The sequence below is a fragment of the Engystomops pustulosus genome, chromosome 9, assembly GCF_040894005.1.
Source record: "Engystomops pustulosus chromosome 9, aEngPut4.maternal, whole genome shotgun sequence".
Classification (NCBI taxonomy): Eukaryota; Metazoa; Chordata; class Amphibia; order Anura; family Leptodactylidae; genus Engystomops; species Engystomops pustulosus.
The window spans coordinates 7,897,959-7,970,047 of NC_092419.1; the positions used below are offsets into that span (position 1 = coordinate 7,897,959).

At 43.0% G+C, this 72,089-nt stretch overlaps 4 protein-coding genes across 5 annotated transcripts in view; 1 reads left to right on the top strand and 3 right to left on the bottom strand.

Moving 5' to 3' along the window:
- The window catches only part of LOC140077759 (cytochrome P450 2G1-like), a 19,388-nt gene extending 15,546 nt beyond the window's left edge, over positions 1-3,842 (bottom strand). For both annotated transcript variants that reach the window (XM_072125202.1, XM_072125201.1), the window contains exons 1-3: positions 3,645-3,842; positions 1,551-1,713; positions 47-196 (exon numbers count right to left, since the gene is read on the bottom strand). In XM_072125202.1, the coding sequence (XP_071981303.1) occupies positions 47-196; positions 1,551-1,713; positions 3,645-3,824 (493 nt within the window). In that variant the 5' untranslated portion in view covers positions 3,825-3,842. The remainder of the gene's footprint in view (positions 1-46; positions 197-1,550; positions 1,714-3,644) is intronic.
- A 4,482-nt stretch (positions 3,843-8,324) lies between these two features.
- LOC140077747 (cytochrome P450 2G1-like) lies at positions 8,325-26,452 on the bottom strand. Its single transcript, XM_072125183.1, has 9 exons — positions 26,233-26,452; positions 20,129-20,291; positions 18,744-18,893; positions 16,550-16,710; positions 13,428-13,604; positions 12,556-12,697; positions 12,265-12,452; positions 10,571-10,712; positions 8,325-8,863 (listed from the first exon to the last, which is right to left on the bottom strand). The coding sequence occupies exons 1-9, from the start codon at positions 26,410-26,412 to the stop codon at positions 8,682-8,684; spliced, it is 1,485 nt and encodes a 494-aa protein (XP_071981284.1). The 5' UTR covers positions 26,413-26,452; the 3' UTR covers positions 8,325-8,681.
- A 1,157-nt stretch (positions 26,453-27,609) lies between these two features.
- LOC140077731 (cytochrome P450 2G1-like) lies at positions 27,610-46,877 on the bottom strand. Its single transcript, XM_072125165.1, has 9 exons — positions 46,646-46,877; positions 46,383-46,545; positions 40,962-41,111; positions 38,788-38,948; positions 35,356-35,532; positions 33,302-33,443; positions 32,555-32,742; positions 29,083-29,224; positions 27,610-27,969 (listed from the first exon to the last, which is right to left on the bottom strand). The coding sequence occupies exons 1-9, from the start codon at positions 46,811-46,813 to the stop codon at positions 27,788-27,790; spliced, it is 1,473 nt and encodes a 490-aa protein (XP_071981266.1). The 5' UTR covers positions 46,814-46,877; the 3' UTR covers positions 27,610-27,787.
- Positions 46,878-59,761: 12,884 nt separating this feature from the next.
- Positions 59,762-69,586, top strand: LOC140077763 (cytochrome P450 2G1-like). The gene is made up of 9 exons (XM_072125207.1): positions 59,762-59,974; positions 61,795-61,957; positions 62,689-62,838; positions 64,088-64,248; positions 64,936-65,112; positions 65,680-65,821; positions 67,884-68,071; positions 68,268-68,409; positions 69,272-69,586. Exons 1-9 carry the CDS (start codon positions 59,807-59,809, stop codon positions 69,460-69,462), a joined length of 1,482 nt encoding a protein of 493 aa, XP_071981308.1. The 5' UTR covers positions 59,762-59,806; the 3' UTR covers positions 69,463-69,586.
- Positions 69,587-72,089: the final 2,503 nt, after the last annotated feature.

Below are 72,089 nucleotides of genomic sequence, written 5' to 3' on the forward strand. Positions count from 1 at the left end.
GCTGTGATAGTGACACCAATTTAAGAGAATACAAGGAAATTCATACGATCGTATTTCCGGATTGCTTCCAGCAAACATTGCGCTTCTTCCTGGATCCGTTCCTCGATGCTCCTCTTCCCCATCCCGAAATTCCTCAGAGTCGTAAGTGAGAAGCGGCGAAGCTGTTTCCAGCGTTCTCCATTACTGAACACAACACCTGCATGAAAGATTCTTCATAAATCATGATATCCCTTTAAGCAGTTCTAATGTTTTATATTTAAAAAATCTATACTATTATACTCAAAATACTTCAAATAATTAGGATAATAATAATGTCACTGCTTCATGTATAAACATTCTGGTTTAATAGTTAATTTTGTCAAATGAATGTGCCCTGCAATCTGTAAATTGGCCGATTTGTTTTCTATTTTTCAGGTTTCTTTGATTCTTATTTGGGGGGTTGAAATTTCGTTTAAAATCACAGGTTGCAGCCAAAGTTTTACTGTATTTATAGTGTTAGAAATCACAAGTTACGATTGTTAAGTCTGCAGTCATAATTTTGCATTTCTAGGGTCCTAATATTTAGAGTTGTCGTAGCGAAGGGCAAATATCTCTCGTAGAGATTGAATGGAGCAGCAGGACTGATACTTAGCAGATACTCCATCAATACCCGTGTGCTTGTGACTGGTCAGTTTAGATGCAGATCCCCACCAATCACAAGGAGTTAAATGGAGATAAAATTTAAATATTGGAGAACCCCTTAGAGAGATAATCAACTAAATCTGAAACATTAGAAGATGACGACAGTCTAGTCCAGTGGTGGCGAACCTATGGCACGGGTGCCAGAGGTGGCTCTCGGAGTGCTCTCAGTGGGCACTCAGGCTGTTGCCCCAGAACAGAGTTAACGAGACAGGCATTAAAAGCCTTCGTGCTGAAACCCCACGGAACACAAGAACGGGGGTCCAATGTATGCTCATGGTCGCACATGCGCAGGCACCCACTTTAATCTCTATGAAGCTGACAGACATTGAGCGCCATACTCTGCAATCTCTCAACTCCATAGAGTTGACCAGAGCAGCCCGGTCATGCACGACGGCTGCTCCCGCCATCTAAGTGGACACCTGTTGTGAACAGGGTCAGATTATCATTGGACCTCTTGCTCTGGGCCGCACGAGAATCCCCACTCAGGGGGCTCCCAAGAGAAGCTCCAAAATTTCCCCTTTTGCTGTCAGTGATATTGGGGGCCCAGGGACCTTAAGAAGAATTGAAAAAGTTACTGCTTGAAATGCTGCATTGGCACTTTGCAATAAATAAGCAGGTTTTGGGTTGCAATTTGGGCACCCGGATTATTAAAGGTTCCCCATCACTGGTCTAGTCCATGATTTCAGACCCGTAATGGTTTCCTAAGGAGCCATAATTTGAAGTCAATGTCATGCAAAGATTCTCATCACATATCTGATCTAGTAGAGTTAGATCCATGTACGTGGCTGTGGTAACTTGTGGTAAATTAGATCTCTCAGTGGTGCCTAAAAGGTTGATTTATTTTTTGCACATACAAAAACATTTCCTACCAAATCCATCAAAGATTTTGTCCACTGAAGGCATTTTTCCTCTTCCACTGAAGTCCTCTCCTTGGTCAATGAGAGCTTCTTTCACTGCCCGATAGCCGCTAAGGATGACTATGGGACGCTGCCCAAAGTAGAATGTGAATACCGGTCCATAGTTTGACCCCATCTATGTAGGAAAAAGTAATGGATGACTCCCGGCTTATATCATATACATCATTAATACATTAGCAGGTCAATCTTTGACATTTGTCCAAAAAGTATCAGGAGGATCCGGCTTGAGAAGGTGAACAATTGTGTATTCCCATAGTAACGATAAAGAGAATTATATTTGTTTACATTAACTATTAAAGGGATGTTAAAGGACAGGTGGAGAAGTGGTCTTAAATGGGAAAGGGTTTTAAGACCTCTCTGCCCCCTGTGATTTCTGGTGAAGCTCTCTGGATGCTTAACTTTAGTCCCAATAATCATAGTTTACACAGTTGAAAAAAGACACTTGTCTATCAAGTTCAACCAAGGAAGGGAAGGGATTGCATGAAGAAGGGATTTCTATATAACATAACATCAATGTTATTTAGGTGTAAAAAGGCATCTAGACCCTTCTTGAAGCTCTCCGCTGTCCCTGCTGTGACCTGTGCCTGAGCTCTCTGCTGTCCCTGCTGTGACCAGCGCCTGAGGCAGACTATTCCACAGACTGACAGTTCTCATAGTAAAAAAGCCCTGTCGATTCTGGTGATTAAACCTTGTTTTCTCCAGACGGAGACAGTGCCCCCTCGTCTTTTGATTTGATTTAATCTGGAGCTACTTTCCACCATATTTTTTGTATGGACCATTTATATATTTAAATAAATTAATCATGTCCCCTCGTAGTCATCTCTTTTTAAGACTAAATAAATCTAGTTGATTAATCTTTCCTCATAACTGAGACCCTCCATACCCCTTATCATTTTTGTGGCTCTACGTTGAACCCTCTCCAGCTCCAGGGCATACTCTTTGTAAGGTGTCTGTAATGAAGCTTTATTGATAATCCTTGGTCCCATGACAGCACAAAATAAAAAAAAAAAATCTAATTGTCTGCAGTTACATTTATAAAATACATCTATTCCAACTTACATACAAATTCAACTTAAGTACATACCTTAAGAACGAATTTCTAGTGTAAATAATTCAATATAACAATGTAACATGCTAAGAAACCTGCAAAGTCTAACACAACCACTAGTGAACAGTAGTATAATTTTAAGGCATGAGGTGCTGGTGTTAGGTGTCGCTTTTTGGGCAACCGACTTTAGTACTGTTTTGTACTGTGATTTTATATTGTGAAAATTTGGCACAACATTGGATGAACAAACTTGCATCACAACATTGTAACAGCCTGTGAATCTCATCGCTCATATGTTTCAGTATCAAAAGAAAATTAAGCAAGTACTATCCTAAATCTAAAATCACCAAACTCACAAATCCATTATCTCGAGTTGTGTTCTAGTTTATCCCTGGATCTGATCTAGTTCTAGCAAATCCTATAAACCCTGACTCCCTCGGAGTCTTCCTAATTTTGTTATATGTCTGTATCGCACTACGGGATTTGCCCAATATAAATAAAGATTCTTATTATTTCAGGCAGTCCCCAGGTTACATACAAGATAGGGTCCATAGGTTTGTTCTTAAGTTGAATTTGTATGTAAGTCGAAACTGTATATTTTATAATTGTAGATCCAGACAATTTTTTTTTACCCCAGCGACAATTGGAGTTTCAAAATTTTTTGTGGTAATGGGACCAAGGATTATTAATAAAGCTTCATTACAGACACCTTACAGCCGATCATTGCAGCCTGGGACTATAGTAACATCCAGAGAGGTCACCAGAGGTCACAGGGGGCAGAGGGGTCCACCTATAACAAGGGGTCGTCTGTAACTAGGGGTCGTCTTTAAGTCGGTATATGCCAGTGGTAGTGTTTAGTAAATTTAAGGGCTTTTTTAGGTCACAATCTTCCTTCTCCACCAATGGTCCACTAATTTTGTAATTGGTCCTACTTCTGCTTAGTTTTATTCAAAATGATCAACTTCTGTCTGGACTTTACAGAAAATATAAAAACTGACCTCCATCAGAGATTTCACCATCTCTCCTCTTTTGATTTGAAGCAAATTTCCAATCACCGGTAATGGGGTCGGCCCTGGAGGTAAGTTACGTTTCCTGTAAAGTTTGTCCCATGTTGAGTAGATGAGAAGGAAGGAGATGACCACAGCCAATAGAAGGGACCCCAATACTGTAGGATCCATGTCGTTTCCAGATCTATCTCAGTCTTCTCCGTCCCATATATATAGGATCACTGGAGCTCTCCTACAGCTTTATTTCATGGAATTGTGTTAATCCTCTTATAGGAGATATTTTGAGTTTGTTTTTTTTGTTTACCTAGAATTTAATAAGGGCGTTTATTGTGAAATGTTCTCTGCAGGATATTCTTCCCATATACAATTCCAATAATCACTTACACCGAAATCTTCAAACAAAAAAAAGTAATCCTAATCCTCATTAAGATTGCCAAACCAGTATGAAGAGAAGTGATTGACTCAAGACTACACGGATCCACCCCAAAATTTGTAATTAGCATATAATCCAATTTAGAGATGTAATGTTACGGTATTATTACATGGACGTCATTCCTACTTGACTCATTCTTAAAGCAGACATACAATAGAAAGACGGACAACACAAATCTTTGATTTAAGCATCATAAAGCCTTCATCTTACTCTGCACACTATAATTTAGGATAACAGATGTTCCCCCACCACACCACCTGTCAGGACTCGGAATCAGTGAACCTCCTTGACTACCACGGGAGATGACACCTGGGACTGGAATCTAAGTGGCACCTGGTCTTCACCAGAGCCCTCCGCAAAGCAGGATGGTCTTGCCGTAGCATGCTGGCAGGCAAGGTCGAGGTACAGAATCAGCGTTCAGGCTCGAGATCAGGTACAGGCACGAAGTCAGAGCTGGCGGTAGAGATGCAGAGGTCAGAGGTCAGGTCTGAGGTCACAACAGGAGATCAGCGAGGAACAGGAATGGGAACAACGGCAAGGAACGTAGGAAGCTTTCTGTAAGACTAGTCTGCGCAAAAAATTGTCAGGGAAAGATAGGAGCCGGCGGTCTTTATGGAAACCCGGAAGTGGCCAGCGCCAATCAGGGAGCAGGGATGCCCGGCCTAGCCTGGAGGGGAGCAGAATCGTGGAGGGGTAAGTGTGGGCCAGAGGGGGTGGCACCAGAGAGAGGGGCACAGTTGTGCCCGCGATCCGTGACATGGATCGCGGGAGCCCCGTGACACCACTAGAGGAGATTATTTACCTTTCAATGTAAGAATTAGCAGTACAGGAAACTGATGCTGTAGAGAAATGTGCAGCAGCATGGGTTACATTGTTCTCCTTTTACTCCATTCTCACTATATTCAGAGAACAACAAGTTTATACTATTTATAAAACTGCTGTATCCAAGCTACCTTATTAGAAAATATGCATTATTAAAATGTTTCCAAAATACATATATGTTAATGTTTGGGGGTGAAAGGGGAAAACATATCTTTGATTCTGTACCCTATTTTTTAAGACTCTAGCAATGAACCTGAATGGTGGTGTCATGTCAATGGATCATGCTGCAGAAACGTATTGAAGGGAATAATGGAAAATTTCAAGGCTCTAAGCTTAAATGTTGCCCTGGGACCCCTAAGTCTTTTGGTTACCCCTCTTGTTTTCTGCTTTGAGCAGTTCTACTCACTGTCCTATCTCTTTATCAGGCTTTTAGTTGAATAGGACAGGCTGTCACTTAGAGTAGAGGGGAATAGCTGTGAAGCAGCACAATTCAGAATAATGAGAGCACTACAATGTGAGGACACACCCCCAGTGCACCAAATTCAGCTACATAATAATTTTTTTGTAATATATTATTTTGTCATAATCAATAACAATACAGAAAGATAAGGTTATACAGATCTCCAGGGTCAGTAAACTTTCTTCTAATGAGAAAGCTAAATCTGGTAACAGAATCATCTGGGAAACGTATTATGCTAATCTTGTACTTTGTCCTGTGCCAGTTCAAGCATTAAACCTGATACAGCTCATAGTAATACTCATACTATGGGAAAGTGGAATCCGCCATTGAGGTTGAATTCGGATAAAGGTGAACTCGGAGGTGAAACTTGTGGAATTAGGCTTCAAAGGAAATCTACCACCAGGATTGAATGATTGTAAACCGAGCACACTGACATACTGGTGTGCGCCCCCCTCTTGCAGGATCCCCTCTTCTTTTAGCTTCTTATCCCCTGTTTTTATTTTAAAAGGCTTTTATGATTATGCAAATAAGTGTGAGGGGCCTCTCTTCTTAGAGACTTTTTTTCTTAAAAAAGTTGGCATAAGAATCTTGAAGAAGAGGAGATCCTGCCAGAGGGGACGCACACCAGTATGTCAGTGTGCTTAGTATACACTCCTTCATCCTGGTGGTAGATGTCTGTTAAGATATCAGCCTATAGTAAGATGTTTCTGCACAAAGACAGTTCTGTAGCTTGTAGTCAGCTGTGTAAAAAGAGAGGGACAGTTTGTAGTGAGCTGGGTATATTGCCAGGGGGACATTAGCCTGCAATTAAGGTTTTTTTGTTCTTTAGTTAAACTAAAAGAATGTACAACAACATTAGGACAAACCAAAGATCTAACAGAAATGATACATCATCAATAGCATACAATATACCTTAAACCATCACTGAAAGTGGGGAAGGAAAGCTGCTGCAGGAAGAGAAGGGAGAAGGAGAGGGAAAGAAAGGAGAAAAAAAAAAAAAAAAAAACCAACATTCCTATCCCTAACTTTGGAAATCATCATGTCCGGAGTCCTCCACCAAACAATGTAGACCGATATGCGGAGAAACACTGGAACGTGTTCAAAGAAGTCCAAGCAAGGACACACTTTTCATGAATCCCATGCAGAGAGGCAGTCAGATCTTCCATTTTATGGATTTCCTCCACACTTGACATTGGGCTAAGGACGGCAGATGTTGGAACTTTCAGAGACCTCGTATCAGGAACTTGCAATATTAACCAAGATTACCTAGTGTTAGGCAGCAGATGTTAAGTCTAATCAATGTAACAAGTAAAGAGTCAGAGTCTAGGGTGTGTGGACCACCATCACGGAAGCTGTTGTATGGTGGACTCCTTCCCATAACTCCTTGAGCATCTCGCATGCCCAGAAAACATGAAGGAGCTCACCTTCCACATAACTACAGCCCCCAAAAAGTGGAGAGGCCATTGGAAACATTTTATGCAACCTACTAGGCACCAATTGAACTCACCATTGACTCACCGGACCTTTCTGGTTCCAGGAGGCTGTTTGGTTGGTAGAAGAACATCGGTCTGCAGTGATTTGTGTATATTGGCAGGAAGACATCAGCCTGTAGTCAGCTGTGTGGGTAGATAGAGTGACTTCAGCTTGTAGTGATCTGTGTGTATTGGCAGGGTGACACCAGAGTGTTGTGAGCTGTTTCAGTCAAAACCTGTAATGTTTTCTGATGAACCAAACTTTGGGGGGGGGGGGGGGTATTAATTAAAGAAAAATATTGTAATTAGCACCTTTTTAAGTCATACACGTGGCCCAGCGCTCTTTTAGCTACTGATTATGCACGCCTAACATAGCCAGCCACTCCCATCCCAAGCCCGAGAGCTGGTGACATCTCAGTCTCATGAATGTGAACTCAAGAGACTTCTCAAGAACCGGGTGACGTCACCGGCTCTCAGGCAGGGGGGAGGGAGTGGCTGGCTATGTTAGGCGTGCATAATTAGTAGCAGGGGCTGCGTGCGCACTGGAGCGCCGGGCATATTTTAAAACTTAATTTTTTTCCAGGGAAAAAACTATTGCAGCAATATTCAAGATATGTCCGGCATAGCAGGCCCACAGGTGTAAGGTGTATTTGGTTGAAATCTTGTTTACCCCAGTGGTAGATTTCCTTTGATGCTTTACTTGGCCTGGAGTCCACAGCTCCACAGCACTGGTCTAGACTACTGAGTTCTACTTTGGAACTTCTTTTCGATGGTCTAAACTGTGCACCGCAGTGTGGCGCGCCCTCCTAAGTTTTTGGCTCATTGACTATTTTTCACCTGACCATGTCCCCTTTTCCCAAGGCCACATCCCCTTTGTAGAATTGTAGTTGGTAGTTGGAAAAATGCCAAAAAAATGGTCCAAAGGCTTCAAATAAATCTTGCAAATCCACCAGAAATGTGGCACCGGTGCATTCATGAAGGTCCCCCCATTGTGTTACAAGACATTATCATCGTTTTGTGGCAGGGATTTCAAGTACAGGCAGTCCCCTGGTTACGTACAAGATATGTTCTGCAGATTTGTTCTTAAGTTGAATTTTTTTATAAGTCAAAACTGTATACTTTATAATTGTAACCCCAGCCAGAATTTTGTTGGTCTCTATGACTATTGGATTTTAAAAATTGTTGTCATAAGAACCAGGAAAAACAATAAAACTTATTCACAGACACCTGTGATAACGGTTTTAGTTGTGCATTGTAGCCTAAGACTAATGTACAGTAAATTACCAACATCCAGAGGTCCGTTTGTAACTAGGGGTCATCTGTAAGTCGGGTGTTCTTAAGTAGGGGGCCGCCTGTACAAGATTTGCATTTCAGAAATTGCCCTTTGGGCATTGCCCTGTTTAATCAGAGGATTGAGGGAGATCGTCTGCTGACATGTGACCATTCTCTTATCTTGTATAGAATGTAATGAGGAGGGTCTATACTGGTTTTTTATGTACATTTTTTATTTTTTTTTTTGCTGGAGAACCCCATTCAAAGTGAAAGTACATATTTAATATTGGAAGATGATATCCATATATAGTATCATAGTAAGGTAGTAAAATGGACGTCGGTCCATAAAAGCTGTACAGTTATCTGATTTGCATGGAAAAGTTCTTAACATAATCACAATTTTGTTCTGTCTTTTACACATGGATTTGTATCTACATCTTATTTTCTCTATAAGGCTTAGATTTCATGTTCAGGTCAAAAACCGGACTAGAAAAAACTGAGAAAAATTGGCTTCAAAGAACCTGTACATGTGAACATACACTAAGGATGTGTTTCTGGAGGCCTGACAATTAGCGGGGTATGAAGGAGATCTCGTAGGGTATGGGGACGTTGCTGAATCCGGTCATCTTGGGGCTGATGTCGTCCTCCGTCAAATGCATCTTGGTGGTCAGCTTGAAGTTCTGCAAGATGGTGGTGAGGAAGAGAAAGAGCTCCATTTTAGCCAAACCTTCGCCGGCACAGACCCTCTTCCCTAAAATTAGGGGATAGAAATGATAAATCATTAACCGAAATGCCTAAAAGTGCAAAGAAATTAGAATTCATGGTGGCCATAATTCATTAATGTATTAAAGGAAATGTCCATCCAAAAAAAAAAAAACTACAGGAAGTCACATGGCCGATCATTGGGGAGATTATAAAAAATAATCAGGATTCTTGATGCACTCTGAGGAATTGGGACATAACTAAAAATCTTTAAAAAAATCTGATACTACATTTTTTTCCCCAATATATTTTAAGGGAAACTGTAACTAAGTAATTACTATGTTATGTAGGGCTATACCCACACATCCCATCCACACAACTTTGTTTTTATGGTTCAGCTGCTCCTTCTTTACTTTAACTTCCTTTAGAAACATTTTAAAAAATTTGGATGAAGTGCTTTGGCAGAGCTCTCAGGCCTCCGGTTCCACTTCTCACTGGGGTCAGGAGTGACTTAGCTGATGGATGGATGAGAGAAGGTTCTGGGCAGTGGAAATGTAGCAGAAGTTGTTGTTACTGCTGTAGAGTTGGAGTCCTGAGGTGCTCTGCTAACGACCCCCGAAGGTAACATAGCAGTTCGGATAGGTAAATTGTGGTAGCATATTCCCTTTCAATGGTGTAACTGGAAGCTGATGGGCCCCAGTGCAAAGTCTGTGTCAGGCCCCCGACTATAATGTATGGCTTATAGTAATAGTCTTCTCATATGGGAAAGTGACACCATACGGGCCCCCAAAGCCTCTTGGGCCCAGTTGCGTCCACACCGTCTGCACCCCCTCAAGTTACGCCCCTGTTCCCTTTAAATATCAAAAATATTACAAAGGGTTTGCTTGTAGACTTTTACCATGGTAATATAGCGAAGGAGAATACACAAAATAAAAAATATTTTTATATAGGACTATTTGTTCTATCTTTTAACCCTGTTGCAAACCAAGTCGTAGCATTATCGCCACGTCACAAAATGCCTGTTCCATCAAAATCTAAAAATGATTATTCCCTGCATTGAACACAGAAAGTAACCGAAAATACCAGGCAAATGTCCAAAATTTTTCTATCCATAAAATTTGAGTAAAAAATGATCAAACGGTCTTGTAGGTCCCAAATTAAATCTTAGACACTTCCTGCAAAAAAAAATTACACCCTATACAGCTCCATGCAATGAAGTATGCAAAAGTTATTGGCCTTAGAATTTAGCAAATTTTTTTTGTAGCATTTTTTACTAAAATGATATCATAATCATATCATTATAATAAAACCTATGAAGGTTTCATAACCTTGTGGTTGTACCAGCCCAAAGAATAAGGATAAGATGTCATTTGGAGGACACAAAAAAGTCAAAAAAAGAAAGCCCACAAGAAAATTCTGTGAATGCAGCAATGTCACCACACTTGCAATTTTTTTCCAGCTTTCCAGTACATGCACCCTTTTCAAACCCCTACAAGCCCGTTTGGTGTGCTGGCAGTGTAAGGGAAAAATAGGGGCAATTCCTGGCTGTATGCCCAGGGTTGCCCCTACTTAAGGGAGTGTACGACAGAATTCTTGCATACAGAATTGTTTAAAATGGGTCAGAGTCCAATCTGATCCCCCGCACATTACAGACAAGCACAGAACCTACACGCAAAAAACACCCGTGTATTTATTACATGCTGCAGTTGCATTGGTCTCATGTTCAATCTCAGGTAGAATAAGACAAGGTAGGTACCTGTAGAAAATGGAATAAAGGCATCTTCTTTTTTAAAGCCCCCATTCTTATCCAGGAAATGATTGGGATTAAATTTATTCGGAGTTGCGAAATACTCAGGATCTCGGAGAGCGCAGTACAGAAGGGGATAGACATCAGTACCCTGCGTATTTAAAAAATAGAAATGTTTACACTTTTTATAGCATTATTATTGCATCCCATATTGCAGTGATGGCGAACCTTTTAGAGACTGAGTGCCCAAACTACATCCGAAAGCCACATATTTTTCACAAAGTGCCAAATGGCAATTTAAAGTAACTTATTGCTCCCTGTTGTGTCAAAGATTCGAGCCCTGAAGACACCAATACAGTAGAATGACGGAGAAATTCATATTATTATTGTAGCTTCCCTCTATGGTCCCCTAAACAGGATGAATCGCAGGCCCTGAGAAGGGGCTTCAATAATAATCCAGCTCTGCCCACTCCTCCTTGCTCCTCCCTTACTCTTCAAGTCACTTTAAAATAGAGCTAAACATGGCCGCTTCTGGACTGCCTGTGACTGCAGGAGGGGGAGTCCTGAATGGTGACCTTTTGGGTGATGGCCTGGGTGCCCAAAGAGAGGGGTCCGAGTGCCACCTCTGGCACCCGTGTCATAGGTTCGCCACCACTGCCATATAGGGATATGTCCCATTTTTAGGAACACAATTTCATTCGATAGAGAATATGCTTCCAAATGTTATAAAAAAAAGTTTGATTTACTTAAATTGGGATCTCAGGGAGGGTTTGGGGCCTATATCTAGATGAAGCGCTCAGCACGAGCGCGAAACGTGTTGTTCAATATTAATGCTTTTTATATATAAAAATAAAACTACCTTTTAAGAAAAGGTTTAAGCATTGGAGTCACCCAGCGCCAGTCTAAAAACACTCAATATCACGTCCAATGGACAGATCCAGTATATCTAGATAGTGCTTGTCCCGCTCCCTAGTTGCAGGTCAAGTCCTGATGCTCCATTCAATAATATGGGAATGTTGGAAATTTCCGAGCACATTTACTGTAATTAGAACCCACTGCAGATGACGTTCAGCTTTGAAATCTACCAATGAAGGTTCAGCAAAAATTGACATGATGTGGGTTTTAATCTCAGTATGTGTAGGGATTTAATCTACAGTAAGATACTACTACTGTAGATGGTGACTTAGCTATCGGAGAATTCGAGGCTTCAAACTGGGTTTGCCGCTTGTGTTTCCCGAAGGAACACAGAACTCTATGTTGGGAAATGGCCACATTAATTAGCATGGTCCTCACTGCAGCCAAAGCTATCAACAGCGCAGAGTCTATATATTTGTTGATAAATATAATTGTTTACACAGCTGTATCCAAAATTGTATTCACAAACAAGTGGCCAGTGGCGTAACTAGAAGCTGATGGGCACCAAGTGCAAAGTCTGTGCAAATGTATGGTTTATAGTAATAGTCTTCTCATATGGGAAAGTGACACCATAAGGGCCCCCTAAACCTCTTGGACCCGGGTGCGATCGCAACTTCTGCACCCCCTCAAGTTACGACCCTGTAGATGGCCTCCTAGGTCAAAAGTTCTATACAAATGAGGAAATCATTTATCAACATGTTGGAGATAGTCCCACCACACCTTAAACACATGTCTTTCATTGAGTAAGTCAGTAAGATGATAAGTTACAGTATGCTGTATATTTTTACCTTTGGAATGGTATATCCGTGAAACTTGGTGTCGTTTACTGTGGCATGTGGGACATTTAGAGGTAAAACATCACTGAACCTTTGAATTTCATGAATGACAGCATCTGTATATGGCATTTTACTCCTATCTTCAATGTTTGGGGCCCGATTGTCCCCAATAACTCGATCAATCTCCTCCTGAATTTTTTCTGTGGGCCAAAGAAACAAAAACACAAGAGTTTGTATCATACAGCATCATAGATATGTTGCACAAGGAAAATGATGATGAGATTTTAGAAATAAATACTATACCTGCAATCTCATGATGTTTAAGGAGGATGAGAAGTCCATGTCTTAAGGTGCTACTGACTGTCTCTGTCCCAGCAAAAAAGAGTTGAATCACTGAGATGAGCAAGTTCTTATCGTGGAATTCCGAGTTGGGCAGTTTTTTCTCCTAAAAAGTGATAAAAAAGTGAAAGTCACATAAAATATTTTAAAAATATAATTATATTTAACTACAAAAGAAGAAAGGATCTCCCATGAAACTGTATTCCAGTTTTTAAAAAAAATGTTTCTTAGAAACACATAACCAAGAAGCACTACTCATTGATGCTCCCGGTACTGTTCTTCAGGTCCACCTTGATCGGCTTTGTTAACTTTGTTGAACAATTTAAGGGCTTCAGCCACTTATATTGACCTCAATGGGAGCCAGTCATAGACCAATATATATGACCGTGTCTTCACTTTGCCCAAATCAACAAAGTCTGCACAGGATCGGGAAGGAGAAATAGAGTGGTAGGTGATTAAACCAATGAATTTGTCTAATTTTATTATGTTACCACAATGGAAGGAACACATTAAGTATCTCATTAATCATGTAAAAAACCATGAAACCATCATCTTGTGAAAATAAATCTTGGGAAAACCATAAACAAGTCATGCCGGTGGCTTTAGTAGTTCCCAAGGTCCTATGTGCCCAAATGGCTTCTCTGATGTGAGTGGAAAGAGAAACTCGATTTCGGGTTGGTCTTCATCTATTGTTTCCCACTGACTGTGCAATGAGTATCAACCACAGTAGTAAATATGTTATAAAAATTGGTTGGAGACTTCAAGATCTCCCATTGCGGGTCTCTAGGAATGTAATAGGTCAAGTAGGACATAGAGGTCTCATTTTTAGGTTTTACCTGCTCCATTTTAATGAGAAAACAGTCAATGAAATCGCGAGGGTTGGAGGGGTCAAATGTTTCCCGATTCATCTTCACTCTTTCGGAGACAAATGCTGACAATTCTTCTAAGAGCTTGTCAATTTTCTGGTGAGGTCCAGGTACGTGGTCCATTATCTCTGGAATCATGTCATGAAACTGGGACAATGAAATGAGACTTAACGCATAACTGTCATTTCAACGCCTTCCTATAATTAGTATGATTGCATAATAATAAGAGTATATTACACTCGGTGAACTATGGAGCACTTTGTTATCAGTAGGAGGCTCACAGCCTGGTATTTGGGAATCAGACCAACATCTAGTAGATAATACAGCAATAGCTCATGGTGGGAGAAGGTTTTGTAATGTCTAGTGTCCTCGGAGGACCTAACTTCATATAAACTTGGCTGTTCCAAAAATCTTGGCATACAAGCAAAAATGCTGCTTAAAGATTACACAGAAGTGAAATGAAGTGCTGGCAAGTCACAGGATATCCACTTATTGTTTAGATGGTGGGCTTGAACTTCTGACCAAGTCTTCAACCATGCAAAACAAAACATCCACCTAATGAAGGCTCTGGGAAGGACAGACAGATCAGCGAGCCCTAAGCTTAGCCCCCAAAAACTGTTACCTGTCTGCTTGCCTCAACGTATCCTAGTAGTATACATTCACCATAGAGAGCAGAAGAATTGTGAAGAAATCACTTTTTGAGACTAACTGAGTATATTTGATGGTGAACTTTCGATAATACTAGCTCTCTTCATCAGATATGTTATGCATGAGACAAAAAAATCTTTAAAACAACAGAATGATATATATACAGGCATCTTATTTACAACAGGATCGTAATAAATAGACTAAAAACCTGTGAAATATCCAAACAAGGTTTTTAAGATGGAACGACGGAAATCAGGCTTTCTCCACCACCCTGCAAGGCAGCCCTCCCCCCCACCATAAAGCACAACCCCCAGGAAGCCCAATGACATGATGTGGGACCAAAGGCAAACCAGCACATCCATCCCAGAAGGAACAGACTACCAATTGCAGACAGAAAAGCCCCACTCTGGCCGAGACTCCCCAGCATAATGCAGACAGCTGGTTCAGTTTGTGAGAGGCCCCAGACCATGGCCAGGGAGCAACAGCCATCATTACGGAGAGCCCATCAATCAAGGCCACCCTGCAAGCACATGGAGACCCACAGTCATCAATGCTCTACCAGCGGACTCCGGGTCCTCCTTGTCCCATCTATAACAATGTATTTGCATATTTCCTAGAATCCCCCAGTGGAGCACTAATGGCCACAAGTCTTCACAAACCCAAAAGGTAGCCTCAAATGTTAAACTTTCTGCAAGGAGAACTCCAACCCCCTGAGCCCATTCATGCCCTGACCCCGCTCTCCAAACCAACCCACCACACTTCATGGAAGTTAACCCACCTGGGATAACTTGCTTTCATGTTTCACATTTCATATTTTAGTCTGTTCATTACCTTCCCGTCAAAAATAAGATGTCTGTGTATATATCATTCTGTTGTTTTAAACTTCCTATGAATATCCTTTGATGATCACTGGTGGGTGTGTATAAAATGCTGTGAATTATCTGTCTGAGGAAGAGAACTAGTATTCTCAAAAGCTCCCGATCAAATATACTCAGTTACCCTCAAAAAGGTATTGCCTGATTTCTTGGCTCTTCTTCAATGTATCCCAAGAAGTTATGGGACAAATAGGTCCCTCTGAGTGCAGACACAAAACAAGACTCACAATAACGAGTGGTCAGAGGTCCAGGTCACAGCAAAGAAATAAAGTTAAGGCACACAATCGTCCAAAGGGATAGTCACTAAACATAAGCCAGTGTCAGAAATTCAGAAGTATAGAAATAGCAGAAAACAGAGTAATATTACGGGGGATAAGGAGTGCAAGCAAAACTAAAGCTGCTACTGGACTACATGTAAAGCAAACACTTATTGGAGACTCTTCTACAGGCGAGTGAAACAGAGATGAAGTTGAACCTGAGCAGACTGCAGGAGGATATGGTCGTGGTGCAATCAACTCCAAATCTGCCAGCAAACTAAGTGCATGTTCACACAGGAAAATGGCAAGAAAAACAAGAAGCAGTTCTGTATAAAATTGTGTTACGAATCCCTGCCGTGACACTAGGTCCGCTTTTTGTAAAGAAATGAATGTTAAAACACTATGGGGCACATTTACTAAGGGTCCGAATCGCGTTTTTCCACCGGGTTTTCCGAACTTTACCGTTTTGCGTCGAATTGCCTTGGGCTTTTGGCGCACGCAATCGGATTGTGTCGCATCGGACCCGACGGATTCGGAAAAATCGTGCTATTTTTAAAAAAAAGTGACACACACTTACATGCACCAGGAATAGGATGGTGAACTCTGGCGGACCTGGGAGGACCTCGGCGCAGCAGCGACACCTGGTGGACATTGGGCGCTTGACCTTAGTGAATCGCCGGAAGACCCGAATCCTCGTCGGAGAACGCGCCGATGGATCGCAACAGGACCGGGTAAGTAAATGACCCCCACTATCCAACCCATGAACAATATTACCAATACTGCTCTTATTTTAAGAAAACGTGAAAAGGAATTGCATTATGGTTGGTTATCCAAGGTTGACAAATCCCCACAAGTATAACAAGCCACCAAGACTGGATGAAACACTTTTCTAGAAATTCTGAAAAACTTCTTTTAAGAGGTTGTAAACAAGTTACATAAGGCTGGGGAGGGGCCTATGAAAACAAATAACATCTTATACTCGCCTCCTCTGGCCTTCCTGTTCACCCACAGCACTTTACATCAGTGCCAGTCCAATGTTTGTTTACAGTGGCAAGCGGTGCCGTCCTGACCACTGCCACACCTCTGCTACAGCCTGAAACTACTGCTGTAGCTGGAATGCAGCAGTGTTACTACTGTTTTTTTCTTAATCCCACATGACTTCTTTAAGGTATTTGTTTGACATGTGATTATAATTATGATAAAATGGTAAAAAATGTTCTCTGTCATATGTAAGAAGAGTGCACATTCTATGTGAGACCATGTATGGATGCAATTTTAGGAGATTATACTGTAGGGTCTGCTAATCACTTACCTGTCCTGCAGTGGAACTCATCAGTTGAAATGTTTCATTAAAAACATTGAGAAGTTTTAGAAAATTCAGGTTTTTATACTCAAACCGATTCCCAAACACAACAGAACAGATGACATTGGATACGGCCTGGACCAAGATATTTGTAGGGTTGATGGGTGATTCTGTAGAAAATAAAGAGGGACCAATTCAAGCACAACTGATACACTAGGTTAGTGGTGGCAAACCTATGACCCTCTATGTAGACACCCAAGCCATTGCCTTAAAGAACGGAACGGAATCAAAGAATCTTCCTGCAGCCTTAGGCAACTGAAGAGATGCTCCCAGGGCCACTTTAAAGTGACACATCCTTGGCTGCTTGGGCCTACAGGAAGAGTGAGAAGATGTGGACCGGGTTGACTCCTGCAGGAGTTTCTCCTGCTGGTCCTAGAATTCTTCCTGTACAGAGGGACCCTGAAGAGAAGCTACAATGACAGTCAAATTTGCCCTCCTCCGTTCAACACTGTTGGTGTCTTCAGGAGGCCGATACAATTGAAGGTTGTGGTAGAACAAGGAACAATAAGTTACTGCTTAAATTGCTGTTTTGGTAATGTACAATAAATAGGTTGGTTTCAGTTGAAGTTTGGGCCCATGTACCCCTCTTTTGGTTTGCCTTTTTGTGTAATTTTTTTTAGACTTTTCATGGTGCTTGTGCTCACTTGCGACTTTTGTTGTGCCTAAAACAATCTCCTTTCACCATTGTCTAGTTTTCTGCAGTGTTCCCTGAGTTATCACCCGAATCGAGATGTGAAAGTTGCGACTTTTTTAAAAAATTTGCAAATTTTGGTGCAAATCTACAGCTTCCCCTGACCAGGCGTAGAAATGAGCTTAGAACTGATTGTGACTTTTTTTGACTTTTTTTATAAAAAGTCGCAAATTCACTAAAGACCAAACACCACATGTGCCAATAAGGACAAACTGCTAAGATACATCTGACCAACCGAAAAGCCAAGAAAAGTCCCAAAAGACAGATGGAGAATGCCGGACTTATGATACATGTGCCCCAGGCTCTAAAAGATTTGATATTACTGCACAAGGTTCTGACTAGTCCAAGGCCAACACATGATGCCCAGAGTATTACTATAGAATACACGTGGATGTGCCGGAAATCATTCCACATGTGCTCCATTAGATTCAGAAACCCATTAGTGTGTGAATCATTCCCTAAAATCAGCCAAAAACTACAGCCCTGGACATGGTGATAGCTCAGGTGACCAAGGGCACCTTAACCACCTGTGAGGTGTACACAAGATAACACCTTTACAGTTTGGCATGGAATGGTCTGGTTAGGCTCCAACCGGTTGCCCCGGGAACCATTATAAAGTCTTTATTTATGAATACTGTGAACTTTAGATATAACTTGTCAATATAAAAAGCCATTGGCAGGAACCGGGCAGGGTGTGCACCTGAGGTTAGTAAATAAGGGTGTTCCATTGGCTCTGTATCCTGTGTACGTTCAGCCCAAGTAACATTTTAAATTTCATACCGTCCAAAAATGTTTTTGTTATCGGAATAAAGGGAATTCTGCCCCCCCACTTTATTAGGATTTCACACCCCGTCACCGGTTCATTCCTTTATAATGTTATGTTTATGCATCTGTAGCTCTGACCTTGGTTTCTGAGGACATTTGGCCGGACGGCACATTCTCAACATCTTTCTTGACTTGAGTATTGACTCAGGTTTCTCAGGTTTTGTTTACCCAGGTTGTTCAGTCGTGTTGCTGCATAGCGAGAGTTACCGGCCTTGTGATATAATATTTGTTATCTGGCATCTCCCATAATCTCTTTCTACGAGCAGACAATGGACATAATACACCCACCCAAAAAACAAAGATTATGTAATGTATAGTGCTGTTGACTTTATGCACTTTGTATCCATTTAAAAAACATCAATTTACTTCAAATTTTTATAACATGTATTACATCCTGGTAAAATAACTATGCATCACCATGGTTACAGACTACAAGAAAACCCTGTGTAGTCTGGTTCTACAACCATGTCTGACCGTACGCTCCCGGCTCCATTTTTTCCTACGCCATAGATGGCAAACAAAGGGGAGTATGTAAAAGATAGAAGCTGACTACACAGGGTGCATATTTGTAGTCTGTAACCATGGAAACACATGGATACAATCAATTAAATTAAATGGAAGCCTTACTATTGTATGATTTGAGCTCCTCAACTAAAAATCGTGCTTCCTCTTGGATTCTCTCCTCGATGCTCCTTTTCCCCATGCCGAAATTTCTTAGTGTCGTGAGGGTGAAGCGGCGCAGCTGTTTCCAGCGTTCTCCATTGCTGAGGATCATCCCTAGATTAAGATAAAAAACTCTATTTAGTTAAAGATGATCATTTATCCATGAGATGTTCTTAATCTAAACTTCATCCAACTCTCAGAACCTCCTGCACTTGGCACCAAAAAGAACCACTGCAAATGTTATTATTAAAGGAAATCTACCAACAAAATCTAGGGATATTACTCATAGATCCAGGCACCAGGACTGTGGTATCTTCTTATATTTGTTATCCATGGCCTCCTTCCTTCTAGAATCAACTTTATGCTAAAAAAAATATATACAAATTATGCTAATGAACCGGAAGGGATGTGTGGCCCATTATCAGATTTGCTCTCTCTCCTCCTGCTCCTTCTGCACTTACCCCTTCCCCTGCTGGCTGCAATTGGCAGGGGAGAAGGGCTTCCTTACAGTGTAACAGCCTGTGAAGCTGCAGATTGGAGGTACTCTGGAGGGAGCACTTTGACTCATTAGCATAATTTTAAAAGTTGGTTATAGAAGGAAGGAGGCCATGGATAACAAAAAAAAGAGTGCCTGGATCTTTGAGTAAGTGTCCCTGATTTATTATGCTGGATTTCTTTTAAATGAAATCAACTATTTAAAAAAATGTAAAACACCTACAAATATCTGCGCTCCTTTTCATCTTGATCCTGCTGCTTGTTTTTGCTAAGCTGACACGCCAGGATCACTGAGAAAAGAAACTTAGAATTAGTAGCACTGAGTGCGATGGACAAGATGTCCGGGGCTTCTAATTATGCTTAGGGCATCTAATTATGCACACCCTCTCACCTCCCTTTGCCATGCTGGGAGAGGGAGGTTACGTAATGCAAAAAGCTTGGGAGAAGGAGGTGTAGGGGGCGTGCATAATTAGCATTCCGGAAAGCGGGACATCTTGTCCCTTTGCTCCATGCTTCTAATTATGTTTCTTTTCTCGGATTTGTGCCAAGCTTAGCAGAGGACAGCGCCAGGATCAAGATGAAGTATACTTGTAGGTGTTTTTTGGTTTTTAAATGGTTGATTTCCTTTAAGTGTAAGAAATGCCTTGTTGTACCATGTCCAATAAAAGTAATCTGGAAATATCAAAAATGTTAACTGGTTATCACTTACGCTTTCCTGTTCTACAATTTCCTTGAGATTCTGAGAGAATGGTTTACACAAATTTGCCACTTTGTGGACCTCTGGATGTGGTCATAACTGACAACGTTGGGTTGTTACAATGAGGAATGAAAAGGTGAGGGGAATCAAAAATTACCGTGAGCTTGAAAGAATCTGTCAATTGTCGGCATCCGACCACGGTTGTTGAAGTCATCTGCTTGGTCAATAAGGGCTTCTTTGATCATCTGGTAGCCAGTAAGAATTACTACTGGCCTTGATCCAAAGTATAGAGTATATACAGAGCCATACTTCTCCCTGAGCTGCAATCACATGATAGCAATACATTAGTATTCTCCTTCATTCTGACGTATAATTTTATTAGAGTTCATCTTTTTAGGTGGCTTTGCCAACATCTGCTTTGTGCCGTCAATCCATATTTCAAGGGAATGGCTGGTAACAGTGTCATAGCTAGAAATGATTAGACCCAACAGTAATGGTCCTTCCCTCCACCATAAGGGTAAGTTTCAGGACACCTCTCCCCATTCATAATGTCTCTTCTATGTTATCCACCCAGTTACTAAATGTGTCCTTACTGTAGACCTTCAACTAAGACCTTCCTTTATTTAACCCCTCCAAACACCTTATGCCTCCATTATCATAGACTTATGACCCACATAGTTCCACTTCTTCTGCAATCACCTGTTATACATGGACTTTACACTCATTGATTGTTTTGACTGCTGATTGCAAGGTACTTTACTCGGAGTTGGTTAGCACCTACTAGTGGGTGGGGTTTCATGACATCCGACTTTGTTAGGCTTGTCATAGCCTTTTTTATGCTGGGATTGTCTCTGGCAACTTGTGGCAATGCTGGTACCATAGTCATTATTGGTTATCATGTACCACAAATACTGTATCTTTATTAGACCACAATATCCTAACATGACAAAGCAACCTCCTTCCTTTGCCTTGAAGACAGCAGATGTAGTCAGTTGCTCTACAAAGGAACCTGTCAGCAGAAATTGACCTTGTAAACCACTTCCAGTATGTTGCCAAGCAGCTGAACGCCTTGCAAATCATGTTTCTTTCATGACCCAGTGTGGTGGCATCATCCAGAAAATCTACTTTGAAGTGAGATGTAAATTGTTTGCATAAAATCGGTTGTAAAAAGGAGGCGGAGATTTTAACACTGAAGTCAAGCTCTCTCTTCCTCTCTGCCTTTGCACTGTAATTGGTGGTGCTGCATCCAGAGACATCACTAACCAGATCTCCTGTGGTCCGATGATCAATGTCAATCGCTGAGGAGGAGGTGTTCAGAGCTCCCCACCTTGACTTCAGTGTTAAACTCTCCTCCTCCATGACTTTATTGATTCAATTTATATTTCACTTCACATTTAATTTTCACGTTGGTGCCATCACCCTGGACCATGAAAGAAATATAAACTAGAAGGTGTTACGTGTATGTATAATGCACCGATGGCTAGAATAAGAAGTGGAGACAGGAAATCCGAGCCTTTTAGACTATCTCGAGGCACTAGGCAAGGTTGTCCCCTGTCTCCACTTTTGTTTGCCTTATATATGGAGCCATTGGCGATTAAAATAAGAAACTCACAGAACATCGAGGGAGGGGGATGTGGCGGTATTAAAGACAAAGTATGCCTCTATGCAGATGATGTAATGTTGTACCTCCACAACTCCCCTGACACCATTCCTAAAGCTATGCAAATGGTGGAGGAATTTGGGGAAATTTCAAGTCAAATATAATGCCCCTGGATAAAGAAGTAAAAGATTGGATCACAATGAGAGGGGGCCTTTTGTGTGTAGACAACTTTAAATATCTGGGTATTGAGGTGTCTAATAAAATCTAAGACTTTCAGGAGCTTAACCTTGACCCTCTAATTGGAAATTTGAGGAGCAAAATAAACAGTTGAAAGGGACGACTTTTGTCTAAAACATTTTGATCAAATTGTATAAGCCCACCAACCACTTCACGGTGACCTCTTTATGGTGGGTCTCTACGCCTACGTATTCAACACCTGTTCACACATGGTGAGCCTTTTTTCCTGTTCACATGGTGCGGTATTGCATGGCGTCCGCCGCTACTGTGGTGCGGTGCTGGTGGGGACCCGGGGCCCCGAGCCATGGGCAATGCCTGACAGTATGGGTGCTGGGGGGCAACCAGTTCTTGGACCCGGCTGGCGATGTGCTGCAGCGGCAGTGGATGCCATGTGATGCCGCACATAATAGCGTAGGGACCCACTACAATGAGGTCACCGTGAAGTGGTTGGTGGGGTTATACAATTTGATCAAAATGTAACTAAGAACCTCGAGTTCGTTATATAATGTAGCCGAGCGGCAGGAGATCATTGTGTGATGTGCGGGTGTGCCATCCAGTTCTTTCTCTCTCCCCATGTTGGAAAACTGGTGAGATGGAAAGAAAACTACCTTTTCCTTAAACTGATAGAGCAGTCAAATGGGAAAGCGGAGACAGTATTGGAATTACTAGAGAGCACACTTTTAAAAGATGCACCAGACAAACACTGGATCTTAGGGAAAATGTTAGAAAAAGTCTGGAAGAATTTTAAGAAAATATTGCGGATACAGAGTTATATTCAAGAAACCCCAATATGGTTTAAAAAGACATGGGGGCAGATTTACTTACCCGGTCCATTCGCGATCCAGCGGCGCCTTCTCTGCGCTGGATTCGGGTCCGGCCGGGATTCACTAAGGCAGTTCCTCCGCTGTCCACCAGGTGGCGCTGCTGTGCTGAAAAGCATCGGAACGCACTTGAATACACCGAGGCCGGCTGAGTGAAGGTAAGTGCAAGCTCTGCAACACATTTTCCGTTTTTAAATGCGGCGGTTTTTCCGAATACATCAGGTTTTCGTTCGGCCATGCCCCCCGATTTCTGTCGCGCGCATGCCGGCGCCGATGCGCCACAATCCGACCGAGTGCGCCAAAATCCCGGGGCAATACAGGGAAAATCTGCGCAAATCGGAAATATTCGGGTAACACGTCGGGAAAACGCGAATCGGGCCCTTAGTAAATGACCCCCATGGTGAAAATTCCAGATTGGTGGAGGTTAGGAATAAGATACGTCTCCCAAATAATGATGGATGGTCAATTGTCGTCTTTTTCTCCACTGAGAATGGGGTATGGATTAAAAGAAGGGGATTGGTTACGGTATAATCAACTAGCACGTGTATTAAGTAGTAAGTTGCACCAGAATAAATTTGTTTTGGACATGTATGTTTGGAATTGATTAGAAATTCGGACAAGTGCAATAAAATGATATCTAAGATTTATAAGCACTTGAGAATCGGTTTCACAAATCACATGAAACATAAATCACGACATAAATGGGAAAAATTTATAGGAAGTTTGAAGGAAAAAGAGTGGATAAAATCCATAGAAACACGAACAAGGGGTCTATTAATTGGAACCATAGGCTGATTCACTTTTTTTGTATACACCATATATACACCATATATACTCGAGTATAAGCCTAGTTTTTCAGCACAAAAAATGTGCTGAAAACCCAAACTCGGCTTATACTTGAGTAAAAAAATATATATATCAAAACTCACCTTTCTGGCTTCCCCCACTGCTGGCTATATACTGGGGCAGGAAGCTGGCTATATACTGGGGCTGGGGCCGGCTATAATCTGGGGAATATGGGCTGGCAGGCTATATACTGGGGGTCAGGTGCTGGCTATATACTGGGGCTGGGGGCTGGCTATATACTGGGGCTGGGGGCTGGCTATATACTGGGGCTGGGGGCTGGCTATAATCTGGGGAATATGGGCTGGCAGGCTATATACTGGGGGGCAGGTGCTGGCTATATACCAGTGATGGCAAACCTTTTAGAGACCGAGTGCCCAAACTTCAACAAAGACCCGCTTATTTATCGCAAAGTGCCAACACAGAAATTTAATTTGTGATTTATACTACCTTCTCGGTCACAGTTTTCATAGATACCAGCACCCTGAGGACACCAATATAGCAGAAAATAGTCCCAGGTACAGCTGTCACTTTAAAATACCTCTTTGCACAGCAAGTCCTGGGCTGTCTGGGACTGCAGGAAGATACATGGAGTCATCTCTGATGATGGCCCGAGTGCCCACAAAAAGGGCTCCAAGTGCCACCTCTGGCACCAGTGCCATAGGTTAGCCATCACTGCTATATACTATGGGGCAGGGTCCGACAGGCTATATAATGGGGAGGCTGTGACCAATGCATTTCCCACCCTCGGCTTATACTCGAGTCAATAGGTTTTCCCAGGTTTTTGTGGTAAAATTAGGGGCCTCGGCTTTTACTTGGGTCGGCTTATACTCGAGTATATACGGTATATTATACACCGGTAGAACTGTATAGAATGGGGATTAAGGAGATCCAGATGTTGGAAATGTCAGACAGAAGAGGCAGACTTCATCCATTTGGTCTGGCTATGTCCGGGCATTAGGAACTTTTGGGACAATATCTTTAGGAAAATTTCTGTAACTCTTAACATTGACTTAGACCTGACAGTGACCACCGCAAATTTTGGACTCTTGGAACAGGAAGGAGTGAATAGACATCATGTTAATCTGATCATTAAACTAATGAATATTGCATTCGATTGTATTACATAGAAGTGGGGTGCTAAGGATTACCCAAAAATTTGATGCTTGGTATAACCTTTCTTGTCAGATTAAAAGCTTTGAGTATTCCTCGACTCAGAATAAATGGCTAGGATTGAATAAGGTGAAAATGTGGGACAACTGGGGGGAGTGAGGGGAAAGGGAAAAATTTTGTTTTCATTTTTTTTTCTTTCATTTTCTCCCAGCGGTCCAAGGGGAGGGGAGGGGAGGGGGGATTACTGTATTATAACTATACTGAAAATATGGGGTAAATACAAACAGAATGACAGTAAAAGTAGTAGGCAAATATATACTGCTATATATACTATCCAGTTATGCTTATAGGAAAGTAATTGAGAAAATCACTCTGTTTGTAAACTTGTATATGTGTATGTGAAAAAGTTTTTGTATTTCATTAATAAAGTTTTTTGTATTAAAAAAAAAAACCACTCTCCTCCTCCATGACTTTATTGATTCAATTTATATTTCACTTCACATTTAATTTTCACGTTGGTGCCATCACCCTGGACCATAAAAGAAATATAAACTAGAAGGTGCTTGACCTCTGTTAGTGGTTTAGTAAGCCAATTGCTGATGATAGGTTCCCTATACATTGCTAGACATTAGCTAGACGTGGCCTCTTGGTGTCATGTATGACCCTGGATGGCATTTATATTGTAACATGTTCTCTACTGGCCACTTCAGGAGAATATGTGGTTGTGTATGGTTTCCCAGCGGCACTCAGCATGTGCACTATTGGTGCTATCAAGATCATATCAATACCAAAGTCCATAACAAGATAAGCTCTAATCCCGGGCATCATAGTTGTTATGCATTTCAATGTAGGAGAAGTCAGGTAAGATAACGTAGTGTGCAAAAGTTTAGGCAAGTTCGGCAAAAAATGTTGCAAAGTAAGAATTAATTTATGGTAAACTTAGAAGTGTTATAGCAGGATAACAACCCCAAACCTTCAGCCATTGCCATTAAGAAACAAATTCAACATTAACAAGAACAAGAAAACCTTGAAGTGATGATATGGCAGCCACAAACCCGGATTAGAACACCCGGGGAGTGAGGGAATTCAGAATATTTACATCGAGGAACATCTGGACTTATTTCTCCAAGGTGTCCTGTACAATCTCCCTGCTAAGTTCCTTCAAAAACCTGGGCAGTCCCCGGGTTACATACAAGATAGGGTCTGTAGGTTTGTTCTTAAATTGAATTTGTATGTAAGTCGGAACCATCTACTTTATAATTGTAGCCCCACCCAAATTTTTTTGGTCTCTGTGACAATTGGATTTTAAAAACGTTGGATTGTCATTAGAACCAGGATTAACAATAAAGCTTCATTACCAACATCCAGAGGTCTGTTTGTAACTAGGGGTCGTATGTAAGTCAGGTGCTCTTAAGTAGGGGACTGCCTGTACAAGTGTACCCAGAAAAGCTGGGGCTGTTTTGAAGCCAAATGGTGGCCACTCCGAATAATAATCTTGAAATTACAGAAAATTGACAGTAAAAATTAAATATTAACATTTCTATTTTGGAAAATACTTTGTAGCTTTAGTCCAACATTTGCCTATAATGTTTGTTGTGTAAAGAGCTTAAGATATTCAGAGAGAATATAAAAGTTAATAGTACAGACCTGGTTTAAGGATTTTACCAGCTCCCCACGTTTTATATGTAGCAGGTTACCGATGATTGGCAATGGCGTCGGTCCAGGTGGTAGATTCCGCCGTCTGTACATTTTCTCCCATGTTGAGTAGAAAAACATGAGGGATATCAATAAGACAAGGATCAGGGTGGCTAACACAGTGGTGTCCATGGTGTCGTCCGGAGGGAATAGCGATGGTCTTGCCGGTTATATTACAGTATTTATATCAGACAGTCCTGGTTTTATGCCAGATGATCTCAGCACTGTATCAAAGTTCAGCTTTGCCAGAAACATTCTTAAGGGAACAGTCAACAAAAACCTCTTAAAAATGCACGATCATGTTCACTTTGGTATTTACCTGCACTCCTAATGTTTTTGTAAGTAGCCAAGAAATTGGAAACTTTTTACTGTTTAGCAATCAATCGAGAGCTATTGTATCTTTTGCTATCAACGTCTTAAAGGGCATCACCAGACAAGTATTGAAATTCTTCTTCCTACGTCAATCTAGATTTTATCCATAGGGGACGGGTTTTTCATTTTGTTGGCCAAGTACCAATGTCTGAGTGGTGCTATAAAGCGTAGCACGATCTACAATGTTTGGCAGTTCAGAAAAATCAATCATTACAATTCTGGAAGCAGGAAAAAAATTCATGTAGAGATATGAATACAAGGTTCATTGGAGTTCCAAGTGAGTTCGTGGCTAGCCCAAGTTGTGGCATGATATGATCCATATAGGTCTATTACAGGATTCAGTAGATAGGCAAGTAGTGATGTATGGAACGTGGAAAATGTAATACCACATTTCTCCAAAACTAAGAACCAACCCAAAAATTAGACTGGGCCTGATTTTTCAGGAATTTCCAATTAGGGTTGACATTTAAGCCTTACTCAAAATAACATTCCTAGTTACAGGGCTTTAAACCATAGAACCAAAAGGTAGCAGCTGCAGACATGAAGAAGGACAGAGGAGACATATCACACACTGGGAAGTAAATAGTTTTTATCCTGGTTTCATATTGCTGTGCTGACTCTCCTCCCTTCTCTTCACTGACCCGACTGTAGTCCTGCCAAAGCCTAGAGAAGAAAAATAGTTGGCCAAACCATTGGTTCCCAATGAAGACCCAAATGAAAATTACAAGTTCCGTTTGCCAATCCTGCTCAAACCAGTTGTTCTCCAGCCACTAAGTCACAAGGAAGATGAGGAAGAACATGGCAGAGCTTTTACATGAGAGCACAGAGGCTTCGCTTTATATCCTTCTAAGGTAAACAGTAAAATAAAGCAAACTAGGACCAAGTGAATGAAGACCATTAAAAAGAGAAGTTGCTGGAAAATATATATATATATTGTACTTATTATATTTGATGTTCCATTGTCTACAACGTCTTGAGTATGGAATTATCTATTCAGGCAATATATGTATAAATATAAGAGAAGAAACATACAAAGTAATAACAAAAAAGTCTAAAAATAGGCTGAGGGTGGTAATAACTGATTCTCAGCCGTGACAATGTCTCAAATGTTATTATAAATCACTGAAGAGTCCATCTATCTAGGAATAAATGACAACTCATAGTCAATGGGGGCATTTAAAAATCCGGCCAGTTTCGGAGCAATGTCATACTCTGAAAATTTGGTCGGAGAAGTCAGCTTGAAATTTTGTAGGATGGTGGTGAGAAAGATGAAAAGTTCCATTCGGGCCAGATTCTCCCCCGGACAGATCCTCTTTCCTGGAAAAAGAACCAATAATAAGGATAATGATGATTTCTTACTTTACTTTAGATCCATCATAATAAAGACACATAATAAAGATACATGGATCAAAGCTCAAATGTGTTGTCCAATTATTATTTGTGATTTTTTCATGTGGTAGAAGCCGTAGCAGCTGCTATGGGGCCTGCAGTTTCAGGGGGCCCGATCATCCGACCTGACACACAAAAGAATGAAGGATGTGCACTATTATATTATGCTGCATATTGTATATAACATATATGTGATGTGTGTGTGTTTATGTGATCTGTGTATATGCTGTATGGGTATATGGTGTGTATATGTGATGTGTATATGTTCTATATGTGTGCACATGAGTGTATAAATGTGTGTAAGAGGGTAAAGAGGTATAAAAAGTGTAAAAAGGTATAAAGGTGTCATATACTACACTGGATAACATGACTGGCTTAACCCACTAACCAGACATGATAACTCAATGGGGCAGATTTACTTACCTGGTCCCTGCGTGATCCCCGCTCCGGATTGTCCGATGAGGATGAACTCTGCCGCAATTCATGAAGATTGTGTGCGCCCGATATCCTGCATGTGTCGCTTCCGCGATCAGGTCCGCCGGAGTTCACCTTCTTCTTCCCGATGCATGTAAGTGCATTGCTTGCGGCACAATTTTTAAGTTAAATCGCGTGGTTTGTCCGAATCCGTCGGATCGTCCGATGGCCCGCCCCCAAATTTGTATCGCATTAAAGCCGGGCCGATTGCACCAAAATCCAATCGCGTGCGCCAAAAACCCCTTTTAAATCCCTGTCCCAGCAGCGCAAAGCGGAAATCGTTGCGATGTCCGACGAAAGTGCAGACCGTAGGGCCCTTAGTAATTAAGCCCCAATGTGTAGTATGATTTTAATGGAGAGAACCGCCCAGCGCTGCATCTGTACAGTATATGAGTGTATAAATGGGTGCAATTGTAACAAACATTTATAAGTTTACAAATATGTATATTTTTTAAGCGGCAAGGGGGGCTCCATTTAGAGCCCCAGAAGAGAAGAATTGATGCTTCTTTATGTTGTGTCCCTTATGGAGCTTTATGAAGACTCCATTGTTCAGCTGTCAGGTCCTACCTGCTGAGAAAGGCATCACTGCATCATTTTTCTTGAATTGGCCGTTCTCATCTAAGAAACGGTTTGGGTCAAACTTCCACGGAGAAGGAAATTCTTTTGGGTCGTGATGAACGGTGCAGAGCAGAGGGTAGATGTCTGTGCCCTTAAAAGTAACAAATTGGTAGATATTGTTGTTATTAAATTTTCTCATCCAAAAATAAAAACAGTTTGTAGCATAAAAACATTTTGTCAAAAACAAAACACAATGGGGGTCATTTACTAAGGGCCCGATTCGCGTTTTCCCGACGTGTTAACCGAATATTTCCGGTTTGCGCCGATTTTCCCTGAATTGCCCGGTGGATTTTGGCGCATCGGCGCTGGCATGCACGCGACGGAAATCGGGGGGCGTGGCCGAACGAAAACCTGACGGATTCAGAAAAACCGCCGCATTTTTAAAAAAAAAGTGTCGCGGGACTCGCTCTTACCTTCACCAGGAATAGGCCGGTGAACTTCAGTGCATTCCAGCGGACCTCAGCGGACTTCAGCGCAGCAGCGCCACCTGGTGGACGTCCGAGGAACTACCTTAGTGAATCCCGGACGAACCCGAATCCACTACTGAGAACGCGCCGCTGGATCGCGAATGGACCGGGTAAGTAAATCTGCCCCATTGGGCAAATTCGGGTTCGGTTCCAGCCGGGATTCCCTAAGGTAGTTCCTCCGATGTCCATCAGGTGGCGGTGCTGCGCTGAAGTTCCCCGGAATGCACTGAAGTACACCGGCCTATACCTGGTGAAGGTAAGAGCGAGTCGCGTGACACTTTTTTTTAAAAATGCGGCGTTTTTTAAAAAATTTGTCGGGTTTTCATTTGGCCACGCCCCCCATTTCCGTTGCGTGCATACCAGCGCCGATGCGCCACAATCCGATCGCGTGCGCCAAAATCCCGGGGCGATTCAGGGAAAATCGGCGCAAATCAGAAATATTCGGGAAAACGCGAAGCGGGCCCTTAGTAAATGTCCCCCAATTTGTAGCAGAAACCGGTGGTCCACATGAATGAAGACTTATAGGAGTTTCCCCGTCCTCAGATCTCATAGAATCCATTTAGGATTTCAATGAAGAAGGAGTTTACTCGGTTACCAGATGCCACCTGCTGGGGACACTGCTTACACCTGGATAGGTGTAGGGAAGGTCATAGGAAAAACTTTACTGGTGAAGCGATGGAGCAGAAACATCTAGAACAATGTAGAGTTTTCAGTTCTCCTGCAACATGAGGAGCCCCAAAAAGTATCTGCCCATCCAAGACTCCAATTCTGAACAGTACATTGGGTGGGCTACGCTGTAACAAATGTATGACCCTAATTAATGTTCTCCATTTCGTTGCTTTGTGCTAAAAATGTAACCAGATGCCATTTGAGAAAACATGAAATGTCTCCTCCAATCACAAAACTAAGGGGCCATCGGACCCGGTGCTATGAAGGACTTCAATCTGGGGTGTTTAGGGTTTTCCAAAAACCTTGGAATCTTGGTTTTTGAAGAAGGAAGATATATTCGTCAAAAAAAAAAAAACTAAGACCCACATTTAGTAAAGTGTTTGCACAATTTTTCTGTCTGACTTTGTACTAGAAAGAACATGGAAACTGCTTGTACATGTATTTATAAAGTGTTTGCGCCAGTTTTCTGTCTGATGTTGCACCAGAAAGAAGGTGGAAACTGCTTGTACATGTATTTATAAAGTGTTTGCGCCAGTTTTGTGTACGACAAGACAGAAAAAATGTGCACCAAAAGGGGTGTTCCAGTGCACGGACAGAGCGGGCCCCACAATTCTGCAGCATGAACAACGTGAATTAAAAAAAACTGGTGCACTCTGTTGGAGCAATGCAGGGGGCACCAGATTTATGAAGAACGGGCACCACGATTCATGAATCTGGTGCACTCTACGCACTACGCAGGACACTGCACATAGCGCAGCTTGCAATATTTTTGATAAATGGAGGCCTAAGTGTTAATGGTCCACATTTACTAAAAGCAGTGCAGTGTGTGCTATGTGCAGTTACCTGTGTAGTGTGCAGGGGGCGCCAGATTCAGCATTTGCGCGTTCTTCGTGAATCTGGCACCCCCTGCACTGCTCTGACCGAGAGTGTACCAACTTTTTTTTTGGTGCACCTTTAACAGAGCGCACCGGATCGCCCCCTTCAGTGCAGAAATTTGTGTCGCATGAAGAATAATGCAGTCGCGCCAAAAAAGTGGTGAGGGCACTTCTTAAATACATGTGCAAGAAGTTAGTTTGCAATGAAAATAAGTCAGACAGAAAACCGCCGCAGGCACCTTAGTAAATGTCGACCAATATCTGGAGGAAAATTGTTGTGTGTGACTTTAGCTATCATTCTCCATGATACCCTACACATTGTACTAAAGGGAACCTGTTAGCAGAAATTGACAACACACTGGTAGTGGTTTCTTAGATGAGGCAAGTTAACACTATACAGATCATATTTCACATCATATGACTTTTCATGCCAATATGATGGCATCATCCATAAAATCTAGTGAGATGTAAATCAGGGAGGTGGAGATTTCGGCTTGAGGGGAGATTCTCAAGCAGGGAGGGCTTAAAGGAAATCTACCGCCAGGATAAAGGAATGTAAATCAAGCACACTGACATACTGGTGTGTGTCCCCTCAGGCAGGATCTGCTCTTCTTTTAGCTTGTTATGCCCTGGTTGTTACAAAAAATGGCTTTAAAAGTAATAAAATAAGCCTGAGGGGCACGGAGCTCCATAGGTGTTAGTGGAACCTTGAGCCCCTCAGGTTAATTTGCATAATTTTCCGAACCTTTGTTCTTAAAAACAAAGGCACAAGAAGCTTAAAGAAGAGCAGATCCTGTCAGAGGGGGCACACACCAGTATGTCAGTGTGCTTGGTTTACCACCCTTCATCCTGGTGGTAGATGTCCTTTAACTTCAGCGCTAAACTCTCCACCTATGTGACTTTATGCAAACAATTTACATCTCACTTTAAAGTTGATTTTCTGGATGATGCTGCCTTACTGAGCTATAAAAGAAACATGATTTGGAAGGTGTAAATTTGCTTGACATCATAATGGTAGTGGTTTATTTGGTTATTTCTGCTGACAGGTTCCTTTTCACTGCATATTAACATGTTCTTGAGGAAAGTTGTTATGATTTACTTAGGTCAACGTTCTTCCTGGTATCTCAACATCCACTGACTTTAGTTATGTAAGGACGATCACTTATCCCACCATACTACAGAATAGATCTGGGATAAGTGTCCGTTCTGGTTGTTAAGCTACAAGGTGAGATTCTCAAGGCTCAAGGACATGTCGAAGATATACTGGCGTCTACTAATTGTACATCAAGAGTCTTTCGGGATTTACGACTTTTCTGTCCTTCGTTGTCCTCTCTCGCCCCCTAGTGGATCCAATGCCTGTAATACTAGAACACTGAAGGGATAACTGATTTATTAGAGGGAGGTTCATACCTTGGGAATCTGATATCCTCTGAACTCCACATCTTTTGTTACCATATGGGGTAGATTCAGAGGGAGGACATCCCCAAACCGATGGACCTCCTGAATCACTGCCTGTGTATAATGCATTATCATTCTATCTTCAAAGTTGGGAACCCGGTCTCGTCCGATCACTTGGTCAATCTCTTTTTGGATTTTAGCTGAAATGACAGATACATTGTGAAGTATTCAGTTGTTATTGGTTCAGAAGGGAAATAGGTTACAGAACTTCCTCCTGTGCCATAAGAACATATATAATATTAGTTTCCATTTATTGGCCCTTGGGTGTCCACATCTAACTTTGAACCCCCAAAATATTAGCTATACATCATTGAGCTTCAGGGAATGTCCCAGCTTCCCTTGAAAATTCGTGGATAGAGCATTAAAAAAATTACAGACTTAGCTCCAGCTCCATGTTTTCAGTTCCGGTTGGGTCTGTTGTGAGGACGACCAATCATTGGGACGAATGTCAGATGAACATTGCAGGGCTACCTCATAAGTAATCAAGGAGCCAGGTCAAGGAGCATCATGGTCGTAACGAGGGACCAAGGCAAGTCCACTAGTGGGTTGTTTCTTTTAAAAACTTTAAAGAGGACCTTTCAGGATAATGTGGGACACTAACCCACCCACAGGTCCCAAATTGCCCTGACTCTTTCAGGCACCCATATCAGCCTCTCTCATTCGCTTGGTGCTCAACTTAATACTCTGAAGTTTGCTCACCTTGTACTTCAGGATACTTCAGTAGGATAAGCAGTCCATATCTCAGGGTGCTGGTGACTGTCTCCATACCGGCTACAAACAGGTTGTGGGTTGTCATGAGGAGATTTTTTAAATTGAACTCAGTATTAGGATTTTTCTTTTCCTGTTAAGAAACCACAGTATAATTCACCAATATCTGGACATTTTGGGGCAGATTTACTTACCCGGCCCATTCGCGATCCAGCGGCGCCTTCTCTGCGGTGGATTCGGGTCCGGACGGAATTCACTAAGGCAGTTCCTCCGCCGTCCACCAGATGTCGCTGCTGTGCTGAAGAGCATCGGAACGCACTGGAATACACCGAGCCGGGCTGAGTGAAGGTAAGCGCGTGCGGAGCGACAATTTTTTTAAATGCGGCGGTTTTTCCGAATCCGTTGGGTTTTTGTTCGGCCACGCCCCCCAATTTCCGTCGTGTGCATGCCAGCGCCGATGCGCCACAATCCGATCACATGCGCCAAAATCCCAGGGCAATACAGAGAAAATCGGCGCAAATATGAAATATTCGGGTAACACGTCGGGAAAACGCGAATCGGGCCCTTAGTAAATGACCCCCTTTATCTCCATCCTTGGGAATATCCACAAAACAACCACTTAGGGAACATTCACATAAGCCTCGCCCCATTGTCGAACAAATTGTAGGGTTTTTAGTTAAAGGACATCTACCACCAGGATGAAAGACTGTATGCATAGAGTCCTTCATCCTGGTGGTAGATGCCCTTTAAACGCCCTTTTTATTGGTTATTGGAGTCCAGTATAACATGTTTCATAAAGTGCTATGACATCTAACAATAACAGTCCAACCCCCAGAACCATTACCAGTGCTTGCAATGCACCACACCTATATTTAATGTCGAAAAAGATCATAGTCATGTTCAGACCACAACAGAAGGGCAACATCTGGTTTTAAGGTCCAAGTCTAAAAGTTATCCCTATACAAAGCAGTGGTATCAGCTGAGAGTATATAGAATAATTGGGGTCACAAAATGTCCCTATTCTCATGACTATGGCCAGACGCCAAATAATCTGACAGCTATCCTTTAATTCTATCAACATGTCTAAACATGGACTAATCTCTGGAAAAACAATTGTGTTCTCATTGGTCCTTAAATTCTGCCTTGGTCCCCTGACTCGCAGATATAAGAAGGTTGTCTCCTGTCACATGGATCTACCCTTTAAGGACTGAGACTCTTATTAGAGATCCTAAATCTAGTTAGTCATACTCGAAATCTCTTACACCAAATAATATTATGGTAAGGAATAATTTGGGGATTAATGATAGTACAAGTTAACAGCAACTTTAATTGTGGTCGTTTGGCATGGAGAACACAACAATTTGTCTACGAGCTGTAAAAGATAGAATATGGAAATTTTTAAAGGGATCGGGAATAGAAAAGCTGACGTGTTTATTTTTCTTTAAACACTGCCCCACTTATCTATACGCTGTATATGGTTTTGCAGTTTACCCATATTAGCTTGAATCGACATTGAATACCAGGCACAGGAAAAAAAAGACACAGGGGGTCATTTACTAAGGGCCCGATTCGCGGTTTTCCGGCGTGTTACCCGAATATTTCCGATTTGCGCCGATTTTCCCTGTATTGCCCCGGGATTTTGGCGCACGCGATCGGATTGTGGCACATCGGCGCTGGCATGCGTGCGACGGAAATCGGGGGGCGTGGCCGAACGAAAACCCGACGTATTCGGAAAACCTGCCGCATTTAAAAACGGAAAATGTGTCGCGGAGCTTGCACTTACCTTCACTCAGCCCGGCTCGGTGTTATCCAGTGCGTTCCAATGCTCTTCAGCGCAGCAGCGACATCTGGTGGATGGCGGAGGAACTGCCTTAGTGAATCCCGGCCGGACCCGAATCCACCGCAGAGAAGACGCCGCTGGATCGCGAATGGACCGGGTAAGTAAATCTGCTTCACAGTTTCTGGAAAACCCTACAATTTGGAACTATTTATTTGACATTCGGAGAAGTCTGTAGGATATTTTTTTTTAGATTATGGATAAATACCTCGTCCATTTTGATGAGGAAACTGTCGATGAAATGTCGGGGTGAGCTGGGATCAAGGGTCTCCTGACTGGCCTTCACCCTCTCATGGATAAATTCACCCAACTCTTCTGAGATGCTTATGAGCCTATGGTGAGGTCCTGGAACGTAGTTCATGACTGAGGGAAGCATGCTCTGCAACTGCCAACATCAGACATCAAAATGGTGATTAGAATGCGGCTGGATTTTCAGTCCTTGGCTTCAACTTTAGTCTAGAGCTGGTCTTCAGAAACCTTTACTAAAGCATCTCAGTTTCTACTAACACCTTAAAGGGGTTATGCCACGACTCAACTTCCTTCAAAAAGATATCAAAGAGGTTAAAATATTTCATAAAAACCTATTCATTATGATTAACTGGAGTGAGAAATACATTTTATTTGTTTTCTCAAGGCTTGTTTAGCCTCTATTATGTACCACACAGAAGTAAATGTGGGAGGGGCCTAAAAGGCAGTTTTATCACAAACCCCATAATGCTATGCAGCTGTCTATCTCTTATTGGCCTTCCCAGAGTTCTACATCACTGACTTCAGCGTCTCCTTACACCTGCTGCGTTCAAATAGTCCCAGCAAAGCAGGATGCTGCTATAAATGCTGTGTGTACCGTGTCATGTTTCCCCGATTCTCTATTACTAATTCATTGTCACTATATATATATATTTACCTAATTAAACTTTCATATAGGCCTCTTTTCTAAAAACGGTCTCAGAGTAAAATGTAATGCATGCGACCGTGTGCTCATCCATGACTGATTCCTGTGATGTGCCCATATATACAGAATAGGAGTAGTAGTACTGTACCCATATATACAGGTTAGGAGGAGCAGTAGTACTGTGCCCATGTACACAGGATAGGAGTAGTAGTACTGTGCTGTGCCCAGTTATACAGGATAGGAGTAGTAGTACTGTGCTGTGCCCAGTTATACAGGATAGGAGTAGTAGTACTGTGCTGTGCCCAGTTATACAGGATAGGAGTAGTAGTAGTGATGTTCTGTGCCCATATATACAGGATAGGAGTAGTAGTAGTACTCTGCTGTGCCCACCTATAAAGGATAGGAGTAGTAGTAGTGCTGTTCTGTGCCCATATATACAGGATAGGAGTAGTAGTAGTGCTGTTCTGTGCCCATATATACAGGATAGGAGTAGTAGTAGTGCTGTTCTGTGCCCATATATACAGGATAGGAGGAGTAGTACTGTGCTGTGCCCAGTTATACAGGATAGGAGTAGTAGTAGTACTGTGCTGTGCCCATTTATACAGGATAGGAGTAGTAGTACTGTGCTGTGCTCATATATACAGAATAGGAGTAGTAGTACTGTACCCATATATACAGGTTAGGAGGAGTAGTAGTACTGTGCTGTGCCCAGTTATACAGGATAGGAGTAGTAGTAGTATTGTGCTGTGCCCACTTATACAGGATAGGAGTAGTAGTAGTGCTGTTCTGTTGCCATACACATATAATAAAAGTAGTAGTTCTGTGATAGTGTGATAGGAGTGATAGTGTTGTCATGCTGCTGCTAATGTGTTTCTAGAGCAGGATGCTGGATCCCGGCACTGTCTCCCCTCTACACACCTCCTGATACTTCCTCTGCATGACTGCCCCATCCCCCAGCCCTGGCCTGAAGTGCCATTTATTCACCTCCAACTCCCCAGCACCTATTCCTTGTCTGGCTCGGACTATACCTCAGCTCTAGCAGCAGCAGCTCTGTCCCTCTACTTCACAGGCTGCCGCTCAGCAGGAATGCAACACACAGCAGCCTCATGATGCTTTTTAATGTCCGACCAGCAGAGGAAGCTGTGGACGCTGTCTCTGTACAGCATCCAGAGCTATACAAGACATTCTGGTTGCCTGGGATTGATAGCCGCCTATATGATGATCCAGCTCTGGCTCCTCCACGATGCAAATGAGTGATGGGGCCAGCGGAGGAGTCTGTTTAGATATGCGCATGCCCAGAAGAGTCTTTAGCATTTTATTCTTTCTGCGCATGATCGGCCAGGGTAGGTGTTAGAGAGGACGGGAACAACACCGGTAGGGGGAGCTATTCAGATTTTGAAAAGCATTTTTTGACAAAAGAAGGCATATTTTTTAATAAATGTCAAAGCTGAAATTTCTGTTTTAAATGTATTGAAGTAAGTTACATAAATTTGATATGGTGGCATAACCCCTTTAAGGACACGGACTAAAATGGTCTTCAGGACATTTAGGACACAGATCTTTTAAAAATTTTCCTGCTCAAATTCCATAACTTTTTTTATTTTTATCTAACCTGGGCATATGAGGGCTTCTTTTTTGCAGTAAGATTTGTATTTTCCAATAAGTAAATTCTATGAGAAAAATAGCGCGATGATTCAAATTTATTAACTCTTTCCTGTAACCGTACCGAATAAAGCTGTTTTGCCACTTACTTTAAAAAAAAAACTTTTACGCAGGTCACCGTACAGTATAATACACATGATACATTTCTCCTGTAGGTTAGTACGATTAAGCAAATCATGTACGTTTTCTTATATTTTACTACTTTAGCAAATAGAATAAAAAATAAAAAGATAAAAAAATCCTTTTTCAGGAAACCGCATTTGACTAAGTGTCGCCATATTCTGAGAGCTATAAATTTTTTTATTCCTCAACCGAAAGAGGGTTATTAGGGCTTGTTTATTTTGGGAAAAGGTAGCGGTTAGATTGATGCTATTATGTGGCACATCAGACTTTTTGATCGCTTTCTATTACATATTTTTTTGGAGGTAGAGAGCACTATAATTCCAATTTTTTATTACTTTTTTATTTTTTTATACCTCGGACAATACGGGAATAATAATGTAATAGATGCTTGGCCAAGGTCTCTATGGGCGTGACAATACCAATTGTGTGTTTTTGGTTTTTTTTTAATACATCAGTATACATAGGAAAATGGGTGGTTTATGTGGTTTTATTTTACATTTTTTAATTCATTTATTTACTTTATATAACCTTTTTTTACTGTCCCACTAGGGGACTTACACTGGGGATACCTTGATCCCTTATACAATACATTGCAGTACCTCTGTACTGCAATATAATGTATCTGCCAGTGATTTACTATCATTTTGCCTATGAGACCCAGCCTTGGACTGAGCCTCATAGGCCACCGTACATTGCAGACACTGAGGTCTTAGTCAGACCTCCGGCTGCCATGGTATTACGTTACATTAGAATTCTACAGCCCTTGGGACTTCATTTCCTTTAAGAAGTGTCTGCCTCAGGTAGGTTAATGTTGTAGAACCTCGTAACTAATGGCCAAGTACCATATATACAGAGAGGTTGGGTCTCACCTCTGGGGTTGTGTTATGTTGGATTTTTCTCCATTGTGCTTCTCTGTTCTCTTAAGTCCTCTTAATGACAGATTTTACTACGTGAGATATTTACCTGTCCCCAGGTAGAGCTTGACAGTTGGAAAGACTCTTCAGCAATGCGAAGAAACTTAATAAATCTCTCATCCTTGTACTCAAAACGATCTCCAAATATGACCGAACAAAGAACATTGGAAAACGCATCCATGAGCTTCTTATGGGGATCAAACGGTCGACCTGAAAGTAAACTCAAAATCTTTTCATAAGTCAGTGTGTAGCTGGAGCCTCATGGCAGGAAGGTTCCGATGAAAGAAGCGAGTGGCCTACTCTAGGAAAGAAGTGGCTGCAACAAGGTTCATAGTAGTCCGAATCATATGTACTGTACCCGATAGGATAATAGGTTTAGGCACAGAAAGACCACAACTTTCTGGGGCCCACTTATGTACTAAGGTCCCACGGCCGCATTTCCGTTGGGTTTTCCGGCGTTCTCGGGGATCGCCCTGGGGATTGCATCGCACACGATCGGATTGTGTCGCCATCGCGCTGACTTTCACGCGTCACAAATGAGGGGACAGGCCGACGGACGATCCCACGGATTCGGACAACGCGCAGGATTTAACAAGTCAATTTGTGCCACATCCAATGCACTTACATACACTGGTAGGAAGATGGTGAACTCCAGCAGACCTGATCAGGGAAGCAACACATGCAGGAAATCGGGCGCATGATTATCATAAATCGTGGCAGATGGGCATTACGGCGGACAACGCACCTCGGAGATCGTGCAGGGACCAGATAAGTAAATCTGCCCCAATGTGTGTGTATAGTGCATGGGGCGCCTGATGCATGATTTGTGTTGTACATTCTCCATGAATCTAGCGCCCCCTGCAATGCTTCGACAGAGTGCGCCAACTTTTTTTGGTGCACTTTGAACCAGGAGCGTGAGTCACATTTCTGTCAGACAAATGTGTAGTATAGTATAGTGCAGCACATTTATGGCCCGGACACTTTTTAAATACATGTGCAAAGTCCGAGAAAAGAATGTGCATTGTTGAACTCTTAGGCTTTGAACTTTGGTGGAATAGAAGACCCTTCTCAGTTACACTATGGGGCTCATTTACTAAGGGTCGCGGATTGTACTTTTGTCAGACTGTATTTTTTGAGATTTGTGCAGTTTTGACAGGCATTTAAAAGATGTCTGCACTGGGATTGTGTTGCACGCGATTGGATTTTGGCGCAGCTGTACTGCTTCCATGCAAAATTGTGGGGGCGTGCCGTCGGGCTATTCGACTGATTCAGACTGAGCGCGGGATTTAACTTTCAAATTGTGTCACAATCCAATGTACTTACATACACTAAGAAGAGAGGTGAACTCGGGGGACCTGAGCGGGGAAGTGACACATGCAGGATATCGGGCGCACGATCTTAGTGACTCCCCGCACAGCGCATTATACATGGACAATGCACTTACATGACCAGGAAGAATAAGGTGAACTCTGGGGACCTGAGCGGGGAAGCGACACATGCAGGATATCGGGCGCACGATCTTAGTGACTCCCCGCACAGCACATTATACACGGACAATGCACTTACATGCACCAGGAAGAAGAAGATGAACTCCGGGGACCTGAGCAGGGAAGCGACACATGCAGGATATGGGGCGCACGATCTTAGTGACTCCCGCACAGCGCATTATACATGGACAATGCATTTACATGCACCAGGAAGAAGAAGGTGAACTCCAGGGACCTGAGCGGGGAAGCGAAACATGCAGGATATCGGGTGCATGATCTTAGTGACTCCCCGCACATCGCATTATACACGGACAATGCACTTACATGCACCAGAGGAAGAAGGTGAACTCCGGGGACCTGAGCGGGGAAGCGACACATGCAGGATATCGGGTGCATGATCTTAGTGACTCCCCGCACAGCGCATTATACATGGACAATGCACTTACATGCACCAGGAAGAAGAAGGTGAACTCCGGGGACCTGAGCGGGGAAGCGACACATGCAGGATATCGGGCGCAGGATCTTAGTGACTCCCCGCACAGCGCATTATACACGGACAATGCACTTACATGCAGCAGGAAGAAGATGAACTCCGGGGACCTGAGCGGGGAAGCGGGGGAGCGGGGAAGCGACATATGCAGGATATTGGGTGCACGATCATAGTGAATCGCGGCAGAGTGCATTACTTTGGATGAACTCCGTCTGACGGGTAAGTAAATGCCTCTATAAATCTTACCATTCAATTTCCTAAATTCATCCATAATGCATTGCACTTCTGTCTGTATTTTCCACTCAATACTTTTCTTTCCAAATCCAAAGCTCTTCAGTGTTCTCACAGTAAAGGTACGAATAAGTTTCCATCTCTGACCGTTGCTAAGGCTGATTCCTGTCGGAGAACATACAAGAGTAGGATTTCTCTTAAATGATGGATGAAGATGGTTTTCCTAATCTTATTTTTCCAATAATTTGTAAATTGCTTAAAGGAAATTTACCATCAAAATCAACCAGAATAAACCAGGGTCACTTACTTATAGATCCAGGCACCGGGACTGTGGGAATCTTCTTACTGTATATTTCTTATTTATGGCCTCCTGTCTTCTAGAATCAACTTTTACAATCATGCTAATGAGACTGAAGGGCTACGCTAGTCCATGCGTGATTCCCTAGTTTCCCCTTCCCCCATGCTCCCTCAGTACTGAAATTACAGCAGTAAGTGCTTACTGTACAAGTGCTGAGGAAGCAGGAAAAGGGTGAGACTGTGTAACAGCTTGTAAAGCCAGATCACAGAGTGGCTAGAGTATCCCCTGAGGTTCATTAGCATAATTTTAAAAGTTGATGTTAGAAGGGAGGAAGCCATGGATAAAAGAAGATTCCCACAGTCATGATGTCTGTACCTATGAGAAACCCTCCCTGGTTTATCATGATGGATTTTGATGGTTGATTTCCTTAAAATTTTTGAGAAGGGAAATAAAGATAGTGGGATATATACAGATGAAGGGGTTTAAGATAAAATTGATGTCTATTTTTATGACATGGAGATGTCAATGAATGTGCAGAACAACCCTGATTTGGTTATCATTTGCAGCGTAATAAATATTGCTTTACTGTATTACACTACAAAGGCTCGGAGCATCACTGACCACAGAACCAGACAGTAGATAGATCTTTATATTTATACATCTTCCCATATATATATATATATATATACACACATATATAGAACCCAAGCTTCTTGATTGATTTGAAGGCTTGGAACGGACAGATTTACTCTCCCTGGATGAGCACAAGGGTGTGTGAATTCCGATATATTTGCTGTGTTTATCCCCCGCACTGGCCGGGATCCCAGATTTTTGTTTTTGTGTGTTCATTCTCTAGGATAAACCTTAAATAACCTTTTTCTGTGAATATCAGCTGCTCATAGTAGTAAATATAACTGGTAAGGCCAGTGTGCAAAAACAATTACTAATGAGATTATGACTAATATGTTAAAGGGAACCAGTCACACAGTACAAAATGACATAGCTCATTTCATTCGAGCTGCGCCCCTGTTCAGTTATTTGGTGGACAAGCCATGTAAAAGCCCCGTTACTGACTTTGGCGTTATTGAGTGGGAAGCAGGCAGGTGGGGCCATGATTGGGTGGGAAGCAGGCAGGTGGGAGCATGATTAGGTGGGAAGCAGGCAGGTGGGGGCGTGATTGGGTGGGAAGCAGGCAGGTGGGGGCGTGATTGGGTGGGAAGCAGGCAGGTGGGAGCGTGATTGGGTGGGAAGCAGGCAGGTGGGGGCGTGATTGGATGGGAAACAGGCAGGTGGGGGCGTGATTGGGTGGGAAGCAGGCAGGTGGGAGCGTGACTGGATGGGAAGCAGGCAGGTGGGGGCGTGATTGGGTGGGAAGCAGGCAGGTGGGAGCGTGATTGGGTGGGAAGCAGGCAGGTGGGGGCGTGATTGGATGGGAAGAAGGCGGTGGGGGCATGATTGGGTGGGAAGAAGGCGGTGGGGGCATGATTGGGTGGGAAGCGGGCAGGTGGGGGCCTGATTGGGCAGGAAGCGGGCAGGTGGGGGCATGATTGGGCAGGAAGCAGGCAGGTGGGGGCATGATTGGCTGGGAAGCGGGCAGGTGGGGGCATGATTGGGCAGGAAGTGGGCAGGTGGGGGCATGAACACCCCCACCTGCAGTATTTAGTCTATGCCAGATAAAGGAGTGCACCGCCGGATAGTATCATAGTATCATAGTTTATACGGTTGAAAAAAGACACTTGTCCATCAAGTTCAACCAAGGAAGGGAAGTGATTGGATGAGGAAGGGATTTATGGGAAACATTTCTATATAAAATAACCATGAATGTTCTTTAGGTGTAAAAAGGCATCTGGACCCTTCTTGAAGCTTTCTGCTACCCCTGCTGTGACCAGCGCCTGAGCTCGGCTATTCCACAGATTTACAGTTCTCATAGTAAAGAAGCCCTGTCCCCTCTGGTGATTAACTCTTGATTTCTCCAGACAGAGACAGTGCCCCCTCGTCTTTTGATTAGATCTAATCTGGAAATGAATCATGTCCCCTCGTAGTTGTCTCTTTTCCAGACTAAATAAATCAAGTTGTTTTAATAGGGGTTTAATCACTAACCCAGTCTTACAAAATTTCCCCCATAGCCTCCATCGTGTTATATCTCCTTAGCTAGTAAAAGCTGAAGCACATGCAAACTTCCGAGGACAATACTTTATTCAAGACCGGATGAATAACAAAAAGAAATTGCAGCAACCATCAACTTTGTTGTTCCCGGTCACAGTCACTTTTGGCCTTCTCATTTTAACCCTTCTTTTGAATCTTATACCTCCTCAATAGCAAAGACGATTCAACATACAACTGATCCTCGGTGCAAAAACCATGATGCCACCAAACCGCCGATCCTCCCAATCCCCCTCACCAGCCCATTGGGTGAACAAAGTATCACAACTCTGTCGCTTAGAGGAGATTATTATCTTTTGTGATAGAAACTATGGAAATTCCAAAAATACATGGTGGATTGAAATTGTGAGTTCCCCCCTTCAGACCCTTTTTTGTTTCCGAATTTACATCTGATTATCATTGATTCCTGCGACCTATCCCTGGTAATGCCGTCCTGAGGGATACTGTTCATATGGAGACTCTCCATATATATATATGTACAGTAGATATTTTGCACTTGTGCGTATCCCTCCTGTAAATTTGTATGTTCCAATGCATTTGTCAACTGTTTTGGAAAAATTCAATGAAAAGAAAAAAAAAACTAAACCCCAATTTTCTTTTTTAGTTTTTCCAATGTTGAGTTATGAATTGATGTCGTTGGCTTGAGATAAGTGGCATTTTTGGATGGTTTCCATTTGTTTGTCCAAAACTTTTTATCAGTGCCATTTTGGGGTACATGGGAGTTTCCAATCAATTTTATTTGAACACTGGCAGAAAGGTTTGGGATCAGGTTCAGGTTTCTGTGCTTGTAACCACACCCAGAGCTGCCTGTGATTGACAGCTCCATTTCTGATCTTTTCTTGGGAAAGCTGGGTGTGAGTTTGAGCTCATTCTGTCTGCAACTGTGGGTTAATTGATGTACGGCTGCACCAGTAAGTGCTGGGGGCGGTGTCCATTACTACCTTTATATTCTGCCAAGTTCCTCCAGGGGGTGCTGGTTTTTCAGTCTGATCTCTGCACTAGTGCTTCTGCTCTTTTGTTATTGCTATTCTGCTTGTTTTCTTCACTTACTGACCATTGTATTGCTATGTGATTCTGTACCTTTTCTGAGTGACTCTGCTTGTCTGTCTGTATCTGTTGCTTGTCCATCAGTTTTGTGTACCTCCCGGTGTTACCCTACTTCCCCTGTCCCAGGTTTGTTTGGTTCTGGCTGGACAATTTTCTTCAGACTAGTGTGAACACTGGTCTATCTCAGTATTCCTGTTACCACCATCCAGCAGCTGCCAGATGAAGTAAGTTTTCCCTGTCACCTTGTAGGGTCACTTAGGGACCATTATTTAGGTTCCTGATAGAGGGTGTGCCCTTGTCAGGGCAGCTTATCTGCTGGAATGTATTATCTTTCTGCCATGAGAGCACATGGCAACCACTAATATGGCATATGGTTGGTAGGATTGGGTTACAGGTGTGATGCCAAAACTTTCATTTCTAGGAACCTTGGTGGGGAAAATTACTGGCCACCACTGCGGCATCAATATTGAATCATCCATAGTAGACTATTTATAGATAGATGAAAGATACATAGATAGATAGGAGATACATAGCAGCACACCAGACAAATAGTTACTAAAAAAGAAAAGCTGTGCTCTTTATTCCATGCAACGTTTCATAGATAGATATGAGATAGATAGATAGATAGATAGATAGATAGATAGATAGATAGGAGATAGATAGATAGATATGAGATAGATAGATAGATAGATATGAGATAGATAGATAGATAGATAGATAGATAGATAGATAGATAGATAGGAGATAGATAGATAGATAGATAGATAGATAGATAGATATGAGATAGATAGATAGATAGATAGGAGATAGATAGATAGATAGATAGATAGATAGATAGATAGATATGAGATAGATAGGAGATAGATAGATAGATAGATAGATAGATAGATATGAGATAGATAGATAGATATGAGATAGATAGATAGATATGAGATAGATAGATAGATAGATAGATAGATAGATAGATAGGAGATAGATAGATATGAGATAGATATGAGATAGATAGATAGATAGATATGAGATAGATATGAGATAGATAGATAGATAGATAGATAGATAGATAGATAGGAGATAGATAGATAGATAGATAGATAGATAGATAGATAGATAGATAGATATGAGATAGATAGATATGAGATAGATAGATAGATAGATAGACAGATAGATATATAGATAGATAGATAGATAGATAGATAGATAGATAGATAGACAGATAGATATATAGATAGATATGAGATAGATAGATATATAGGAGATAGATAGATAGGAGATAGACAGATAGATAGGAGATAGATAGATAGATAGGAGATAGATAGATATGAGATAGATAGATAGATAGATAGATAGATAGATAGATAGATAGATAGATAGATAGATAGGAGATAGATAGATATGAGATAGATATGAGATAGATAGATAGATATGAGATAGATATGAGATGGATAGATAGATAGACAGATAGATAGATAGATATGAGATAGATAGATATGAGATAGATAGATAGATAGATAGATAGGAGATAGATAGATAGGAGATAGATAGATAGATAGATAGATAGATAGATAGATAGATAGATAGGAGATAGATAGATAGAAGATAGATAGATAGATAGATAGGAGATAGATAGGAGATAGATAGATAGATAGATAGATAGATAGATAGATAGATAGGAGATAGATAGATAGATAGATAGATAGATAGATAGATAGATGGATAGGAGATAGATAGATAGATAGATAGATAGATAGATAGATAGGAGATAGATATGAGATAGATAGCTATGAGATAGATAGATTATCACAAAATAAAGTCCTCCTACAGAATCATCTTGGCTATGAATCCAGAGATATAAAGCTAAAAATGTTATTAAGATTATTCTTGAATGTTCTCTTGAGAAGTTTATATATGATGAAACATGTTTCTCTTACCGTAACCCTGGGTAAACTTCTCCAGTACAGGTACGGGGCCCCGGGCACCAAATTCTTCACCCCGATCAATAAGAGCTTCCTTCACCGCTTCATATCCACAGAGTACAACCACTGGTCGTGAGCCAAAGTATAAGGTATATACTGACCCATACTGATCCCAAAGCTAAAAAAACAGGTGATCCACGTGATTCCTCAAACTATAGAGGTAAAACCCACATTCATATGTTTATCTTCTGACGCAACGAGTAATGGAGGTGACTGACCTTCATGAGAGACTCCACCAGCCTTCCCCTTGTTATATGCAGCAATGTTCCTATGAGAGGCAGCGGGGTAGGACCAGGGGGAAGGTTACGCTTTCTGTAAAAGTTCTCCCAAGTTGAGTAGATGAAGAGGAATAAGAGGATCAGGATCCCCATCCATGTGATATCCATGTCTGCTCCCGGCACAGAGACGTGAATAGATCTTCTCCAAATAAAATAAAACCCTGTATCTACATTAGGGGGAGGAGGAGACTCGGTCATGAGTCCACCGGAGCTTAGTTTAACTCTTCAGGTCCCATTTTTTTGCTCGATTTTTATTTGTATTGTCAGAGATTTAATGTACAATATATCGATTCTAGAAATGTTCTGCAATCATTACATTAGTTGATGACAGGAACAGATGCTCAAGTGTCTTGTTGAATTTTTATGACTAGTAGATTATAGGAGAAGAGAAACAGTTTAATGTATTCAACCTCATACACGTCATTCTAAACTCCAGTACTAGTTAGCTAGGGCAAGGGGGCAGCCGCTATGCCTAGAAAAGAGGTGATTCTACCACCACCATAGACAGTGGGCATCCTCTACACCTAAAGGAGAGGCCATTCTATTATCACCATAGACAGGGGCATCTTATAAAACTAGAAAAGAGGTGATTCTACCATCACCATAGACAGGGGTCATTCTTTACGCCTAGAGGAGAGGCAGTTCTTCCATCACCATAGACAGGGGTCATTCTTTACGCCTAGAGGAGAGGCAGTTCTTCCATCACCATAGACAGGGGGCATCCTCTACACCTAGAGGAGAGTAGGCTCTATCATCACCATAGACAGGGGGCATCCTCTACATCTAAAGGAGAGCCATTCTACCATCACCATAGACAGGGAGCATCCTCTACACCTAGAGGAGAGATGGTTCTACCATCACCATAGACAGGGGCATCCTCTACACCTAGAGGAGAGGAGGATCTACCATCACCATAGACAGGGGGCATCCTCTACACCTAGAGGAGAGGAGGTTCTACCATCCCTATAGATAGGGGGCGTCCTCTACACCTAGAGGAGAGGAGGTTCTACCACCACAATAGACAGGGGGCATTCTCTACACCTAGAGGAGAGGAGGTTCTACCATCACCATACACAGAGGACATCTTCTACACCTAGAGGAGAGGATGTACTACCAACACCATAGACAGGGAGCATCCTCTACACCTAGAGGAGAGGAGGTTCTACCATCACCATAGACAGGGGCATCCTCTACACCTAGAGGAGAGATGGTTCTACCATCACCATAGACAGGGGCATCCTCTACACCTAGAGGAGAGGAGGATCTACCATCACCATAGACAGGGGACATCCTCTACACCTAGAGGAGAGGTGATTCTACCATCGGCATAGACAGGGGCATCCTCTACACATACAGGAGAGGTGGTTCTACCATCACCATTGACACGGGGCATCCTCTACACCTAGAGGAGAGGAGGTTCTACCATCACCATAGACAGGGGCATCCTCTAAACCTAGAGGAGAGGAGGGTTCACCATCGCCATAGACAGCAATTTTTTGGTAAGACTATGGAACTCTCTACCACAAGATGTTGTAATGGCTGAGAATTAGAACATGTTCAAGAGAGACCTTGATGGCTCTCTGGAGAAGAGTAATATCACTTCTTGTGGGAATAAAACATTTTGTTAGTAGTTTCTTTTGATCCAGGAAGTTATTCTGACCTCTATATTAGGGATCGGAAAGGAATTTTTCCCTGCTTTGGGCCACGTGGAATCAGCCTTACAGGGGTTTTGCCTTCTTCTTGATCAACATGGTATAATTAATAAGTTGGTCTGGATGGATGGATGTCTTTATCTAACCTTTTTTACTATGATACTATGACACAGTAGTTTAGGCGCTTCAGACTCGGACTGAATCCCTAATCATAACAAAGTAGTTAAAATTTTTCAAAATCACACAAAGCCAATCACAAAGCAGATGTGTGTCTCATGGGTACCAGCTACTGAAAAGTGAACCTGAATAAGAGCTTCAGTGCTGGATTAACTCTACTTCTTCCTGTTTCTATACATTACACTGTTTGTTCCATGACATGAGGTCTTCATGGCACAAGTAGACATTCTACAAAGTTGTGAACTGGATCACCAGTGTTTGCTGTGCATCTTCTTGTTACGAGTGCTCCAGCTCCGTCTTTGCGTTCTCCAACTCCTCTTCTGGTTCCTCCACCTCATCTCTAGGTCCCTGTGCGATGCCGGTGGCGCGCAAACAATGAAATTGGCAAGCGGCTGATGTCATTCTGTGTGCCCGCCATGCACGGGGATCCAAAGAGGAGTCGAAGCACCCATAGCAAGAGAGACCTGTGGGGGGCATTGGAAAGGTGAATACAGTGTTATTTTTTTTATAGGCTTGGCCTGCTTGGAGCAGGGTCTGGCTGGCTTTATACTGGGTAGATTGGCAGGCTATATACTGGGGGGGTAAGGGTTGGCAGGCTATATACTGGGGGGTAGAGGTTGCTGGCTATATACTGGGAGGCAAGGGCTGCTGGCTATATACTGAGGGAAGGGGCAGCTGGCTGTGTACTAAGGGCAGGACCCTGCTGTATACTGGTGGACAGGGGCTGACCGGATATATACTGGGGGGCAGGGGCTGGTAGTTTATATACTAAGTGGAAGGGGCTGCTGTCTATATACTGGGGGGCTGGGGCTGGTAGGCTATATACTGGGGGACAGATGCTGGCAGGCTAGGTAATAGGGAGCATTGGCTGGCAGGCTATATCTATATACTGTAGGGCAGGGGCTGGCTGCATATTGGGGGACAGGGGCTGTCAGGTTATATACTGGGGGATAAGAGCTGGCAAGGCTGTATACTGAAGGGCAGGGGGCTGGCTATCTATGGGAGGCAGGGGCTTGCCAGCTATATAATGGGTGGCAAGGGCTGCTTTCTATATACTGGGGGGCAGGGGCTGGCAGGCTATATACTGGGGGCAGGGGCTGGCAGGCTATATCTATATTCTGTGGGGCAGGTGCTGGCAGGCTATATACTGGGGGAAGGGGCTGACAGGCTATATCTATATACTGTGGGGCAGGTGCTGGCTGTACAATGGGAGGCAGGGCTGGCTGTATAATGGGGGCAGGGGCTGGCAGGCTATGTATAGCAGAATATGGGCTGACAGGCTATTTACTAGGGGGCAGAGACTGGCTATATACTAGGGGAGCAGGAGCTGGCTGCACACTGGGGGCAGGGGCTGGCAGGCTATATACTGGGGGATATGAGCTGGCAAGGCTGTATAATGAAGGGCATGGGCCTGGCTATATATGGGAGGCAGGGGCTGGCCGGCTATATAATGGGTCGCAAGGGCTGCTGTCTATATACTGGGGGGCAGGGTCTGGCAATATACTGGCGGGCATGGGCTGCGCAACCGCGGCATTTAACTTGGCTTTGGGGGGTCTTTTCCCCACGATCGGTGCCGACCATTGCTATAGCAACTCTGGGGTCCGAGCTGGACCCCAGAGTTACCTGCAAGAACTGCCAGTAAGATGGCGTCTGTGATGTCATCTTACTGGCAGAGTGCCAGCCTATGCATGTGACTATTGCAGAGTATTATCATGAACAAGCAATTAGATGATTGCTTGTTCATGTCTCATGGTGGAAACTGTAAAATAGTGACCAAAAAATGTTATTCAATAAAAAATAAAGTTAGAGATCAATAAAAATGCCCTTAAGCCCCAAAACATATAAAGAGACATATAACGCAAAAAAAGTCTAAATAATAGCACAAACCCCACACATATAGTATCATTACGTCCGTAACAACCCGTAGAATAACAGTAAAACATTATTGAACCCGCACGATAAACGCCGTAAAAAATAGTCTGTTATAAACCCTCCATAAATTATGATTTTTACCTATTCAATCCCACAAAAATTTCAATAAAAAGTGATCAAAAAAACAAATGTACTGGTGCAAAGTATAGCATCTCCCGCAAAAAACAAGCCATCAACCAGCTCTGTAGACAAAAAAGTAAAAATGTTATGCCACTTGGAAGACGGCAATGCAAAAATTATAGATTTTTCCACACATTAGGGTTTTATTTGACAAATTTAGTAAAACGTAAGAAAAAATATTCATGTCTGGTGTCCCCATAATCGTATCGACCCATAGAATAAAGATAACATGATTATTAGGCTATACGGTGAACACGGGGGAAAAAAGTAAAATATCCAGTATAGAATTGATGCTTTTCTACTCCTGCCCTCAAAAAAAAGTTCCTAAATTTTCAACAATAGGAGATACAAACCCCAAAATGGTAACACTGGAAAAAGCATCTCATCCCGCAAAAAAAATGCCATCACATGGCCCCAATAACGAAAAACCGAAAATTTTATAGCCTACAAAAGGGGCCAATGAGGGAACTGGCAGCTTCCCTTCTGCGCTTCACAGAAGGGAACAGCCACATGTAGGGGGTCTCTGTACTCAGGAGAAATTGTAGAACAAATTGTATGGTGGGTTTTCTCTTTGTATCTTTTGGAAATGTGTAAATTTTAGGGCTAAATGAACGTAAAACCGGCACAATTTGACCATTTTAAATTTCACCTCCATTTTGATTCAATTACTATGAAGATCTCAAGGGGTTAACAATCTTCCTAAAAGCTGTTTCTGATAGCTTGAGGGGTGCAGATTTGAAAATGGGTTGATTACATAGGGGGATTGTGATGCTAAATATGTAAAATTTCATTCATTCAAATGTATTTATACCCAAAATAGTCAATTCTGAAAATCCAAAAAGTTGCTATCCGATTTGTAAGCCACGTGACGTCAAAATAAATTATCCAGACATTTAAAAAATTATGAAAATGTAAAGTAGACAAATAGGAAATGTTATTCAGCAACTTATTTAGGTGGCAAATCTATCTGCCTGAAAACGCAATGGGGGTCATTTACTAAGGGCCCGATTCGTGTTTTCCCGACGTGTTACCCGAATATTTCCGATTTGCGCCGATTTTCCCTGAATTGCCCCGGGATTTAAAAAAAAAAATGTGCCCCGAAAATTGCACTTACCTTCACTCAGCCCGGCTCGGTGTATTCCAGTGCGTTCCGATGCTCTTCAGTGCATCAGCGCCACCTGGTGGACGTCGGAGGAACTGCCTTAATAAATCCCGGCCGGACCCGAATCCAGGGATCCGCTGGATCGCGAATGGACCGGGTAAGTAAATCTGCCCCAATGACTTAGAATTTAGAAAATTCGCTAATTTTTCAAAAAATTCATAGTTTTTTCTTTTTTATGTATATAAACATAAAACTTATCAGCAGACATTTACCACTAAAATGAAGCACTACATGTGGGGAGAAAAAAACCTCAGAATCGCTTTGATAAGTAACAGTGTTCAAAAGTTATAACCATATAAAGCGGCGCAGTTCAGAATACAAAAAATGGGGCTGAGCTATTTAATGGCTGCGTCCTTAAGGGGTTAAAGAGCAAGTAAAGCAAATGGGGATACAAATATAGAATAATAAATGCAGCCAAAGTGAAGACCAGAGGTACCTTCTGGCTAGCAGTGGATGCGACACATATTCTACACCTCCTGACGAAGGATCAGCAAAACGCGCGTCGGGGTGTAATTCATTGGCCTCCCTCCTAGGATCGCCCACTGATCGGTCTTCACTATGCCTTCGGGTGAGTGTACTTGATACATGCGGATTCAATGAAGCCAGAAGGTACCTTTACTTGCTCTTTAATTAGATTTTACTTTTTGGAGACTGCAGGTATTTATTGATCACGGGGCTTTCTGAGGAGGGTGTCTTTTGTACTCTGTGGTTACCCCTCATTCCATCTGGGCCACTTGTGTCCCCTTATTATATTTTATTGCATACGTTATGTATATATTTGTGTATTGACACCATAATAATATGTTATATTTTTATAGCTTGTTGCAGCTTCCTTTCTTCTTTTTGTCTGGTTGGCTTTATACTGACTGGAGGTCAATGCATTTCCCACCCTCGGCTTATACTCGAGTCAATAGGTTTTCACAGTTTTTTGTGTTAAAATAAGGTTCCTTATACTAGGGTCGGCTTATACTCAAGTATATACAGTAGGTTGATAGTAGTCAATGGGGCTCTTTTACCAGGGGTCCGCGGAGCTCATTTTTGTAAGGTTTCCCAACGATTTCCGTTTTGCAACGCATTTAACAGGGGATCTTTCTGTAAGCGATGGGATTTTGCCGCATCGGCACCAGCTTGCACGCGACACAAATCGGGGGGCAGGTCGTCGGACATCCCCACAGATTCGGACTATGGTGGAATTTAACATTTCAAATTGTGCCGCAAGGCACACACTTACATGCACCGGGATGAAGAAGGTGAACTCCGGCGGACCTCGGCGGGGAAGCGATGGATGCAGGCACTCGGGCGCACAAGCTAAGTGAATCGTGCCGGACTTCATCTTCGATGGACCATCCCAATCGGGGATCACGACAGGACCGGGTAAGTAAATTTGCCCCAATGTCTTAAAATATAGATTTTTCTGTCTCATTCCTAAACAATCAAGAATCAGAATGTCAATGATTCAAAGGCAGTTTACATACAGAACCAACATGGGGAGAGAAAAAGAACTGGACCGCACACCCGCACATCACACAATGATCTACTGCCGCTAGGTTACATTATATAACCAACTCCAGGTTCTTAGTTACATTTTGATCAAATTGTATAAGCCACTAACCACTTCATGGTGACCTCTTTATGGTGGGTCCCTACACTATTATGTGCAGCATCACATGGCGTCCACCACCGCCGTAGCACAGCACCGGCAGGGACCAAGACCGGGTTGCCCCCCCAGTACCCATACTGGCAGTCATAGCCCCCATGGCTCCGGGCCCCGGCCCCCTCCGGCACCGCACCACAGAAGCGGCGGACACCATGCAATACCGCACCATGTGAACAGGAATAGTGAGTATTCAACACCTGTTCACACATGGTGAGCCTTTTTTCCTGTTCATATGGTGCGGTATTGCATGGCGTCCGCCGCTTCTGTGGTGCAGTGCCGGTGGGGGCCCGGGGCCTGGAGCCATGGGGGCTATGCCTGCCAGTATGGGTACTGGGGGCAACCGGGTCTTGGTCCCTGCCGGCGCTGTGCTGCAGCGGTGGTGGACGCCATGTGATGACGCACATAATAGCGTAGGGACCCACCATAAAGAGGTCACCGTGAAGTGGTTGGCGGGCTTATACAATTTGATCAAAATGTAACTAAGAACCTATATATATAATATAGCCTAGCGGCAGGAGATCATTGTGTGATGTGTGGATGTGCCGTCCAGTTCTTTTTCTGTCCCCATGTTAGTTTTCATACAGAAGCTCAATTTTATATCATCTGCATTCTTTTATAATAAAAGCTCAGATACAGCAGTTCAGATCTTTGTAAGGTGCATAGAAAAAATTGTTACTGCCTGTGAAATAAAACTTACAATGTAAGCATTACTAATACTATTTACACCATGAGTATATCTACCCGAGAATCACCATAAAACAGGTGCCAGGGGGCACTCTGCTATTGCGATCAAGTATTAATGGGCACAGACTTAGATTACGGTAGTCCAATGTTGAGTGGAAAAGTATTTACTGTAAAACATTTACGTATCAGTGTTTTACACTATCAGTGGGGCACACTCTTTATCGCTTGGTAGCACTTCTGAGTACTTCTGGCTCATAGTGTAGAGGATGCCCCCTGTCTATGATGATGGTAGAACCTCCTCTCCTCTAGGTGTAGAGGATGACCCCTGTCTATGGTGATGGTAGAGCCTCCTCTCCTCTAGGTGTAGAGGATGCCCCATGTCTATAGTGATGATAGAACCTCCTCTACTTTAGGTGTAGAGGATGCCCCCTGTCTATGATGATGGTAGAACCTCCTCTCCTCTAGGTGTAGAGGATGACCCCTGTCTATGGTGATGGTAGAGCCTCCTCTCCTCTAGGTGTAGAGGATGCCCCCTGTCTATAGTGATGATAGAACCTCCTCTACTCTAGGTGTAGAGGATGCCCCCTGTCTATGGTGATGGTAGAGCCTCCTCTCCTCTAGGTGTTGAGGATGCTCCCTGTCTACGATGATGGTAGAACCTCTTCTTCTCTAGGTGTAGAGGATTTCCCCTGTCTATGGTGATGGTAGAACCTCCTCTCCTCTAGGTGTAGAGCATTCCCCCTGTCTATAGTGATGGTAGAACCACCTCTCCTCTAGGTGTAGAGCATTCCCCCTGTCTATAGTGATGGTAGAACCTCCTCTCCTCTAGGTGTAGAGGATGCCTCCTGTCTTTGGTGATGGTAGAAATTCCTCTCCTCTAGGTGTAGAGGATGCCCCCTGTCTATGGTGATGGTATAACCTCTTCTTCTCTAGGTGTAGAGGATTTCCCCTGTCTATGGTGATGGAAGAACCTCCTCTCCTCTAGGTGTAGAGCATTTCCCCTGTCTATAGTGATGGTAGAACCTCCTCTCCTCTAGGTGTAGAGCATTCCCCCTGTCTATAGTGATGGTAGAACCTCCTCTCCTCTAGGTGTAGAGGATGCCTCCTGTCTTTGGTTATGGTAGAAATTCCTCTCCTCTAGGTGTAGAGGATGCCCCCTGTCTATGGTGATGGTAGAACCTCCTCTTTTCTAGGTGTAGAGGATGCCCCCTGTCTATGGTGATGGTAGAACCTCCTCTCCTCTAGGTGTAGAGGATGACCCCTGTCTATGGTGATGGTAGAACCTCCTCTCCTCTAGGTGTAGAGGATGACCCCTGTCTATGGTGATGGTAGAGCCTCCTCTCCTCTAGGTGTAAAGGATGCCCCCTGTCTATAGTGATGATAGAACCTCCTCTACTTTAGGTGTAGAGGATGCCCCCTGTCTATGGTGATGGTATAACCTCTTCTTCTCTAGGTGTAGAGGATTTCCCCTGTCTATGGTGATGGTAGAACCTCCTCTCCTCTAGGTGTAGAGCATTTCCCCTGTCTATAGTGATGGTAGAACCTCCTCTCCTCTAGGTGTAGAGGATGCCTCCTGTCTTTGGTGATGGTAGAAATTCCTCTCCTCTAGGTGTTGAGGATGCCCCCTGTCTATGGTGATGGTAGAACCTCCTCTTTTCTAGGTGTAGAGGATGCCCCCTGTCTATGGTGATGGTAGAACCTCCTCTCCTCTAGGTGTAGAGGATGATCCCTGTCTATGGTGATGGTAGAACCTCCTCTCCTCTAGGTGTAGAGGATGCCCCCTGTCAATGGTGATGGTAGAACCTCCTCTCCTCTAGGTGTAGAGGATGCCCCCTGTCTATGGTGATGGTAGAACCTCCTCCCCTCTAGGTGTAGAGGATGCTCCCTGTCAATGGTGATGGTAGAACCTCCTCTCCTCTTGGTGTAGAGGATGCCCCCTGTCTATGGTGATGGTAGAACCTCCTCTCCTCTAGGTGTAGAGCATGCCCCCTGTCTATGGTGATGATAGAACCGCCTCTCCTCTAGTTGTAGAGGATGCCCCCTGTCTATGGTGATGGTAGAACCTCCTCTTTTCTAGGTGTAGAGGATGCCCCCTGTCTATGGTAATGTTAGAATCGCCTCTCCTCTAGGTGTAGAGGACGCCCCCTGTCTATGGTGATGGTAGAACCTCCTCTCCTCTAGGTGTAGAGGATGCCCCCTGTCTATGGTGATGGTAGAACCTCCTCTCCTCTTGGTGTAGAGGATGCCCCCTGTCTATGGTGATGGTAGAGGCTCCTCTCCTCTAGGTGTAGAGGATACCCCCTGTCTATGGGGATAGTAGAGGCTCCTCTCCTCTAGGTGTAGAGGATAACCCCTGTCTATGGTGATGTTAGAATCGCTTCTCCTCTAGGTGTAGAGGATGCCCCCTTGTCCTGGTCACAGGCCTAGATATAAAAAAATCTATGGAAAGATCCTTGTACTGTCCCTTGTAATGTGCAATATAAAAAACATTAGATTTTTATAAATTATATTTGAAATGTTTTTACTATATCTTTGTGCCCTATTCGAGTCAATGTGCCTTATTGTTGCCTCTTTGTAACCAAGACCCCCCATTCACTACCTACCTTTGGGATGTGAAATCCCCTGAAACTGACGCCTTCTGTTATCATGTGGAACATTCATAGGTGAAATATCACAAAATCTCTGGATTTCATGTATTACTGCCTGTGTGTAAGGCATTTGTTCCCGGTCATGTGACCCGATCTCGTCCAATCACTTGATCAATCTCCTCATGGATTTTACAGATGTTACAGATTAGTAGGCACTCAGGGAACCTCCATATGGTGCCCCCTCCCAGGTATCAACTACTTCCTTAGGAGCAGTGCCTCCTCTCAGGAGTGACTTATAACAAGTAGTAAAGTGGTCCCATAGAAGTATCTGGACTAATGTAGTGTAATTTTGTAATTTTTTGTAGTCTTTTTGTTGCCTTACCTTCAAACTTTCTAAATTCATCCACAATACACTGAACTTCCCTTTGTATCTTCCACTCATTGCTTTTCTTCCCAAATCCAAAACTCTTTAGTGTCTTCATTGTAAAGATTCTCATCATTTTCCACCTTTCACCATTAGCGTTAGCAAGTCCTACAAGATAAATTCACATGCACCTACAGCTGAGGATGATGGGTATATCCGGAGGCTAAACACCCAGGGCAGGTGCCGATACTAAAAGCATTACTACATATTAGAGTCAAACTGTGTAAATCATTAGTGCAGATAATAATAGAAAACTTTGTCATTTACTTTTTGATAGAAAAATGTGTCTTTGTTCAGCTTTTCCTCCTTTTCTTCCTTTGTGTCCAAATCAACTTTTCCATCCATAATTACTTAGACAAATGATAGATGAGGAGAAGCTGTTTGTCAGGCTTCTGGAGTAGTGAACCCCCTGGACCATCACGGACAATGACACAAGCCGACACCTGGGACCAAAATCTAAGTGACACCCGGATTTCACCAGAGCCCACCGCAAAGCGGGTTAGACTTGCTGCGGCGTGGTACCACCAGGTCGTTCCACAGGTTGCGACATGTCTGCGGTGGCAGCCAAGGTTTAGGTATAAAGTCATCAGGCAATCTCATGGTCGGGGACAGGCAAAGGTGGAAAAGGTTCGGGGTCAGAGACAGAGCAGGTGGTCAGGGCCAGCAGCGGAGGAGCGAAATCAGGAACAGATCCGGGGTCACAACGGGAGGTCAATACACAGAAACAGGTTACAGGTAACAGCTTTCTCTGAGGCATATAGCGCAAAGATACATCAGGGAACGCTGGGAGACGGCGGCTTTTATCCATTTCCTGAAAAGGGCCAGCACCAATCAGCGGTGTGCTGGCCCTTTGAATCTTCTGAAGCCAGCGCACGTGCGCCCTAGGAGGCGGTGACGGACACCCATGGCCATCGGATGGGAATCAGAAACGGGTAAGACAGAGCGGAGGGGCGCTGGGGCACGCCAAGGATCACGGGTGAACCCACGACCCTAGACGTGGTTCGCGGGAGCACCCGTGACACTGTTATTCTTTCTTTTGACTTATATTCTTTCTTACATTTACTGGATATTGTTATCAAGGCTTCATCATCAGGTAAGATCTTAGGTATGTAAGGAGTTAATTTTTTAGCCTCTTCTCCTTTTCAGTCAGGAAAAGAAATTGGCATAGAGAAGCGTTTTCCTTAAAAAGTAGATTGTAGATTGCAAAGTTTACTATTATCAACTGCAGGTTTAACTTCTGGAAAAAAAAAAACAATAAATAACTTCAAAAGTTAAGTCCCACAATACAACTAATTCTGCTAATGGAATACTCTGAGATTCTTTTAAATTATCTATTAGTAATGGCTGAATTTTTGACAATGGCAAAAGTAACCCTTGCCAGGGCGATTCCATTGGTCTATAACAATACTTTTTGGCTACAAGGTAGATGCAGGAGGAATCTCTAGTGAGCTTACACTTTCACACGCATATGGCTGTAGTAGATAACATGCGAGCATTTACATGCTAAGTAGATCCACTTTGGGGTTGTTCACGATCTTTGGCTGTTTGGCTGAGAATGCGTTGAACTCCTTAGTGCTTTTCAATCTACAGTCTGAACTGTGCTCTACTGCTGGACAGCTGGAAAGCTGCAACCTCTCCACTGCAATTAGCCCCACAGCTCCATGAACTAAAGCTCATACTGTAATGTCAAGCTAAATTTCTGTCGGACTCTGCATAATAAATGTGGTGCACTGTCCGACTGAGTACCGGAATGCAAACTGGCGGAGGGGCTTCATCAAATGTGGCCCAGTGCTTGTTCTGTAACATGAGGTCAACTTGGGACAAGCAGTCGCTCTACTGGGTTGTCGCTGGATCACCTGTGTTTACTGCGTTCATGTACTTAGCATTAATGTTGTTTGTCTTTTGTCTCATGTCTGTGGAGAGAGCAGACATAACATAGTCACATGATTATGTGAAAAGCTTCTCTGTGATGAAAAGTAATTACTCGTATAAATGTGCAATAAAATACAGAATATATAAAGCAACAACCGTAACCAAACCGCGGACAGTTTCTTGGTATTGCATGAGCTCCGTACAACAGGCCAGAACTACATTGTATCCATGAGACATACAGGTTACATGTGCAAAAATTGTGCATAGAATTAAGAATACATTATCCAATCACAAAGTAACACAATACATCATTAACCCCTTAACAACCTGGCCCTTTTTTTGTTTTTTCATTTCCATTTTTCACTCCGCACCTTCAACTTTTTTTATTTTTACACGTAAAGAGCTCTGCAATGGCTTGTTTTCTGTATAATAGATTGCACTTCAAAATGGTGGTATTAAATAATCCATGCCGTGTACTGGGAAGCGGGAAAAAAATTCCAAATGCAGTGAAATTGGTGAAAAACGCATTTGCGTCGTTTTCTTGTGGGCTTGGATTTTACGGATTTCACTGTGCACCACAAGTGACAGGTCTACTGTATTCCTTGGGTCGGTACGATTATGGGGATACCAAATTTCTATAGGTTTTATAATGTTTTATAATGAAAACTTCCTGTACAAAATCAAAATAATTTGTCTTGGCAATGAAGAGTTAAACTAAGCTCTGGTAGACTCATGACCCAGTTGCCTCCTCCCAGTCATTTACATGTAATATATAATTTTTTTTCCATTTGGAGAAGAGCTATTCACGTGTCGTCTCTGTGCCGGGAGCAGACATGGATATTACATGGATGGGGATCCTGATCCTCTTATTCCTCTTCATCTACTCAACGTGGGACAACTTTTACCGAAACCGTAACCTTCCCCCTGGTCCTACTCCGCTGCCTCTCATAGGATCAATCCTACATATAAAAAAAGGAAGGCTGGTGAAGTCTTTCATAAAGGTCACTCACCTCCATTTCTTGTTCAATTAGAAGATAAAATGTGAATGTGGGTTTTATTTTTATAGTTTGAGGAATCAAGTGGATCACCTGTTTTGTTAGGCTTTCGGATCAGTATGGGGCAGTATATATTCTATGCTTCAGTTCATGGACAATGTGTGATCTTGGTGGATGTTGAGATGTGAAGGAGGCACTTAAAGGTTATAAATAAATTTATAAAAATGAAAAATGAATTTAATTTCTAGTTTCAACAAGGTTTTATTGTTTGAAAAACATAGGAAAATGCCGTACAATAGGTCATGGCGCAAGATGCACCCCTCGCAGGGGGATTAGTAATTAAAACAGAATTTTTTTGACACATTGCCAGCTTCTGTATCATCAACAATAAAACATAGGGGAACTGGACACAGGGGGAAGGAGAAAAGATCACAAGAACTGTATAGTGTAGAATATGGATAGACCTAGACCATGTGTGGAGAAGTGCTGGAGCCACGTTGATGCATAATGGACCATTAAGAGGGCAGGTATTGAGCTCTCGTGAGAGTGGGAGCCTTGTGAAGTGATCCAGAGGCTCCAGATCCCTTCAAACAGAGGGAAGGTGTCTGTCCTAATCGCCTCAATTCTCTCAAACAGCATTAGTCGGTTGATTCTATTCTTAACCGTGGTCCAGAGACTTCCATTTAGCTGCTATGTGAATTCTAGTCGCTAAAGATATACATTGGACTAAGCGATGGGCTCTGTTTTTAACCTTTGCGGGTTTATCTCCTGGTAGAAGTACTTCTGGGGTTACAGGTGTTGTGTTACCTAACAGAGAGTGGATAAGGGTTTTCACGCGCTTCCAAAGGGAGTCAACTATGGGGCAGTGCCACTATATATGGGCCATATCGCCCAGGGCATTGCAGCCTCGGAAGCAACTGTTGGGCAGGTGGGGTACAGGTACATATTGGCAAGACTTGCGGGAATATAGTACATTCCATGGAGTATCCTAAGAGAGGTCTCTGTTAGCGAAACTTGCCAGCTGCCTTTCGTTAGAGTGCTACAGCAGTGTCTCCACCATGGCAGGGAGAACTGGAAACCAGACTCCTACTGTTCCATAAAGCATGTCCGGTGGGGGCGCATTGAAAATGTAGAGAGATCGTTCCTCTGCCGAATGGGTCATTTATACAGATATTTTCAAATGCTGTACAGGAGTTTGAGGACTTTGTGACCTTATAGTCTCCTTGTGCCTGAGTGTAACTTTTCCAAAAAAAAAACCTAGGCCTTAACCCATAATACACTCATCATAACTACCATGTCTTTTACTCAAAATGTATAAAAACATACAAAAGGTTTTTTATCTGTTCTAAAGTCTGTCATGGGGGTGTACCGGTACAAAACTTGTGTCTTTGTTCTTGGAGCTACCCAAGGACTACAGTAGATTATTCATAAGGGATCTGGTAGGTTGGTCTGACCCAACAGAGTATGAAAGAATTCTCTGATGGATACAGGTTCCAAGGCAGGGATGAGCTCGATGGAAAGATTACCCAATTTGAAGCTACTATGGGTCTATTTTTAGCTGTTTTCATCTTGTAGACCCAAAGAACTTCAGTCTGAAACTTGAGATCTGGATTGTATGTTAAAGCCATAAATAAAACACTGTAAACTGACTTTGAACATAACTTTAGCGCCTTTGCTGGCAGCATTTAAAGACTGACTCTCGGGATTGGTGTCAGCACAATTGCCGGTGTTTCTGGAGGGGCTGAACATTCGGGTCCAGTTGCCAACTCGAACCTGAACAGAACTTGAACGAGTCCACTCATCCCTACTTGTACCCTGTGTTTCAGCTTTGGGATCAGTATGGGTCAGTATATACCTTATACTTTGGCTCACGACTAGTGATCGTTCTCTGTGGATATGAGACTGTAAAGGAAGCTCTTGTTGATCGTGGGGAAGAATTTGGTGGCAGAGGCCCGCTACCTGTGATGGATAAATTTGCGCAGGGCTATGGTAAGGGAATGACTTATTTATTGTGCATAGTAAGGTATGTTAAGGTAAGTTACTATATATAGAAGCTCCTGGAAAACTATTATATGACCCCAACCCCCACTGCTATAATTTTACTGCGCTTTAAAAACCTCCATCTAAACTGTCCACAAAGTGGAACGAACTAGCAAGTCAATGGTAGCATGATTCCTACATCAGTCATTTATATGTGAGAGCCTAGGCCCGCTAGAGGATGCTCCTGCATCTATCCAGTAACCAAATAGTATTGCCATAGACCATGGCAATAGACCGTGACTTTTGCCTTTGTCATTAATTCAGCCATTGTTAGATACTTTAATATATCCTTGGAATATTCCATTAGCAAGTTTTTTTTTATAACTGTGAGCTTGCCATTAAACCATCCTGAACCATTAAAGTGTGACTTAAATTTTGAAGCTACTTTTTGTTGATATTTTTCTTCAGAACATAAACTTCCATTTGGCAATAGTAAACTTTGCAATATACTTTATTAAGGAAAAAGCTTCTCTATGCCAATTTTTCGTTTACTTGACTTTTCCTGATTGAAAAGGAGAGGAGGCTAAAAATGAACTCCTTACATACCCATAGTATATCTTGCTTAATAACGCAGCTCTGTCAGTTGATGCTTTTGATATCTGCCCTGTGTGTTTAGCCAGCTGATACAATGTTTAGGTTTCCCATCATCCTCAGCTGTGAATGTGAAATTCATCTTGTAGGAATTGGTCACGCTAATGGTGAAAGGTGGAAAATCATGCGAAGCTTTACAATGAAGACACTAAAGAGTTTTGGATTGGCAAAAAAAAGCCATGAGTGGAAGATACAAAAGGAAGCTCAGTGTATTGTGGATGAATTTAGAAAGTTTGATGGTAAGGCAACAAAAAGACTACGAAAAATAACAAAAAATACACTGCATTAGTCCATACACTTTATGGGACTGCACTACTACTTGTTAGTAGTACTAAGACAGAATGTGTGTCACAGTCTCAGGGGAATGAGTCAGTGCACTCCCTGGATCACCGCGGGGGATAACAACCTTAGCCGCAACCCGTGAACGGAGTCTTAGTGAACTCCTGGTCTTCGCCAGGGACTGCCGCAAAGCAGGATGGTCTTGCTGCGGCGGGGAGTCACCAGGTCGCTCCGCGGGGGGTGCGACTAGGCCCGCGGCAGCCAAGGTAGGGACATGGGGACCACGGGAAGGCAGGACCACGGGTGGCAGGCATGACCACGGGTGGCAGGCAGGACCACGGATGGCAGGAAGGACCACGGATGGCTGGCTGGACCACAGATGGCTGGGCTGGCAGGACCACGGATGGCTGGCAGGATCTCGGAAGGCTGGCAGAACCTCCACAGGACACCAGGACCGCCACAGGACACCAGGACCACCACAGGACACCACGGAACAAGGGAACACCACGAAACACAGGAACACGGGAACACCACGGAACACGGGAACTCAGAGATGTCTGGAGACGCTCAGGAAGGCTTTCTCCTCAGAAGAATAAGCTGAAGATCCGGCAGGGGATTCTGGGAGTCACCAGGCTACATAGCAGAGCCAGGATACCAGCACCAATAAGGAGGACGCTGGCCCTAGCAGCGGGGAAGCGCGCAAGCTCGTCAGACAGCAGGGCACGCCAGACTGGCCGGAGCCAGGAGCCATGACGTGTAAGTATCGAGCTGGAGGAGCGGGGCAGAGGCAAGTACAAAGTGGAGCACGGGTGCACCCGCGATCCGCAGCATGGATCGCGGGGACAACCGTGCCGAGACAGCAGACCGGGGCCGGGCAGCGCACGGTTGCACATATAATCTATCACAATGTCATGGGTGACCCCACGATCCATGTTTCGGATCGCGGAGTCACCCATGACATTGTGATAGATTATATGTGTAACTCATCTTACATGGGCTAAGTGAGACCAGAACAGGACCACAAAAAGATATTGCAATGTGCTGGAGTCCAAGCCTTGATCATTATCCTATATAAAAAACCCTAACCCTATATTACTACAGAGATACAGAGATGATAAAACATGGCAGACGATAGTCACTAAGAACCAGTTGCACATATTTTCCCTAATGAAATAATGTGAATTGAGTCAATATCCAATTCTGACCCAGGACACCCCTTCGATCCATCCAAGCAGCTCTTGGAAGCCGTTTCTAATGTTCTTTGTGCCGTGATATTTGGAAATCGATTTGATTACACGGATGGGCGGTTTAGCAAGCTGATTGACATTGTGGAGGAAACTTTCCAACTTGCAAGTTCTTCCTGGGGAAAGGTAATTTTAGCATTGTTATCTGCAGATGAAATCCAGTTGAGCCTCCACACACAGTGGGGGTCATTTACTAAGGGCCTGAATCGCGTTTTTACGTCGGGTTACACAAATTTTACCGTTTTGCGCTGATTTGCCCTGAATTGCGCACGCGATCGGATTTTGGCGCATCGGCGCCGGCATGCACGCAACGGAAATGGGTGGGCGCGGCCGTGAGAAAACCTGTCGGATTCGGAGAAACCGCTGTATTTTTAAAAAAAATGTGTCGCTTGACACGCACTTACCTGCATCAGGCCTGGCTTGGTGAACTTCAGTGAACCCCGACGGAATTCAGCGCAGCAGCGACACCTAGTGGACATCGGGCGCACTACCTTAGTGAATTGCTGGAAGACACGAATCAGCGTCGGAGAACGCTCCGCTGGGTCGCGAATGGACTGGGTAAGTAAATCTGCCCCACTGTATTCTCAGGATTTATACCTTATAGCATGATGAAGGATGGCAGATACAAGATCAGAATAGGAGAAACAAATTCTGCTTGTGTTGGATTACGATGGACATCTAAGTAAATATACAGTCAAGGCGATTATTTTTTTTTTGGGACAAGTGAACCCCTTTAATTAGGTAAATTGTTCCTTATTTGCTACATACCAAAACGTTCTTACTGAACGTATCCGCTTTTTCACATCTCTACAGCTGCACATCATTCTTCCTTCATCAATTGACTACCTTCCTGGACCTCATCATAGGATTATCCAACTTTCTGAGGAATTGGCAGAATTTGTACACGAGAGGGTGAAGGCCAGTCAGAAGTCCCTGGATCTCAGCTCACCCCGACATTTCATTGACAGCTTCCTCATCAAAATGGAAGAGGTATTTATCCAAATTACCAAAAGTACCACCATAGAAAGAAATGTTCTGGCCATAGTGTCCTGGAAATTCCCCCCAAAATCCCATTTTATTCACATTGGTTGTCACTTGACTAACTGCTATATGATGCATCTGTATATATGTATAATTGTGGAGATCAACCATATACAGGCAGTCCCCAGGTTACGTACAAGATAGGTTCCATAGGTTTGTTCTTAAGTTGAATTTGTATGTAAGTCGAAACTGTATATTTTATAACTGTAGATCCAGACAAATGTAATTTTTTTTGCCCCAGTGAAAATTGGAGTTTCAAAATTTTTTGCTGTAATGGGACCAAGGATTATGAATAAAGCTTCATTACAGACACCTTACAGCTGATCATTGCAGCCCGGGACTATAGTAACATCCAGAGAGGTCACCAGAGGTCACAGGGGTCCGTCTGTAACTAGGGGTCGTCTGTAAGTCGGGTGTCCTTAAGTAGGGGACCGCCTGTACTGTTGATATTATATATGTTATATATATATGTTTTATCATCCAACAGTTTTCACATTCCACATTAATTCCTCACAGGAGAAAAAGGATCCCAATACTGAATTTATTTTACGAAATCTCCTGGTAATAGCCCACAACCTGTTTCTGGCAGGTACAGGGACAACGAGCACCACACTGAGATATGGACTGCTTGTCTTACTGAAGTATCATGAAGTACAAGGTTAGTGATCAGTGGAGAAGAAACACCCAGCCGACCCCTCTATGATTTGCTGGTAGGCCTCCACAATATGATGGGAACTGGGAGAACACAGTAGTATTTTGGCTACCTGGATGCATAGCAGGGGCAGCTCTTGTAGACGTGAGTGAGAGTTTTACCATCCAAGGCACTAAGGGTACATTTCCCCATAAATGCATAATCCCACACAATTACCTGGGGCCTGGAGTTCATGGGGACCCAAACAGTTCACCATACCAAGTTTTCATAGCAACCATGCATTTGCATAATGTAATCTAGAGAAGTTATTGCCTCTTTCCAAAGAGTCGTGTCACACTGGCCCAACAGAGCACCAGACAATCCCTGTTGGGCTAAGGCTCTAATCCTAATACTTTACCCCTGAAATACATCAGAACACAACTTTATCTGGAGGATAGCCCAGTTGGGCATTCAGGATGATTTTCTATGGTAGTCTCAAAGAACCCCCTGTCCTACACAGTTTATAACAGTGATGGCGAACCTTTCAGAGGCTGAGTGCCCAAACTGCAACCCAAAACCCCTCTTATTTATAGCGAGGTGCCAACCAAAAGTTAAAGCAGTAACTTATTGCTCCCTTTTCAACAACTCTCAATCATATTGGCCTCCTGAGGACAGTAACACAGTAGAAAGATGGAAAATTTCCATCATTTCAGCTTCTTTCCAGTTCCCCTCTGTACACAGAGAATCGGCCAGCAGGAGGTCCTCCAAAAATAATTCGACCCTGTCTAATTCTCCCTCTTCCCAAGTAGCGAAGTCAGTATCAAAATATGACTGACAGCAGCATCTTTTAAGTTGCTTGGAACTGCAGGAAGATTCTTTGAGTCCTGTCTGGTGTGCTGGGGCGATGGCCCGGGTGCCCACAGAAAGGGCTCTGAGTGCCGCCTCTGGCATCCGTGCCATAGGTTCGCCACCACTGGTCTATAAGCTTCCTGTTATGTTCTTTCAACAATAAGCCGATGAGCCAATCGATCTAAAAGCCACCGTCCTAGTTCATTTTGATCAATTATGCAGGGTCACACCATCCATGTGAACAATGCACCTCCGGTGGCACTCCTCAGGCAGTGCATTGCATGGAGTGATGTCGGCAGAGCCGGTTCAGAGGTCTACCTAACAGTAAGGGAACTTCCAGAGACAGAGAAAGGGGAGGATCTGCTGTTGTTTCTATGCATCTTACATTATGTCCGGGGCCTTCTGGGCTTAAAGAAAATTTGCCATTTGATTTCATGCATTATGAACCAAACATACCTTAAGAATTCTGTAGCTACAATGATGCAGAATCATAATGGGGCAGATTTATCAAGTGTCTGGAAGTCAGAATATTTCCAGTTGCCCATGAAAACCAATCACAGCTCAGCTTTCATTTTACCAGTGCTCATGAATATTTTAAAGGGGAGCTTTGATTGGTTGCCATGGGCAACTCAAAATATTCTGACTTTCAGACACTTGATAAATCTGCCCATTGTGTTTAATCCCTGTGCTGAGTGATTGCGCTAAAACAAATACAAAAACAAATGAAACAAATTTTTGCTAATAAAATTCAGGACATTGGAAAAGCTGGATCCACATTACTCACATTACACACAAGCTTACACACAAGCCAAGACAGGACTAATCAACCTGAGCTGGATCACTCATACGCTGTAACTGGGGGAGGGTGCAGCGATTGATTACTTCTGCCTGGCAGGGAGAACAGTGATTACATCATTCTCTGGCGTAGTGCATAACTAATGTGAAAGGTATTTTTGCACCCGTTGCAGGTAAAAAAATATACCTCCAATCCACTAAGCTTGGAAACTGTTTTGTAAGTCATTTTGCTTGGTATCAAAATGATTTCTTAGGTCTAACAAAAAAACCTTGGTGTTGGGCCAGGTTTAAAGTTTAAAAAATGAAAAGGAAACCACCCGACCTCCGTTTCCCGTTTTTCCTGTATAGGTCACTATTGGTGACATCTTCCCACTAGGCCATGATACATTACTTATAAACTGTGGATTGTATGGACTGTAATGATGTATCTGTTCTTCATTTACAGCTAAAATCCATGAGGAGATTGATCAAGTGATTGGACGCGATCGGGTCCCGTGTTTTGATGACCGGGAACAAATGCCTTACACACAGGCAGTAATACATGAAATCCAGAGATTTTGTGACGTTTCACCTTTGAATGCTTCACATATGGTAACAAAAGACGTCAGTTTCAGGGGATTTCACATCCCAAAGGTAGGTAGTGAATGGGGGGTCTCAGTTACAAAGAGGCAACAATAAGGCGCATTGACTAGACTTGGGTACAACGAAATAGTAAAAACGTTTCAAATATAATTTTTAAAACTCTAATGGTTTATATATTGTATATTACTCTAAGAGGAGGCCATATAAAGTTTCATAGAATTTGTTACACTTTGGGTTATATTCTCAGGGAACAGAAATTTTACCGTTACTCTGCACCGTTCATCGAGACCCCAAACAATTTGCTTCTCCGTGGAAGTTTAATCCGAACCATTTCTTGGATGAGAATGGGAAGTTTCAGAGGAATGATGCCGTGATGGCGTTCTCAGCAGGTAAGTCCTCCCAGGAGCGGAGATATATGTCTAAAGTGAAAGAGGATAGAAGTAGAAAGAATCTAGAAAGTGTTAAAGAAGTATTCGAGACACCGATTAAAAAAATATCAAAGAAAAGAACATAAAAAAGGACAACAAAGGGCAGTGGTCGGGCAACACCATTTGGTGGGGCAACAAAATTTCAAACCTCTCATTGAAAAGTCCCTCGGGAATGTGGGTAACTGGAAGCCACACGACTCTTGTGTATAGACCATCATGGATCGGGCTGGAACAAGGCCAAATCCACACAGCAAAGATGCTGAACCCGACTCTCCTAACCAACCGACACTCCAGGAAGGGGGTCGACTGCTACATAGTAATACACTGCAGCATCTGCACACAGCACTCACAGATAACACAGAGGGGCTCATTTACTTAGCCGGTCCAGTCACGATCCTGCGGCGCGTTGTCCGACATGGATTCGGGTTCTGCCAGGATTCACTAAGATCCTGCACCCGATATCCAATAGGTGTCGCTGCTGCGCTGAGGTCCGCCGGAGTTCACCTGCTTCTTCCTGGTTCCTGTAAGTGCTTGATCTTGCGACACATTTCGTTTTTAAATTCCACGGTTTTTCCGAATCCGTTGTGTTGTCCGACGCCATGCCCCCGGTTTCTGTCATGTGAAAGCCGGCGCGATTGCTCCAAAATCCAATCGTGTGAGCCAAAATCCCGGCGGAATTCGTCACAAAACTGAAAAATTCGGGAAATCCGACGAAAGTGCGGCCACGGAGCCCTTAGTAAATGAGCCCCAGAGACATTTTCCACATAGATAATTTGTTCAGTTTTTTTAAAATCACTTCTAAGATCTTAATATTTGTTTCCAGGTAAAAGGATCTGTGTTGGAGAGAATTTGGCCCGAATGGAACTTTTTATCTTTCTTACCACCATCCTGCAAAGCTTCTCTCTGGTTTCCCAGGTTCAACTCACCGAGGATGATATTGCTCCAAAAATGTCCGGGTTCCTGAATGGCCCAATTGACTTTGAGCTTTCATTTCTGCCTAGATCCAATGGATAGAATAAGGCAATATCTCCAGCAGGAGACAATATAAGATCCTCTAAATTCAAGTATCTAAAAGCTTTAGTGTTGGGTTTACGATGGTCTAACAATCCTCCGTATAATTCACTTTTATTACAACGTTTCTCCTTGTATAGAGAGAAGTAGGTAGTATATAGGTATAGTAGGTAATTCAAACGACTTTTTTAATGAAATCTTGTGATGGAAATTCCTTTTTGCTTAATAGAACGTATCTGGATTCCAGGTCCAACTTAGATTTTTTTTTACATCAGATTCTATTAAAGTTATGTATATACAGTATACAGGCAGTCCCCGGGTTAGGTACAAGATCGGTTCTACAGGTTTGTTCTTAAGCTGAATTTGTATGTAAGTCGGAACTGTATATTTTATATTGTAACGCCAGCCAGAACTTTTTTGGTCTCTGTGACAATTGGATTTTAAAAATGTTGGGTTGTCATAAGAACCAGGATTATCAATAAAGCTTCATTACAGACGCCTGTGATAACTGTTATAGCTGATTATTGTAGCCTAAGGCTAAAGTACAGTAGGTTACCAATTACCAGTGGTCCTTTTGTAACGACGGGTCGTCTATAAGTCGAGTGTTCTTAAGTAGGGGACCGTCTGTATATACTATGGTAACAGAGAGCGCGGGGGAGTAACTACAGTGGGAGAAGCTATAGTAGCCACAATGGGGCCCACAGTGTCCATGTGAACATAACGGGGCTCATTTACTAAGGGTCCGAAAGCCGCACTTTCGTCAGGTTTCCCAAATATTTCCATTTTGCGCCGAATCGCCCCAGGATTTTGGCGCACGTGATGGGATTGTGGCGCATGGGCGCCGACTTTCACGCGACAGAAATCGGGGGGCATGGCCGTCGGACAGCCCGACGGATTCGGACAAACCGCGGAATTTAAAAAAGGATTTGTGTCGCAAGATCAAGCACTCACATGCACCAGGAAGAAGCAGGTGAACTCCGGCCGACCTCAGCAGGGGAAGCGACGGATGCAGGAACTCGGACGCACGATGTAAGTGAATCACGCCGGACCCGAATCCTCGTCAGACAACGCACCGCGGGATCGCGACGGGGGCCAGGTAAGTAAATGTGCCCCAATGTGAACCATTTTCTACATATTAAGCTGCACATTGTACGGTATAATATCTATACAACGTATATGTGATGTATGTGTATGTATCTGTGATCTGCGTATGTGTGTAAGAGTGTATACATGTGTGTGTATGAGTGAAGAAATGTATATTTATAGCTATATAAGTGTCTGTGCATTTATGAGTGTAATGTGTATATTTTTAAATGGAAAGGGGGCCCCATTCAGAGGTCTACTATGGGGCCCTGCCACTCCAATTTACGTCCCTGACAGAGAGCATCCAGAGTATAGAAGTGTTGTCAGAGGGGAATAGATAACTGCATTTCACACAAGACAACCTTTCAACAATGTTAAAGGAAATCTATCATTTGTTTCCATGCATTGTAAACCTAAACCATTTTGAGAATGCTGTAGCTACACTGATGCAGAAACATATCTTGTAATCCCTGATCCGAGTGGTTTTGCTCAAAAACAATTATAAAACTCAGAACCTTGAGAAAGCTGGGTTGCATGCAGGCTGCCTACATAACTACACTACACAGGGCTTCCTGAACTGTCTAGACAGGACTAATCAACCTGAGCTGGATGATTCATACACAGCAGCCGGGGGATGGTACAGTGATTGATTACTTCTGCCTGTCAGGGACAACACAGTGATTACATCGTTCTCTGGAGCAGGTGCATAATTAGGGTAAGAGAAGAAGTGCGGGGGCAGCCACAGGAGTGAAAGAGCCTCATTATCATATTTTTATAATTGTTTTTTACAAAACCACTCAGTTCAGGGATAAGATAAGGACAAGATATGTTTCTGCATCAGTGTAGCTACACCATTCTCAAGGTATGTTTGGTTCATAAGGCATAAAAACAATGGTAGATTTCCTTTCATTCTGTATGGGAAGGCTTCATGGGATCAGCCCTCTCTATAAAATACATTTGTCTTCTGTATTATAAAGCTTATGCCGCTTATGGCTGGACTAACCTGGTTTAACCCCAATGTGGTACCTAAGCAAAAGCAGTACACAGGGGAGGCCATCTTAGTGCTGATCACCTCATCCAATAGAAACATTTATATACATACATATAGGGGCAGATTTACTTACCCGGTCCATTCGCGATCCAGCGGCGCGTTCTCTGCGGTGGATTCGGGTCTTCCGGCGATTCACTAAGGCAGTTCCTCCGACGTCCACCAGGTGTCGCTGCTGCGCTGAAGTCCACCGAGGTCCCCCGGAGTCCACGATCCATTGCTGGGTGCAGGTAAGCGCGTGTTCAGTGTCGGGTTTTCGTTCGGCCACGCCCCCCGATTTCCGTCACGTGCATGCCGGCGCCGATGCGCCACAATCCGATCGCGTGCGCCAAAATCCCGGGGCAATTCAGGAAAAATAGGCGCAAATCGGAAATTTTCGGGTAACACGTCGGGAAAAAACGCGAATCGGGCCCTTAGTAAATGACCCCCATAGTTCTAATATGCAGATAAATAAAGTTATGGATTTCAAAATATGGCATTACCATGAGACTTTGCAAAG

Bases quoted from the DNA above. Each gene is read 5' to 3' on its own strand.
- LOC140077747 (XM_072125183.1), bottom strand. From the start codon at position 26,412: ATGGACACCACTGTGTTAGCCACCCTGATCCTTGTCTTATTGATATCC. The intron at 18,894-20,128 runs GTAATTTTTGAT...ATCTTAATCTAG, and splicing joins CAGATTCTTTCAAGCTCACG to GGATGATCCTCAGCAATGGA. The intron at 16,711-18,743 runs GTAAGGCTTCCA...TATTTTCTACAG, and splicing joins GGAGCTCAAATCATACAATA to AATCACCCATCAACCCTACA.
- LOC140077731 (XM_072125165.1), bottom strand. From the start codon at position 46,813: ATGGATATCACATGGATGGGGATCCTGATCCTCTTATTCCTCTTCATC. The intron at 38,949-40,961 runs GTAAGATTTATA...GTTTACTTTCAG, and splicing joins TGAATTTAGGAAATTGAATG to GTCGACCGTTTGATCCCCAT. The intron at 27,970-29,082 runs GTAGGACCTGAC...TTCTTTTTCCAG, and splicing joins AGTGATGCCTTTCTCAGCAG to GAAAGAGGATCTGTCCGGGG.
- LOC140077763 (XM_072125207.1), top strand. From the start codon at position 59,807: ATGGATATTACATGGATGGGGATCCTGATCCTCTTATTCCTCTTCATC. The intron at 62,839-64,087 runs GTAAGGCAACAA...ATTCTGACCCAG, and splicing joins TGAATTTAGAAAGTTTGATG to GACACCCCTTCGATCCATCC. The intron at 65,822-67,883 runs GTTAGTGATCAG...CTTCATTTACAG, and splicing joins GAAGTATCATGAAGTACAAG to CTAAAATCCATGAGGAGATT.